The following is a 72,089-nucleotide window of genomic DNA, read 5'->3' as shown; positions in this document are numbered from 1 at the left end:
TAGAAAAGGAAGTAAGACTTAGTTCTCAACTTCCCTGAGATCAACAGGTGAAGATCAACAAACATAGAAGTGTGCACATGGTCAACTAGAAATAATGCTGCACTCATGTAACAGTTTCGCAAAAACTACAAAAAAATGCAAATGTTTTACCAAGACTTCATTACCCCTTCTGACATTTTTTTGCTGAGACCAACCAGAATGAAGATCAAGCTGTGTAATATTTGGACATTTACCCTCCTAGACATCGTCTCATTATCGTCCCGTAGTAAACAAGCTTTGCAAACTGGCAAAAACAACACAGGCGCTGTAATTAAATTGGATTAAGTGGATTATGCCGCCCTTGTGATGAACTGGCTGCCTGTTGGTGTTTGGCACTCGAAAACCGTTTGGCTTTTCCTCACCTTACCATGTCACCCCACGCGAAGTTGCACACACACACACACACACACACACACACACACACACACACACACACACTTTAAGAGAAAATGTGTTAATGTGTGTTGATGATCATCATTTTTTTTTTTTTTTTAAGTAAGCATGTCCTCATAACTGTTTTATATTAAAAAGTATAAAGTCATATAAAATAATATTAATATTATATATTTGTTATATTATATATAACATGCATAACTGGTAATACGTTTGTTATTTTAAAAAACAATCAATATAAAGTTTATTATTATTCCTTATAAAATAAAATGTATTAGTTATAATACAATAATAATTGTTTTATTAATAATTTTTGATATTAAAATTAAATATTTAATAATACTCACTATTAACAAAATACATTTAAATAAATGTAATTTGTTAATGGTGATTTTAATTAAATATTTATATTAATATCAAAATGTATTTATAAAGCAATTATATTATTATGTATTATTTTTAATTGTGAAATATGGTTACAACATTGCAGATAATAAAATATTAATATAATAAGTGTTATTATGATTATTAATTTTAATTATTTTTCTTTAAAATATCTAATAATAGTGGTAATATAAAATAATACTGTTTATTAATATTATCAATATTAACTTTATTCATTAATAAACCATTTATACTACTACTACTACTAATAATAATTTTACCATTTTAATAATTTAATATAATTTTAAATTATAGTAATTTTTTTTTACTAAAATAGCAAAATATTAATATGAATGAAGTAATTAAAATTTCAGTTAATTAATGAATGAATTAAATAATTAACCATAAAACTAATATAACATATTAATAACAAAAATAACATAGTAATAATATTAATAAAATAACAACAATATTAAACAACCTTAATTTAATACATTGCTACAAAATATACTATATTATAATAAAATAGAAAAATTTAATATTAATTAAATAATAATTATCACAACCAATAATTATGCTAATAATTGTTGTTATTTAAAAGCATGACATTATGTTATTTAAAGCATAACATAATATCAATATAAAATAATAATAGCAAATATAACAATAATAGCATCATTCAAAATGAATAAGGTTAATATAATAAATATAAAATGAGTATTAGTATGAAGAGTTTTTGTGATGTGTCACAGTGTGTTAAATGATGGCCACGGCACAGCCGGTGTCTGGGTCACAGGGCCGGGGCAGATGTCAGCCTTTCCTCTGAGTAATTGGCAGAGACAGGAATAGTAAATCCAGGTCAGCAGGCCGCTTGTAATGTGGGGTCAGTTTGCTGGGCGGAGATAAGCTCTTTAGCCAAGTTCACCTCACTGTGGCACACACTGACCTCCCACTCACTGAAAACACAGCCCAAACATTTCACGAAACACATGAAGGGGACTTTCGAGAAGATTGTTTCAAATCTTTGTGTCATTTCTGCAGTATTACAGTAAGAAAGTTTAATGCTAATGCTAAAAACAAAAACTAACACACCGTACATACTAAATACCATATGAATTTGGGTAAATGTAGACATAAAAAACAGATCACAGATGCTAGTATGCTAATCTGAATGAAGGCTAATCAAAACAGTGGCCCCTAGTGATTGTTTTTGAGTCATTTTTACTGAACTATCTTTTGTAGTCTGTAGAAAAAGAAAGACACATACAGGGTTGGAATGACATGAGGGTGAATAAATGATGATTCATTTTCAATTTTTTTAGTACTGCGTCCTCGGTTTCCACAGCAAACTGGACATGTTGAGGCATGTTTCCTCTCGGGATGAATTCAAGTTCTTGTTCTAATAGCAAATGTGGAAACGGTTCAAGAATGTGTAACGTTTTAATGAGCCAATACTTAATTTCAACCTCTTGGAAACTATATCAAAACATAACCCTACTTTATTATTGAACTGCAGAGTGTGTTCAGACAGAAGCACAGCCTAGCTAGCAGAAAGGCCTTTCATTACCTCAGAGGCATTAAGATGGAAAACTGCTGTGAATCACAGAAAAACAACTCATTTGTTTGGAATTGGCTCTGAAGGGAAAAAGACTCATTAAGGAATTGTTCAGAGGACATATGAGTTTTTTTTTTGTTCGTTTTGTTTTGTTTATTATTCATTGGTTTTCAATTAGCATGACCAGTTTCAGACAAAGAAAGAGAAACACAGAAGTAAATGAAGATTTACATAATTATGCATTTTTAAAAAAAATGCTCTCATTTTCGGAGAAAATTAAAATTGTATGCAATATTCATCCTTTGCCATAAACCATATAAAAATAATACATATTTATTATAATATCATATATTTTTCTTGATATATTTTTTTTTTACTATTTAAATAAAAATAACAAGTAATAATAAGATGTTTTTAATATTACTCAAAGTTAACATTATGAATCAATAGAACATTTATTATTATGTTAAAAGTATACTAATTATTATAATTATACTAAATACAATGTGCTACTATAAAATGTGTAATTGCTGCTGCTACCACTACTACTATAATAATAATTATAATAATAATACATTATAAATATTATAAAATAATTGTTACAACATAAAATAATAAAATAAATGTATATTATTTACGTTATAATATATATTTATGTTATAATATTATTTATTATTTTATTATTCATTATTATAAATTAATATAATATTAATAATATAATAATTATTATTATTCATTATTATAAATTAATATAAATAATATTAGCAGTGATAGTAGATTATATATTAATTTGGGCATAGTGTCGTGGTTTAAGCCGAGGATTTCACCTGTAACCTGCTCATTCTCATTTGGCTTCATCTTCTTTTAGCTTAACTTCATAAGTGCTGCAGGGGATGACAGGATTTTAATTTGGCCATTATGTCTGTTTAATGGTCCGTCGTAAAGAGAAAGAAATGGCCGGGTGTACACCTTTTTCCTCTCTTTGTGGAATCTGTCCAAATGCTTGATTAGTTTCTAAAGCTCCAGTAAAGAGATTTGCCTTGCTAGACAAAATGTAAGACACACAGCTGACTTCATCATAATTACAGTACAGGGTTTTAATATTGGCCATATATCCATCCACACAATCAAGCGATGCATGACTATACAAGTTCTGAAGGCTGTTGTGTCTGAGAGGAAGATGTACTGTGGCACTTTTTGAGGCATGTCAGCGTGTCACTTCCCGTCTGTGTCGAAACGGCGGGAAAAAGCACCATAACTTCATATGATTAGCCTTTAATCTTTGATTCAGCCCCGCTCAAAGACACAAGCGCACACACCTTTCTATTTTAATCACAATGAGTGTTATGTAACAGCTCCAGATGGCTGGATTCTCTTTGTTCGAAAGCTCACTTTGCCCATACAGCAAAAATATGAGTTTCGGCTGACCAAAACATATTGTAAACAGAACCAAATATTGTATGTGAAATATTAGTTTTATCTGAAAGGTTATCAGTTCTTCACCTGCTTAAACACTCACATTAATTAATAATATGATTATTTAAAATAATGTAATACATTGTAATATTTTTTGGATTTTTATTTTTATTTTATTAAACATTTTCATATTATTACTTTATATAATATCATAATTCACTGTATTTTTAAATGTGATTTACATGCAATATTAAAGTAAATTTGTAAATTAACTCACATTAATTAATAATATGATTATTTAAAATAATGTAATACATTGTAATATTTTTTGGATTTTTATTTTATTAAACATTTTCATATTATTACTTTATATAATATCATAATTCACTGTATTTTTAAATGTGATTTACATGCAATAGTAAAGTAAATTCGTAAATTACTTTTGTGTGTATATATTTGCATTTATCTATACCTTATTACTATTATTTTGACTATATACATATATATAAAAATGTATATGTATATATCCTCAGTTGCAGACAGAGCCATAAATAAACTGCAACTGTCATGCAGAGAATAGGCAGTTCCTCTCTCTAGCGTCTCACTGTGTGTCTGCCAGACCTGTCAGAAAGGCTGTTTTATCAGGTCACATTGGATGGATGTTACTGTGGCAACCTGACAGGACGGGAAGCTTTGTCTCAGTGTCTCTCTGTCTTCCTCTCTTTCTCTCTTTTCCTTTTCCTGAGAACCGAGCAGTGATTTCTGAAGGGTCCTTCAAGCTCGGAGCCGTGCTTTCAGGCCGCTTCACTCCATCAAACAGCTGATAAAACGGTCTGGAGAGAAAGAGAGAGAGAGAAAGACTGATGTGTATACCGGGGCTTGTGAAATTGACCAGATAAACTACAGTAAGTGCGAATATATCTCACCATGAATAAATGTTGTTCTTTAATATAAAAAAAAAAACTACATTAAAAATGCTACCAAATGCTTGAGCGATTTTTTTTGATTATTTTGTGCAGGATTTGCAAGCCAATCATTTTTATTTTCCTCCCGGTGTGCCATCTGAGTGTAAATGGTCTGTTGTGAGAAACGTCTAATGATGCTTCTGTAAACAAGATTTGTCAACTACGCTTAATAGCTCACTATTTGCTAATACAGAGAAACGGCCACCAGGGGCAATTGAAGGAGATTTGAAGAGTCCTAATAGGCGCTGCTAATGATTTCATATTTGTCTGGAAGAGCTAAACGTTAGCATTCGCATTCATCTAAATGGGAACACACAAACTGGAAGTATGCGACTTGGATGGATTCCAAAAGATGCCTGTTCGAAAACGTTTTTATAGCAGTGTTAGCTAAGCTAGCAGGTAGGGGTGATTATTGTTAACTAAAAAAACAAAACAATAAAAAATATGTAATAATAATTACTTAAAATAGACATGAATCTAGTAGGTGTCACGTGTGTGTTCTCGTGTAGTTCCTGTCTGCCCTTGTTTGGTTCAGTTCCTGTTCTCATTTAGTTAATTATCTTTCATTCAGTTTACCTGTTATGTTTCATTATCCATTTTTTTCTCCAATCCATTTAAGCCCCGTGCTCTCCAGAGTTTCTTTGTCCTAGATTTATGTTGTTTTCACTGGTTGTAGTGTGTTTATGTTTATTAAAGACTCCTTTATTTCCACTCCTTCGTCGTGCGCAGTTCCTACAACCACTACTGCATTGCGGTAGGCTAACCAGCTAGCATAATTCAAAAATTTACTGATATGAAATATAATGTTATATGTGCCATATATGTACATATATCTTTTTTGTCTTTTTTTTTTTTTTTACAAAATATATTCATTATTGTATTTGCATATTGAACACTTTAATATTGTAACATTAAACATGTAGCTATATATATATATATATATATATATAAATAATTTATTAATTGATTCTTTTTTTCTAATAATAACTTATTATTAATGATTAATTGTTTATTTTTCTAGGAATTAATTTTTAAAAAAAATACATTCCAAATTTTATATATATATATATATATATATATATATATATATATATATATATATATATATATATAGTATTTTTCTTTTACTTTTTCTGTTATAAGGGCATCTACCAACCACCGAAACTAACCACCCAAAATTTGAACCCCTATTGATAACATTTTGAACTTCTTTCATTGACTTCATTGACACATTTAACTCTGTTTATTTTTCTTCAGTAGTGAACTGTAAGTACTTCACCATCTAAAGACCAGCAGATTGACTCGGCATGTGGAAGTCATCTGGGCCACACGCACAATGCGCCGAATGGAAGAACAGTTGTCATCCAGTAATTGTTGCCATCTTCAGTCTCTAATCTGTCACAGAGTCATTCCGGTCACTGATCTGAGACCAGCTTTACTGTCTCGTTAAAACACTGGGACTGAGAAACAAGCAATTTCTTCATAAAAAGAAATGACCCTAGATTAGTCTGAAAGTACAAAAACACTTCACATTGATCGTTTCTAAAGAAACTCTTGAGTAGAATGCAGCTGTAGCTAAAACAGCAGGCTAATCAGCTAGTGTTATGCTAATCTAACAGGCTAGGGGGTACAGCAGCTGATCTGAAACCAGCTCCACGGTCTAGTTATTTTTAATGTGGTTTGACATTTCATCAAAAGGTGGGAGTGGGAAATTAGCTTGGAGCGTGTTGTGAAATAACTGTGAAATGTTTAGCTATTTTTAGCAAGTTTTATGTGCGTGCAGGGCTTAAACTCCCATTTAACTCTGAATCTGAAGTTGAATCTGAGTCGCCCCTGAGTCTAATTAAGATTGAGACAGTCCCACTGATGCTTTAGTAAAGAGACAAAGGCTCTGTATCGTGACATGTTCGTGTTGCCATGGCAGTCAATGGTCTTTTGAACGTCCCTGGACAAATAGCGACTCGAGCGCTAATTAGCCGACAGATTGAAAAAGAGGCTCAGGCTCCACATGTTTAGAGCAGCTTTATAGCCACTGTTTTAGGTTGATGAAGCACTCTTTTTACATGACAAAAAAAAAACGTGGGTGGTTGTGTTGAATTCTTAGCTGAGGTAAATCACTTCTTAAGTAGGCTAGGCTAGTTGGTCTCAAAGATTAGAATTTGACTGGATTAAGGTAATGAAAGTACCTCAAAATCAAGTACTTCAGAAACATTTGACTTTCTTGATATTGTGCATTGTGTTTTTGCTCCAAGGACATTTCCAACATACTGGCCAGATGATCTTTCTACAGCAATAACATTGACAGTTATTCTTCTGTGTTTGCGTATGCCCTGAAGGAGAACGAACAATGCGGAAAGGCAATTCATTTCGCTTCACTATAAACCTTGCTTCCGCTGAGAGTTCACGGCTCCCAGGAAGCTTTCAAAATGTCAGCGCGCATCACAAATGCAAAAGGACGGCACAAAGCCATCAATATTTTCACGCAGATTCCCAGCTTGAGGGCCACGGATCTAAAGTACAAAATCTGATAAACCGAGATTGATTTTTTTCTAACATCACTTTTCATGGAGATTGCATTCTGGTTCATTTGTTGCTCTAAAGAAGCAAATGAATTAAAATGGCTGAGAAAAAAACACTATATATATATATATATTAGTTATTTAAAATAATGCAATACATTTTTATTTTAAGTAGAACACAAGTGCAAATATGATTTCATGCAACGGTTCAGTAAATAAGAAGTTAATATTGTGCTATATTTAAACACAATATTGTTTTAATATTTTTTAATTGTTTTTAATTTTGTCAATTATAGTTTGTGATTACTTAGATTACTTAACTGAAAGCAGCACCCTGAAATTAATTAGATTGAAAATTATAATCTACTGAAAGCCCTATATTTATATTATTTATTACTTACTAATGAGATTTTCATGCTATCCCAGGACAGCTGGAACCAATGAAATTGCAAGATGACTTTGACAGGATTGGGCCATTTTCCAAACGTCATTTCTGAAGTCACGGCCACTGGAACAGAGGCTCGTATCTGTCAGAAGTGTGTGTGCCTCTCTGACAAAGGGAAATGAAATGGCACTGAGGGCAATTGAATAAATCAGCATGTTCATTCCGCAGCTCCCACAATGCATTTCAACCCTGCAGCATTTTTATACTAAATAGGCACTATTTACTCTAAGAAATCAGAGTCGGTGTGTGAGTTAGCTACTGCCACTGCCTTTTAACATCTTAACTGAAATGGAAACCTGTAAGTGATAGAATTGGAACTCTGACATGCAATACTTCAATTTACAATACCAGCTAACAGATATCTTTCTAAGAGGTGTGGCTAAAGGTTAATACTCTACTTGCTTGTTTTATTTTTGTTCTTCATGATTATTTTACTTTCTTCATGTAAAGCACTTTGAATTGCAATTGTGTACGAAATGTGCTATATAAATACACTTGCCTTGCCTTGCCTTACTAGAATTGTAAAACGTTCATAAAAAAAAGAACATTCAAAAGTAGCATTCCCATAATTTTCCCATAAAATTCCCATACATTTCTGTATTTGTCACTTCCGTATTTGTATTTGTAGCCCACACTATGCCTGCATCCTACATCATCCACTGGAAACCCTCTCCCTTGTGAACGTGTGCACGACAGTTAGAGGAAGCTATAAAGTTTCAAATCTGGATATTTTTCATACACAAAAAGGCATTTCACACTGCTTTAGCTCCAGAACTAAATATACAATACTAAAGTACTAGAACGATTTTGCGCAAGCTATTTCCCAGTACCATTTAAAGCAATGTCATTTGTTCGCGGCATTCAACAGCGTTAAGTGATACAGCACTAAAATCGCACATAGTTCCAGCATTGAGAAACACCCAATAGTGGGAAGTCCAACAATTAGTTATGGTACTATGAAAAGATTTTGAAGAGAATTTTTTATGATGGATGGATGCACTTTTCTGGACTTCAAAATTTCAACAGCCATTCACTGCCTTTACAAAGCTTAGAAGAGCCAGGACATTATATATGAATATATATATATATATATATATATATATATATATATATATATATATATATATATATATATATATACTACGATTGCATTCATCTGAAAGAAGAAGTCATGTACACCTAGGATGGCTTGAGGGTAAGTAAATCGTAGGGGAGTTAAAATTTTTGGTTGAACTGTCCCTTTAACATGTTGCTAAATTAAAACAGTGATATGATACATTCTCATGACAATTTGTTCTCAAGACAATCTCATTCATACATTCTCATAAGGTCTGCTTATTCCCCTTTGACAGTTAGAGGTGAACATTCATGGTTACGGTTTTGCTAAAAATCATATATTTTCATACAAACCACATTGTACAAACTGATCAAAAATTTCCTCATGAGACCAGCTTAATGATATAAAATGCATAACATGTTGACTTAGACTGAACTTGTTTCCTGTACTTTTCAGGATTTAATTAAATATGAATAGTCAACATTTTAAATGAGAATGCCTTCTGGCAATATTTATCTTCTCACTACATTCCAAATCCGCCTCCAAAGGCACCTCAGGAGTTTGAACAATCATGGCTGCCTGCCATACTGAAGATTCATATAAACCAAAGTGCTCAAAACCTTCGGAACAAAGGATTTCAAAGGGTAAAACTGATTTACACTTCATTCTCATGATGTTATGTGTGTAACAACAGCAAAGATGATGCAGAACTGTGTTCAAAGGAACATTTTTTTTGGTCTACACCCTTCATCCCTTGAATGGATGAGTCCTTCACAATAGAAAGCAGTGGTTTGACTTACATATGGTTTCTAAATTTATTTACTTCTGTAATGTGATGTATTTCTAATTGTTGGATATTTGATGAAAAAAAAATGTAGGGAAGCACCTATATATATATATATATATATATATATATACATTTTTTTTTTAATTGAAAGATGAAAACTGATATGATTGTTTATAAGACAATTTAGAACATGAATACACTACATTCCCAGTAATTTATATTTACACACACACTAAAGCCATCTTTCTTCCCTTCTCTTTCTTCTCTTTAATATGGGCCAGACATTTCACTCTGTTCTCCACATGTGCCGTGCCACACAAGTCTTTTCTGGAGCACACACCCTTGCTGAGCAGCTCTTAAATTGTTAATTACAAAGCCTTCATATCATTGTGTGTGTGTGTGTGTGTGTGTGTGTGTGTCAGAGATTTTATACGTTTGCCATCACTCTAGGGTTTTACTGTTAACAGAACTTGGCCAGAAATGGCCTAAACCTCTGACAAGAGCTGCCTACTGTGACATGTTTTACAGATTACATTGGCTGTGGAAAAATTTCCAACTCGACACTTAGGCAGAAACAGTGTCTAACTAGCCTTAATATATGATCATGTAATGGTCTGGGAGTCCCATTATAATAATTGTATTCTCAAATTCCTTCACTTGCTGTCAAAATTATCAATTTTTGGTGTTTATTTTTCACCCAGGTGTGACAACATGCTACATTGCTTCACCACGAGACCTGGAAGCTCAAACAGAAGTCCAGATAAGGATGTGGCCGCTTGACAACCCCTGTGTGTTTCCCATAGTTCAGTTCCCAGACTGAGAAAACCTCTGAGTCAATGCCTGAGAATGCAGAGCGGGCATTGAAAACCACTGCAGTCAGCACAAATGCCCTCTGTGTGACGATACATGCAGATAATATCAACAAAAACAGCTTGAACCATTCTCGCTGGTTTAAGATATACTTTTAAGGGAACGTACTGTGTTAAATACAAGATGTGACATGTTGTCGGTATCCACAGAAAACCATTTAAACTTCACCTTCAGTTTGAAAAACAAATCATTATGTTTACATTCATTTGGTTACAACTGAATTCAGAAATGTGCTGCAGGTGCCTATATTAGTTCCCCCATGTGCATTGTGCACTACTAACAATACAGCTCCCCTGAAATAATGCATAGTGGGCTAGAGCCAGCTCACACCAAACCTAAAAAGGTTGTATCCTTTGGGCCCATGCAGGTTTTGTGTATGCAGCCCTGTAATTAGGAGAATACAACATCATTGACTAGCCATTCTTTAACCACTTAATTGAACTGGAATGGCTCAAACCAAAAGAGACCTTTTCGGAACCTGTTGTTTCATATAGGCCAGGGATCTTCACAAGATACACTTTCCTTTCCTGAGTTCAGTTCTAACCTCAATCAAACACACCTAGGCATGTCTTCAGGATCATTAGAAAATCACAGGTGGGTGAGTTTGATCAAAGTTGGAGCTGAACTCTGCAGGAAAATGGCTGTCATGAGTCATATTTGAGGTGTGACAGATATGAGCCTGTTAATATGAATTTTGTGGGCAGTTTTCTTCCTTACCACTAGGGGTGCTATTGTGTTTTAGGTTTCCTTAAAGGGGTCATATGAGTCGATTTCAAGTTTCCCTTTCTCTTTGGAGTGTCACAAGCTGTTTGTCTATAGATAAGATCCCTAAAACTACAAAGACTAAAGTCTCAAACCCAAAGACATATTCTTTATAAAAGTTAAGACTCGTCCACGCCGCCTAAAATGCCTTGTTTAAACACATCCTCACATGTCTATGTCACTGTGTGGGAAGATTTGCATAACTCTGTCCAAATGTTCCTGCAAAGAAAGAAAGCAAGCTTAGAAAGTAACCCTTATTCACGCTGTAGTATTGTTGTAGTATGTCGTGAAGAAGCTCTGTTTCAATGTGAAAGTGAAACTTCTTTGTTTGGCCTTCTAAAAGAGGACACAGAAAGCAATGGTTAAGTTGTATTTACAACGCTATTCCAGAACTGTTCAACCCAATTAGTCAGATGTGGGCAACACATTTTATGGAGGACAATGATTGTTTTCTGGAAAAGTAGCCTACAATGCTGATATTCTGACAAATAATGTAGACTCACAGCCTGTAAGTAAGTTTTCATATTTAAAGAATTTGCCACTGATGATTCAAATGTTAGTTCTAAGCATTTTTTTGCAGTGAGAGGCACAATTTTTTAATTGTTTTTAGTTGGCAGTAAGCATTCTGTGCACTGTTAATGCGCCCTGTGCACCCCAAGTTTTCACCGTCTACTGCCCCTCGCATTTTTGCCAGAGTGGTCTAAGTGCCTGAAGTTGGAAAAAAAAGAAACTCTGAGCAGAAAAAGCTCACGATGTGATTCAAATTTTTCCATTGTCCAAACGAATGAACGGAGAGGCGGGCCTTCCATTTTGATGAAGAAAGTTAACCATTGCTTAGAAAGTCCGAAGACTGCTACGATAGAAGAGAAACTTTTGATTACTGTCGCAGGTTACAGTATATGTATATTTTTTTTTATTCTGTTGTGACAATATGACAGTCTTAACAGCAAAAAACGTACGATTCTAGAATGCGCACGCTACAATTCGTTGAGTAGACTGACAGGAAAGCTAATTTGGTGGTTGCCTAGCAAAATAAAACAAACGTGTGCCTCGCGTTTTCAGACCTAAACAAATGCCATTGGTGTGATCGAGGCCTAAGTCATTATGATCTAATCATGACCCCCTATATGCAACAAATGGCTTGTTTGCGATGAATTTATTGTTTTTGTCTCGGCGCACAGACATACGGCATCACAGTTTGTTAAGGGGCATGAAATTTCAGTCACAAACTTGAGGTATTTGGGCCAATCGCAACGTACTGGATAACTGCCCAATCATTATACACCTTCGCTTTTCAGAAATATGAACTTTGTAAAAATCTATGCGTTTCGGAAAGGAGAAACAATAATGTACAGCATGTGGAAAATAATGTGTTTTTTTTTTTTTTTACCTTAAACAGCATTTCATTGCACCAAATACACAACGTCATATGCAATGGCATATGAACCCTTTAAGTAAAGCCATGTGGGTGGAGGGAGTTAGAAAGCAACATTAGCCAGCATGGCTCACCTGCTGAACACATTGTACTGTGTCCTGGTTAGGAAATGCCCAGTTTAGAGTGAGTTGATTTATTTATTTCAACAGATATGTTAAATGTATGTATGGCCTATGTTTAGATTGATGCTAAGTGTTTTAGAAGCAATCTTTATTGGTAAGATCACCACATCAAGGCCCAGTTTGAAATTGGATTTAAAGTTATTTTCGATGTGGGACCATAGTCTGTTTTTTTTTTTTTGACTGTTCCTGTTTAGGAAGAGTCTTTTGTTTGAGAGCTGTGGTGTGTTTTCATTACAAGTGTTTGGATTATTCATTTGCTAACTGCTGACTACAGCTATGAACAGTGTTTGGATATTGATGTACCACAGATAAGCACATATCAACTTTCATGACAAAATCTTACAGTCTTACATTGCTTTGGTAGATTGCTTACCGTGTGTAAAAATTTTTGGAAATTAACCATGTGGTTTTAGGCATACTATGGTAAAAATCCTATAAAAGACATTCTATTTAATCATTAATGAACTTGAGGTTTTGGTCATTACGTGCGAGTTACTTCCCTAAAAGACGCAACCGTTTACACTGTTATAGTTATATTTATTCTGCCTCTGCACTATGAAGTTGACGTAAAGCTTATGTGGAAGGTATTATACAAACATATTTGGCATGCAATACTTTTCATTTCATCCGTGTGCACCTTGGGATAAAAGTACAGGGCCCGTAAAAATGTCAACAAAGGACATGCACAGGAGAACTTCCCAAATAATGAGCTTTCTGTTTGTATGGCTGTATGCTAATTCCGCACAGCCTTTAAACTTGAATGATAGTGTATTTTGGCACATCTGTTTTTGGCTTTATTTCCTTTCAAACACAGTCCTTTGAGAGCAAACTCCTTTCCTCAAACTTTGACATGATGTCAGGAGACTAATGAAGTGTGTAGTATCTCCTCATGCGTAACGATGGGTGTCTGTCAAATCAACACGCAACTCAACTCGTCTGAACAAAGAACATCAATGTCTAATGATTTTATTTCGTTTATTTGCCGCCTCTATGTCAGACAGAGGTGGGTTTTTTTGGTCCATGCACTGTGAAAGCACATATCATGTGGCTTTTCATACGTTTTTCATCTTTTTTTTTCACTCCGTTTTGCCTTTCAATGCATTTTTTCTCCCTGTCTCACAAAACAGACAACAAGCCCTCACCACCCCCGGAGAACGCAGGGCATGATGCTCGCGGTGAAGAGGAGTCTCTTTGTTGCAGTCTCAAAGATAGCAGCGGCTCTCGCTCCTTCCCCGAGACTGCTATCAAATTATTCCACCAGCCCCTTGAGCGTCACCCCACAGACCCCCACGCATTTTTGTGGATACGTATAAAGGTTTTGTAGCTTTCTGGAAATTCAAACTCCAAGCTGGCTCTCTCTCTGTTGCTCTTTTTTTCCTTGGTTGGTTTTAAAACTCGCACACACAAATAAATATAGGTGTGCTGAAACTGTAAATAGATAGTTCATGATTTATAACTAAATTCAGAAATATGCATTTGCTGTCAGATTTTATAAACATCTACCAGTAGTGACTAAACTGTATAAAACCTTGATTTTGTTGGCCTATCCACCTTGTTTTTCAGTGCGGAAGTTATTTTCTTTGAATGTGCGAGACTTCAGATCAGCCGCTATAAATAAATAACCAAAAAGAAAAACGTAAACAGTAAAACTATTTCTGCTACAAGCCGGTGTGTTTATGACTGACAAAATCAATGTGATAGTAACTACCAGTTTGCCATATAAATCAGCATATCAAACTGACACTGAAAGCCTTGCACTTTCAAGTGCTACTTTTTGCCTACCATTTATTTAACTTTGAACTTAAGATGCGTTCACGCCATATCGTAATTACCGTAATTACCAACTTGTAAAAAGTGTTCACGTCCTCTTAGAACTCGTAATTACAACTTGTTAACTGGTAGTTTTCTGAGAGTTATGACTTTTACCGCCTGTCCACCTCAGATATATTCATTCACACTATCCTTAGGCATTGGTAGTGCAATAGTTCAGAGTCTAAAGGCCTGTTCGCACCAAGCACGATAACTATAAAGATAATGATAAAGATATAGTTCTAAAAATCGTTCTCAATATTAAAGAATAGCAGAGTCCACACTACTATAACGATAAAGGCATAGAGAAACGGTATCATTGGATTCATTTTCAGAACAGTTTTTTTTTCCAGCTGAACGATACAAACATTGACAGCCAAATTAGAATCCATCACGCTATAACAACCTCGAGAATTTAAAGAAGCAGACGCACGTGCGCTTAGAATAAGCAGACGATATTGTTCGCTGGTGTGGACGCTAATATTGCTATCTTTATAGTTATTTTTATAGTTATCGTTTATGGTGTGAAAGGGGCTTAAGGTTGTGAACAGCTCCAAGTAGAACATCATGTGTTGTCATTTCGATAGATAGTAATTATGATATGGCATGAATGTAGCATTACATAGCTACTGTTTATCACCTACTATGCAGATTAGGATGCAGGCAGGATGTGAGATTACTTACTGTTCATAGTCACATGACAACAAAATGGCTACCTTCACATCGATTATACCCAATAAACTCTATGGCTGCATCTGAAATATCATATTCTTTGAGTAGTTACTTCTTTTGAATAAGTAATTGATTCTTCGCAAAACACCGCTCTCCTTATGTGGTTTTATTAACAAAGTTCGGGAGGAGCAAGATCAGATAATCATCCAATTTGGCACAGGTGCATCTCGTTTGGCTTATCATCTTAACTAGCACACAAGCGTATATATATCCAGTCTTCCTACCTCCTGTCCCACGACAGTTCTTCGGCATCCCTCCTCCACCCCAACTCCTCACTTCTAATCTATTTATGCCAAATTAGGGATGGGGACCTATTTGGGTTCGGGCTATGCTCCAGGCCCGGACCCCTCCCCCAGGACAGCATGCCAAAATATGGCTACTATTCGCCTTCAGATTAGATGTAAGGGTGAACTCGTAAAAGTTACTGTTGCTATGTCCGACATAATTTTCTGGCAGTGAGAAATACATTGTGGAGAAAACTGATGAGATGCCGACAGACAAGACAGAGCAGGTTACTATTTTATTTTTATTTTTTTTTACATTTGCATTCATGCATTTAACAGATGCTTTTATCCAAAGTGACTTAGTGCATTCAGGCTAAGTTTTTTTTTGTATGTTTTGTTTTGTTTTTTGTTTTTATCAGTATGTGTGTTCCCTGGGAATTGAACCCACGACCTGTTGCACTGCTAACGCAATGCTCTACCACTGAAAATTTCTTTTTAAAGAAATTCAAACAATAAATACTGTTTTGTGGCTCTTTAAAGTGTCGTGTCAGATCAATGTATCGCCTCAGTTCAAGTAGCATGAAAATTTTACATCTTACCATATTAATTAAAAAGCACAAAATAACCATGATTGATTTTTTTTTTCGTGGAACCGTGGAAAGACATCAATATGCAAAGTTTTTCAAGTTTGAGTCCACCAAAGTTAATCTATTCTCCTCTCTGATTTGTTTGTGAGTAAGATGGTGAAGAATTTAGCATTATGATTGGTCAGATTGCCTGTCAATCAAGCTCTTTGTAAACAGTCAATTACATAGCAAGCATTAAAAATGTACGTTCTGTAATGTGTGTAGAATAAATGTAATGATGACCTACTACTTTTTGACGTTGTCATGACTTGACCTACCAGTATCATTTGTGTCGCTTCAGTGATTTGCAAATACTCTCGTGTAGCCTCATGGGATAGTAAATTGTCCATCAGATGTGTACTTAAGAGTTTTTTTTCAGTTATCTGAGTACATTTTGCCAAATTTTTAGGAATGTTGTAAATTCTGACATATTACTCTGTTCACATACTATTTTGGCCTACTATATAGGAGAAGTATGTAATTTTTGATATGGTCTATACCACCTGAATAGAGCTATCTGTTAGCATTTAAATTGTTTTATTGACACTTGCTTGCTGGCACATGAATAGGAGAAGTGTGCAATGCTTACAGGCAAACATTTGACCACTTACAACACTTACTTTAATTTGGAAGAAAAAAGAGAAATATTTATTATAATTACCTGCTTCGCCTTTTCTGATTCTTTGTTTGAAAACATGCCAAACTAAAAAAAAAGAAAAAAAAAAAATCAAAGATTTCAGCCTTTATTTAGTCAATTCTTTATGTTTTAAATCCTTATATTTCTTACTTTTTGAAATTTAAACAAATCGTTGAACAGATTAGATTTCTTAATTCCATTTCTTACTTTTAAATCAATTAAAAATAATAATAATAATTCCAAAACCACTCAAATGAGCCATTAATGTTTTCTATTTAATATGACATTATATTAGAAATGATGTAAGCTATATTTTTTTTCAGTATGCTCTTTAAAAAAAAAAAAAAAAAGTAATAGTCGAAGTATGAAAGTGATGGAAAGCTTGAAGTAGGGGACAGAATGAATATCATCAGCATCATCACTCAGTGAAATTAATAATTGATCAGGAAAACTAGACGCCAGGGGAAAAGTGATTTTCCTTGAGGGCCCTCGGTGACAGATGGCGAACCAAAGATTCCAGCCTCCGCTTAGCCGTCTCCGAATCTCCGCCCCTCTCCGTGACATCACCGGCACCCCGGCCCCGCCCAGATGCGATGCGAGACGCGTTTGCCCAACAGCCACAAAGGAGCACAAAGTGAAGTGACCAACTCAACACTACAACTGCGCGCTGCTTTGGATAAACATAACAGGAATGCAGAGGTGAGTTCATGCCATCGTTGCGCTTTTGTTCCTGTTAACCCTCTTGGCTGCTTTTGAATCGATTCGGATTATATTTTGAAACCTCCGAAATGTTTATGTTACTGTCTCAGCGCTCAGTGTTTTGTTGAACGCGTTTCTTGGAACATTTCAGATTTCACATGTCTTTTACAAACCTGAAGTTGAACATAGGCTATATCAGGTGTATTCAAGTTTTATATGCATAAACTTTAATGGGCAGAATATTAAAGAGACGTGAATTATATATAGCCTACATAAACAATAGTACAAATGTTTTTTTAGAACTAAAAACCTTGAATGAATGAATGAACTCATTATACATAATCTAAATTGGATGTTCCCAGAATTTCCTTTACAAACACTACGTAAAATATGTTTGTGTGTGTTTTGTTTTTTTTGTGGAAAATGTACATTGATTTCTTCAAGCATGTGTATTTTAAGTGGCCAATAATCATTATAAATATACATGTTTGTGACAAAATACCATAATAACTGCAGTTGCCATTACTGAAAAATGTGCAAATTGCACTGTAAACAATATTTCTCAAAGATGTGATTAGGAACAACTAATAGTATTTATTTATTTATTTATTTATTTCATTTATTTATACAAGAAAATACTATTTCAGTATTCCTATTTAAAAACTGGAGGCTACATTGAATTCAGTGTGTTACTTGCTGTTGCTTTGTAATCGTTTGATAAAAATGTGCTAGCCTTTTCTTAGTGCAAGCTGTTTCTACTCATTTTTTAAGTGGCAAATTTAGTTCTAAAAGCTCATTTTAGTTACTGTTCTATTGAAACTATTGTTACCATGGTACAGTTCCATTAGGAACAACTTGTTCTCCATTGACAGTTGGTTATTTATTGCTGTGGTTATCAGTGTTTGATAGTCACGACCACCCCGGTGGACATTTCTAATGGTGAGGACATCCTATACACCCTCGGCTCCCATTCCCAGCCGTCTATCCCCTCTCCTTTTCCTCCCTCCCCTTCCCACATTCCTTTCAGACTTTGAATGGAACAGGACTGACCTGTGGCATAGCTCAGCCTCTTTTTTTCTACAAGACCTCAGCTCCCCCTCTTATATTAACAATTTATTTTCAAGTTACGTGATGTATTAAATATTCATGGCTCACAGAACAAATAGCTGCTGCTACTTTAGACTGGTATGGTTGTATTTGCGCACGTTGGTGTGCATCTTTTTTTCATAAGCTTGTTTGTAGTGAAACTATATTTGTTGGGTCAGGAAACATCTCAAAATCTTGAAAAGGTAAGTCACGACAGTTCCAGATCCAATACATGTGAACTATGTTGACGGTCTGCTGTCGATAATCAAAGAATAAATTGTCTTGTTTGATTTGGACTTGCTATTTGGTTTGTGAAAACAAACAAAAGATACTTTTTTATGGTAACATTCTTACAGTAGAGTTAATGCTTTGCTACAATACGTCAAGAATAGCCTTGAGACTTCAACAGTCATACGTGTTAACATGAGACTAGTCTGCATTGTAATAAGTTACTAACCTTGTATGTGCTAATTTATAACCGTGTAAGTCCTCAAGTAAAACCGATAGCTTTTGCATGATACACAGGATAACGGAATGGAAAGTGATGTAATTATTCACAAAACATTGTTCATTGTTTATACCACATAAATAATGTTGGTATCTCATAACAAGAGGTTTATCCAGTTATGTTTAGAACGTAATGTAAATATGGATGCTTCAAACGTAATGTGTGCTTTTACGAGTCGAAGTGATTTTCTCTTGTAATTGACCAATGAATACTAATTGGTTTTAAGGTGGCTGGATATATTTACATTGTTCAGAGTCACGTGATCCCGATTGGACATATTACTTAGAGAGTGTTTGCGTGAGAAGAGTTCTTGATTTCAAAAATGAGTTGTGCTGTTTATAACTTGACACATCATTAACAAAAAAAAAATAATAAAAAACAAGACATGTCAAGCAACATCAAAAATGATCCGTCTAAAATGTGTAAAGCTGTAGTGTCCATTCTTTAAAAGTGATACTTGTAAATAAGCATTCTTGGCTCAATTTGTTAGTGCAGCCTTATAATTGAACTGAAAAATGTAAAGAAAATGTTTAAAACACATTTTTTTAAATGCTATATTTTATTATTAAACAAAAACGCAACTCCAAAATCCAAAAGTTGTACGTCTGAAATGTATATGGCTACAGTTAACATAGATATATTATAAAATAACTAAAATAAATGACATTTCATTGATTCTGTTTTGTGTTGTTCAGAAAAAAAAGGAAAAAAAAAAAAAAAAACGCAGGACGCATTGTCCAAAATTGTCCAACTGAATGTGTACAACTACAGTGTACAGTGTTCTAAAAGCAATACATTTAACGACAACCTTTAATAAACCTTTTAAACTTAAAATTAAACTTAAAATATCAAATGGGAAGTTAAAAGTATATCAAAACTTTTAAAACCACAAAAAAAAAAAAAACAATAATGAATGCAAGACACATTTTCTAAAATCAGTAGTCTGAAGTGTTTGCGGCAGTAGCAATGCATTTTATGATAACCATTAGCACAGCACGCTAATACCAAAACAAACAATATATAACGTAACTAAAATAAATGATTCTGTCTCGTGTTTTTTCAGAAAGAAAAAAAAACAATGTCCAAAATCGTCCATCTGAAATGGATGAAGAAAAAGCGATAAATTAATTGACAATCTTAAATGCATACTAATTTAAGAATTGCCGCTGAAAATGTTAAAAGTAATGAAAAAAAAGCATATACACAAACTGTAAAACTACAATAAAATAATTAAAAAGACAAAACGTCTCAAATGCTGTCTTGTGTGACACATTGTCCAAAATTGTCCAAATCGTAAAACTACCGAAGTGAATAGAACAAACTACAGCATACTGTCCATACAGCTGAACTTGTATCAAAGCCCAAACACGTTCTTCACAGAAGTGTCCATCTGCAAAAAATCACTCTCTCTATTATTTGTGTCTTGTCCTCTGTACATAAAGCCATGTTAGTCCAGCTTAGAGCAGCAGTGTTGAAATCCCCCTCCAGTCAGATGGCAGCCGTAAAAAATGTAAAAGCCAGGGCATAAAATGGCAGATCGTTTTACGAGGATTTAATGTTTGAGAGTTGGCCATCAGGAGAGATTACATTGTAAGTAAATTGTGGCTTTTACAGCGTTTATCCTGAGGCAAGCAGGCCTGATCTAGTTCAGCTCGCATCCAACTGGCCTTTCCACTCCCGTAGCTCTTCCAAACATGAATGACTGTTATAGACGGGTTGCGTTATGATGCTATATTTAAAGAAAGCCGCTAGTTTCAGTTTAGCTAAGGGTAAGTATTACTCTGGAGAACCTAGAATTATATACTCTCTTTTGCTTTTTCTGTGCGTCGGGATGAGGGAGTGTATTGTTGATGGTATCAGTGGGTGTCTTTAGCTGGGATCAGGACCAAGACCTGGGTGGTTCGTTTTCAGGACTCAAACATGAGACGCTCAACAGTCTGGGGCTCGAATTTAAGCCTGTTGTCTAACCCTCTGTTTCCTGATGATTCATCGGCCGTAGGTATATATATATATATAATATGTGTGTGTTTGTTACATGTAAAATAAGAGCATCTTCACCTCAATCCCTGATTCAGCTGACTGACATGTGCTTGCCACATGTAGTTTGTCTGCGTTCTTTAACGTTTCTGCTTCTCGTATTTGGCCCAGAGGAAGCTCAGGGTTATGAGTGAGATTCCTGTGCTGTTTATGATCTATCAGCTGAGGAATGATATTAGATTCCAGTCTGTGGCAGCCGATTTCCAGCTGGAGGCCTTGAGATCCACCGTAACAGCAGCAGGAGGAGGAGACGGGACGGGACGGAAGCGAGCAGCAAAGCATTTCCTCTTTCTATTTCTCTTTTCCTCTCTCACTGTTTCTCCAGAGCACTTCGTGTCATAGTTTGGCCACTTCCTGTGGCTGTAAACAGAGCCGTCGTCCAAATGAATGCATGACCCTACCAAATATTATTATTATTATAGATATTTTTTTGTATGCAACATATGATTTCTTGTAGTTTTGTGTTCAGTCAGGTGAAATTATCTGGAAATTATTAACTATAAAAATAGTTAAATTATTTTATTTGGTAAATAGTTATAAATAAAGTAATTTAGTATTGTTTTATTAAAAATTTATAAAAAATAGACAAATATAATTATAATTTATATAATTAATATGATTAATTATTTTACATGTTATTAATACCCACCCACATTATTATCTAATAAATAAAATAACATTACATTAAATATGAAAGTATATTATTGTTAAAAATAATTGTGTGATATTTGTACTATTAAATATTAATGTAAAATATATAAATAAATGGCATAATCTAAATATTTATAACTTAAATGTTTATATTTATTTATTGTAATTATGTAATATGTTAATACTCAATTTAGTTTAATTATATTAAGTATTTTTTTATTATAAAAAAAATGTCTGTATAGGTTTTGAGAGATTTGTCCTTAAACCTGATTTAGAAGACATCAAATTTATTAGTTCTTTCACACTTTTAAAAGTGGAAAGAATGTAATGTTATTTTTGTGCTTTGCTAATAGTTCTAGTCGATGAAAGCTTTTGCTGTTGAATCAATGTCTGACCAGAACAAGTTTGTCTTTAAGCCTCATTTAATGAAGTGTTTCATAGACAAAGTCACAGCAAACCAACCCTGAAAGTCAGAGATGAAGGAATTCCTCCGAGTGCTCAACTTAGTCGATTTCGGAATGATTTTCATTTAATCGAAAAATCCTGTCATTGTCCTTTGCGCTTCAATCTGTTTTCTAGCCAGAAGGGATATATTGGCATCTGAGAACGACTTTGACTGAATGCAGAGGCATTGAACAGTACATGCATTTGAGATGCATGCTGTCTGATATCCGAGATGAGGAATCTGATTGGCGGTTGCTGTTCTGGAATTTAGCCAATCAGGTGTTTGGTTCTATGACTGAGAGATTGAAGTGTCAACTTGACTTTCATTAACGCTAGACTGAATTTCTTTTTGAATTTCTCACCAGGGACGTCATGATACACCCTCCAGAGTTTAAGTGCCCACATTTTGTGCTTGATTGTTCTGGATTTCTAAACGGCTGATATCTAGAAGTGCTGATGGCCTGCTCATTACCTTTCTCACTCCTTGTTCCTGTTGCTGCATGATTTTGATGAATCTTTTTATCATTTTATCCCTATTTGTGTGTCATTGTGGCTATCAGTTAAGATTACTCTCACAGTCACAAATAATCTGCTACTGCATAATTAATGTATAAATAATAATTTCGACAAAAGTTACTTATTTGTACTAAATTATTATTATTTAGTTTTAGTAAAAAATTATATTATACATTTTGTAAAACATTGTTATTATAAATTATAATAATTGTATATATTAAATTTATATTATTCTATATTAATATAAAATAAATGAATACATATAAAATATAAATATTTTAATTTATTGCAAATAATTTACTGACAAAACTAAAATATAATATATACTACTGTAATATTATATTATATTTTCTAAAATATAATGTCAATATAAAAATTACTAAAATATTAATATAGAATATAAAAATATTGTAAGCTTATAATAATTGCATATACTTAATAATTTGTAGTATTAATATTAACACAGCATATTAATACTTTACATTTACATTTACATTTAATCATTTAGCAGACGCTTTTATCCAAAGCGACTTACAAATACTTAATATTCAATCAATCATAAATTAAGTATTGTTACATTATATAATTTAAGTTCAAATAATATTAATATAGAATATTAAAACATTGTAAATAATTAATTAATATAGTTATATTATGTAAATGGAATAATTTAGTATCCATTTTATTATTCAAATATAATATCAATATACAATGATAAATATGAAAATATTCTACATAATTTGAATTGATACAAAATTATTTTTATTTCATATATATATATATATATATATATATATATATATATATATATATATATATATATATATATATTGCATTGAAATACTTAAGTGCTAATTTTATTATTAAAGTATTAGTATATTTCATAAACATGTTTCTATAAAATATGAAATACTATACTACAAAAGTAAAAATAACATTCAATTCATTACTACTACATTATTTGCAATTATTTAATAAAATGTTATAAATCATTTAGTATTATTTTCCATTAATATAAAATGTTTCAATAATATATTAATTCTATATTAAAAATAATGCTTAGATTGTTCTTAACCTAATAATATTTCATAGAATACCAAAAGACACTCTAAAACTATGCCTTAAAAAATACAAAGTACTTTGTATCTTTTTTTTTATCACAGTGTTAGACACCTGATATTTTCCTATAACAAACAGAGGTTGCATCATGAAATGGTGAGAAATATCTGCATGGTTGAGTGATGCGAGACGGCACCACCCCAGTAACCAAACAGACACGCGCCAGAAAATACACACCGACATCCTGCACTTCAGGTTTTATTTAATTTCAGGCCACATTTGGTGTGTAATGTAAAATATGATTCCATTGCTCCATGAACATATTAAATGATGAATGTGTTGGGATGCTGGCTTTTTGTGAGCACTGGTCTCCAGAGAAGTGTGTGTGTGTACTGTAATAATTAGGTTTGACTCCATGGTTTTGCTCTGGTTAGTCTCTGCAGGCTTTCTCCTCCCACCAAGGACTTCACTCTCTCTCCCAAACACATGCACACACTAGTGAAAACTCAGAAAATAAATGATTATGTACTCGCTGAAGCGCTGAAATTGCATACTGTAGGGGGTCTCATGTCCAATTATCAGAATAAATATAGCCAGAAACTGCACGTATACTCTACGAAGTGCGTAAACGTAAACATTGCCAGTGTTTGGTTTTGTTGAGTGTATATATACTGTGTGTTCTGGATGGATTGTGATGGTTGACTAAAGTGTAAAAAGTTATTTTTCTAAATTGTAAATAAACCAAAGATTATTCAAATTGTTTTATAAGCAAACATATTTACGTTTTTCTACTTTAATTCAGTGTTACTTGCAGTTTCTTCGTAACTAATTGCGATATTTACTAGCAATTTCTGAGTAAAAATTGTTTCTAAATTGTTTCTTCTCTTGAGCAACATTCAGCTAGATGTTTTTGTTGTTGTTGTTGTTGACTAGATTGAGGTAGAGCTGAATTAGTATATAATAGCTTTAGCTAATTTTCTTAACAATATTGTGCTCAACTGTTTCTCTGCCCTGATAATAGTTGACCTGAAAGATAAACTGACTGTAGAAAAAATAAAATAAAATCAGAACCATATATTAATTATTGTATATGTTAATAATTGCGTTAAGTAACGGTTTTATTTATATTTTTATATAATTATAAAGAAATGAAAATGTTATTATATTATACTTCTTACTAAATGGTTAAAGTAATTATTTTTGAACTATAGTAAACATACATAATGAAGTTGCAATTAATTTAACTCTTTATTTAATTTATTTTAATAATTCGTGATTTGCGGAGAAAAAAACTGGTTTGCTTTGCAACGGTTGCACAATTTTGCGAACATTTAGTAATTTATAAATCAGTAAGGATTTACTACTTTTACTCAATAAAACAACTCTAAAATTAAATATTAATATTTATGGTTGTCTTATTCACTTTATTTTCCAACATTTAACCATCAAACTTTTTTGGAAGAGTGCAGTGAGACCTTAAAATTTCTCTTTTTCTTGATAACCACTTCTCATTGCAATTATAGTAAGGATTTATCACATGCTGCGTGTTGAACACCTCATTATAATAATAGTTACATTTAGATTTCATGCAGTCCTACCTGTTATAAATTACAGTCTGAAGCATGAAACTGAGCTTGTGTAGCTAGAAAAGTTTGCATATATTTTAGACCTATCATTGAAAGAAAAATTGGAACAAATGACTGTTGGCATATTTACTGACACTGAAACAATAATCATAAGCAGATCCAGACTTTTAGTAGCCGAAAGCATGACATCTGCAGAGTTGCAGTCCAGGTCTTATGACTGTTCTTTCTCCCTGAGGAATGGAACACACCTAAAAAAAGCACAGTCGTCATCAGTTTCCACAAGTACAATAGTGTTGCATTGTGTTTCATAATTAATGGGGACTCAGCACAAATTCAGTCCTTGTAATCCCCCTAAACGCCCCTGAAAGTCTCGCGTCAGTCGGCGTGACTCCTGAGGTAAATCTTCTGGCTTACGTTGAACGTGCTGGGCTTTATATGTCTTTCAGAGCGTTTGGTTTGGTTTGTGAAGATGGTCAGGGGGCGAGCAAGTCTTCATTGTTATGTAGAGCGTCGTTTCTTGAAAGAAAGGCCCGACCTGACGCAAAACAACACCGTTCATTTACAGAGGACTTAGTTTAAGCCTCGGCTAATCCAGACCTCCCAACAGAAATGAATTCTGGCATCATTTTCTCCAGCCTTTGGAGAGGCACATTTGGGAGCACAACTCACTGGCCATGAATTGTTTCTTTTTGCGTATTCATGTATGCAAATGATATTCTGAGTGTAATTGAAACAACAATATGATGTATTCTCCTTTGACTTGCTGTGCACCAGAAATAAAATTAGTGCACATGCTTCGGCACAATGAGAAATCTGTAAGCTATTTGTACGCATGGCACAGGGTTGAATTTGGCTTCCAACCTTTCCTAATTGCATATATAGTTGTATTTATTTAGCATAACTGCATATGTATATAATTTCAGAACATATTTGTTCTGTTTTCTTTGTATGTATGGATTAATTGGGTAGTTACTGACATTCGGTGATAATGTCATGTCAACAACACCTTAAGAAATATATTTACTGAGAAAAATTACCCGCTGAATATTATGATATATATATATAATAAATGTGTGTGTGTGTCTGTATATATATATATATATATATATATATATATATATATATATATATATATATATATATATATAAATTAATGCATTTATCAGACGATTTTATTCAAAGTGACTTAGGCTCACATTTTGGTGTCGTCATGTGTTCCCTGGGAATCGAACCCACAACCATGCGCTGCTAACGCAATTCGCTGTTGTTTAATATATCAAAATGATACATTTTACATATAAATACTACATATATTATGTAGAGCATATTTTATATAGCACATTTTTATTTTAAAGGTGTGTGTGTGTATACATATCTACAAAAAAATCGTCAGCCTTACTAATTGTATTAATTGATTTATTTGTTGATGTTTGCTTGTTCATTTACTCGACTTATCCTTGGTCAAAAAGATTTTCCCTCTCTTTCTCTCTTTCTGAGGAATATGTTTGATAAAGAGGCTTGTAATGTCAGACTCATTTGCAGTAGCTGAGCCTTGTCAGGTCGAATGACCTATTCGCGCAGAGACGATAAATGAAGTCGGTCATTTATTGGACTCCTGAAATTAACCTCTTATGGGCTCTTGGAAATATTATCCTCCACCCACACCCTCTTGCACTTTACCTGAGTAAACCTTTTGTTTTAGAGTCAGTGGTGAAGTATGGACTGCAGGGCAGTGCAGAAAGAAATTGCTTTGTCCTCTGCAGAAGGGTCATTTATATACGATGTGGTCATATTTACCATGTGATGAGCTGTTGGCGGAAATCCCACTCGGCTTCTTCACCCAATTAGCTTGTCAAAGTAATATAAAACTCTTTCATATCATCATTGGAACTAATAATAACATTTTATAACCGAAAGGGCCTTAATGTGGCATGTTATCTCAGTTATTGCCTCAATGCCAGGTTTTGGAAATGTAATTATAATAATTCATTTGAAATGACAGGTGTTTTTACGCAGGGCGGAAGGATCGGTTTTATATGGATGTGGTAATGCCGCTCTGTTTGAATTAATTAATTCAGCCAAACACTGAGCTTTATCTGTATGAAGCTGTCTGAAGGACGATGATTAAGGAGGAGTGCTTGAATTTAAACTCGCTAGGTTTCCGCAGAGCTAACAATGTATCTAAGAGCATCTAAATTCCCTGGCCTCCAGCTTGAAGTGCTTTCCACTCATCTTCTTTGAGTTACGTGCCGCATCCGAGATAAGAGTTCTCATGTCTTATGGGACACCCGAGAGTCGTGGATTACCAGTGTTTCATGTTGTCGACGGATGGTCTGAAACATCGCTCTGGCTAAATATTACAGGGATGTTGCTATATGGGAATAGCAGGGTTTAGTTTCCCGTTCCAGGTCCATTAACTGTTCTTGTACTACTTTTGGGAAAGTATTGAGTGTGTTTTTTTTTTTTTTTAAAGTGCATTATGTCATTCCATCTATGTTGGGTGGTTTTAGAACTGCTAAGGGAACCAAAAACATCTAATTATGTTTGTTTCTGATTTTAATTATATTAATAGTTCTTGCAGTGCAAAACAACACTCTACTTTCTTAAAAGTGCAAACATTGTACCATTTTGGTGGGGGGAAAGTGTGGTTTAAAAGTTAATGGAAATTAAATGATTATTATTAAAAAAAAAAATGTAATGTTAAAACTGAATTTTTGTCACCGAAAAGTTGTATGTAATTTCTTAAGTTTGTGTGTTAAGGTTCTGTTTCTGATTTAAGTTTTGTTAACAGTTCTTGCGGTGCAAATCAACACTGATTACTTTCTTAAAAGTACTACATTGCGCCATTTGGCGGGGTGTTAATAGAAGCGAAACGTATATCTTTATAATTGTATTTAATGTAAAACAATGCGTTTTTCTCACCGGAAATTAGCATAATTGCTAATGTTTCTATCAAAACAAAACAAAAATTCTGTTACCATGTCAAGTTCACACTGGCAGCATTTCAGTGTAATTTTGTTGGCAAAAAAAAGTTGTAAATGTGGTTTAAATCACTATCAAAACAAAAAAGTTTATATTGGTCTATGTGACGAATTTGCAAGACTAACATTAGTGAAATAATTTTTTTTTAAAACACGACATTCCAGATTTAGTGGATTCCTTAGTTAAATGACTGGTTATGTCCTACAAAATTTTTCCAAACAACTATAAGTGTGACTGCACATTTCAACTGCTAATAATAATGCATTGCATTCTCAGCATTGCCACAAGGGGCACTTTACTACCAATTTTAATAAACCACTTATCTACAACTGTTTTTTTTTTTTTTGGCTTCAGCAATTTGAATAAAATTTTGCTAAGATAAACTGGGCATATTTATACCTAGCTACTCGAACAACATTACATCTTGTTTAGGGGTGCTCCGATCACGATCGGCCGATCGTTAATGCGCATCTCGTCAGTAAAGCCGGTTCTCTAATCAGCGGTTAATTCCATCAGGTGCGTGATTTCACATAGAGCAGCTGTTACTACACAGAGCCGTTGTTAACTGAGAAGATGCGCCAAAAAACGCTGAAAATGAAGTGGATTTGCGCATCTTCTCTATTAACAACGGCTCTGTGTAGTAACAGCGGCTCAATGTGAAATCACGCACCTGATGGAATTAACCCCTGATTAGAGAACCGGCTTTACTGACGAGATGCGCATAACGATCGGCCGATCGTGATCGGAGCACCCCTAGTCTTGTTAAGTAGGCCTGTTACCACCAATAGAAATTGCAAAAGCATTCGTTCAACATGTCTAATGATATCACACACTTACGATTTGAAACTGAGGTTGACAGATCAATGACTAAATAGCTTTATTACTAGAGTCTGTGAAAATAGACATTAAAGAAAAGAGGATGGGGGATACAGAGGGATTACGGGAAGGAGACACTAGTCTTCAGTCTTTGAAGTGTCCCAGGTGCTGTTATCAGAAACTATGATTACATCCTTGTCAGACCTCTAGGTTTCTAATCCATCAATTGCTCTTCCTCTGCCTCCTAATACCACAATTGACACATCCAACCGGGCCAGTGATGATATTGTCGAGTTTAAAATGGGAACTTATTTTTTAGGTGCTCCTAAAAGAAGAACCATAGACCTTGAAGCACTTCCACAGAGATAGAGCTGATAGAGCCGAGGGAGGTCAGTGCTGTAATTTTACAATTTCATTTTTTTTCCAGGAATGCACTCTCCTCATTCTCCAACTTCTGATGGCCTGAATTATGAATAAAATAAAAGCATGAGGGAAGATTTTTCTTAAGGATTGGACTAAAGGGAACAGAGCCAAGTGGTATTGGCGACCAAATTCAGCATCCATTAAATGTAGATAAAAGAAATGGACATTTAAAAGGAAATAAATCTTTCCATGAGTCTTTTGTGTGAAAGGCTTTTAAAACATACATGCCAAAGATGCTTACCTCCTTTTGAAGGGTTCATCATCAAGCCTTTAAGTAGCAGACATGAAAGGTCCTTCCAAGGCCTTCATCTTTCAACTTCCACTGAGTGGTATTAAAATTTTCCACAGCAAAACTTTGCATTCATCCAAGTACAGCTTTTCTATACAGAGACACTCTCATGTCATTTCAAACCTCATTTATGGCATCCTATGTTAAAGTAAGCTACTCAGCTACTCTGAGTTACTTGGCCCTTTGGTCTTGTTTGAGATTCGATTCATGCTGCTTTGATTATTTAGTCCGACTAATTATAGCTTGTTTTACATCTCTGTGTTGTTTTGCATGTCTGTCACGTCAAGCGCAGATTAATAGTGCTCATCGTCTCAGACAGAAGTTGAGGCAATCATGCATGGGAATTGAGTCTGTTTCCTCCCCCCGCCAAAGCCAAGCTGTTGCTCACCTTAAGAGAGCATAAATCATAGCAGAAAAATAGCACCTCTAATCCACAACAAGGTGAAAAAATTGATCATTTTATAAACCGCTACAGGAGTTTGCAAAAAGGTGTTTTTTTTTTTTTTTTGTTTTTTTTATGGAACCATGCTGACACTAAAAGTAATATATTCATTTTTGGATGGTATTTATTCATATTCATCACCTAGCAGGTGTTTTAGTTTGTTTAATTGATGGAACCCCTGCTGCAACATATGCATGTGATTTTTATTTCAAGGTGTCCTTTGAAATGCTTTGATATCTTTCTTTTAGGACCCGGCAAATCAAACACTAAATGATAAAAGACCGTTTCATCCAGATATCAGGTCTATAAATTACAAGCACATATTCTGTTGTTGTTTCTAGCAGAGAGAGGTACATTAGATTAATATATATATATATTTTATATATATATATATATATTTTTTTATGTCAATTTTATTACCTTGTTTGTGATCGTGTGACTTGCAGTCTTAAGTAAATGTGCACACTGTGTGATAACATTGATCCATAGAGACTTATGCTGTTTAAAGCTGTAAGTAAATTATAGAATATTTTACTGAAAGAATATTTAAGTTGAAATCAAATATGGGAAAGAGGGATTAGTGACAGTAGCAAAAAAAAACAAAACAAATTGACCTGTTGTCTCAAAAATTCAGAAAGGCATTACATTTTGATAAAAGACTTTGATGGTGTTTTGATGTTTGGAGCAAAATACACAAGAAGACCAGGAATGTGCATTTAGTAAAAATGGGTACATTTTCATTTCATGCTAGCTTTGTTTTGTTAGCAGTGAGATGTCTCTAATAAGTTTTAATTTTTAGAGATTAAGTAAAAAGTTAAAGTGAAGGTCATAGATGGAACACATGGTCATTTGAGAAGATGAAAACTCCTTGATATGGCTGAAGATTTCTTATTGATTGTAGTAACATCTGATGGATTTTATCTAATTGCCATGTATTTCTTTAGTTAAACTTAGTTGCGACTAGAGTGAATGTTATGAAATGAACAAAGAGCATTATTCATACTTGACTCTCAGAATTTACTAGTATCTGACATCTGGAAATAGATGTTCTTGACTCCTAAGCCAACAGTTTCTGATTTAACTTCTAAATACATAACAATGTGTAAACCTCTTCCAAGACAGATTAAAAGTAATCAACTTTTAAAGATCTCTTAATCTCATGCACTACATATAACTTACATCTTGTTCCAGTTTGTCCCTTTAGCTATATCACACTAATCTCTAGCTACAATCTCTCTGAAGAGTTTTGCCTTAATGATCCAATAATCTGATTTCAGCATGTCTCATTATTCTCAGTGAGTCAAGCGTTTGTCCTGTCACACAAAGCTAATCAAGAATGTCCCTGTCCTTTTTGTTTTCCCAGCAGGAAAAAATGGAAAACTGCCAGTGTTTGATTGTCAGGTTTGGAGCAACGGTGAAATAGCGTAAACAATGCAAGATGGCCGCCCACAGGATCAGAGTAACCACCAACAACAATGTGCTCCCTAGATGTAAATCAGAGGGCACTCTTATTGACCTTGATGAGGGAGTGACTGAGGCGAGTCTTACAGATGTCAAAGGTCAGTTTATTGTACTGCAAATAAACTAGGAGAGCATTTGATTTGGTTGTGCCATTTGCATTAAAAATTAGTAATTCTTATTAATGTTTCTCTCTAAAGTGCCTTCTCCCAGTGCCTTGCGTTTGGCTCCCTCAACATCATTTGGAACTGCACGGGAAGTGGTTGCCATAAAGGATTACTGTCCATCCAGTTTTACCACTCTAAAGTTCTCCAAAGGGGATCATCTCTATGTGCTGGACGCATCTGGTGGGGAATGGTGGTACGCCCACAACAACCGAGAAATGGGATACATCCCTTCGACGTATGTCCAGCCGATCAACTACAGGAACTCATCTTTAAGTGACAGTGGGATGATTGACAATCTTGGGGACTGCTCGGAGGAGGGAGCAAAAGAGCTGGACCTGCTGGGGGAGTGGACTGGAATGTCGCTGAAGCCCTCCCTGCCTTATGACAACAACAACCCCTTTTCCATGCTCTCCTCAACCAATCCATTCCTAAATGGGTCCATGAATGATGTTCTTGATCAGAACAGCAGTGAGAAGGTGAACCAGTGCAACAGCATGGATTTGCTTTTGTTTGACTTGCCTTCGGCCCCCTTCTCCACCACCAGCAACACAAAAGGGTACAGCATTAGTGTCTTTGATGGAACATCCACCAGTGCTGATTTTGAAGCCTTGCAGATGATTCGCAAGGGCAATCCCTTTTTTCGAAGCAAGAGATCTTACAGTTTATCAGAGTTATCTATCTTACAATCACAGTCAAATCCTTCATTGCTTTCATCAGGGTTTTTTACAGGGCTCAAAGCTCCCTCCCCGGAGCAGTTTCAGAATAGAGAGGACTTCAGGACAGCATGGCTAAACCACCGAAAGTTGGCACGGTCTTGCCATGACCTCGAGTCCCTTGGGCAGAACCCAGGCTGGGGTCAAACACAACCAGTAGAGACCAACATTGTTTGCAAATTGGACAGCTGTGGAGGGGCAGTCCAGCTACCAGATACGAACATCAGTATTCATGTTCCCGAAGGCCATGTTGCAGTGGGAGAAACTCAACAAATCTCTATGAAGGCTCTACTAGATCCTCCCTTGGAGCTAAACAATGACAGATGCTCCACTGTCAGTCCAGTGGTTGAGATCAAACTCAGCAACATGGAGATTAAGTCATTCATTACCTTAGAAATGAAGGTTTCCGTTGCAACTAGGACAGAAAGTCAAATGGCGGAGGTTTTGTGTGTAAGAAGTGATTGTAAAGAGGGTCCTTACTCTCCTGTTCCACAAGCTTACATTTATGGTGATACAATTCAGGTTCAACTGGACAACTTGGAGCCCTGCATGTATGTAGCAGTTATTGTCCAGACCCAACAAATTTCCTTCAATTCAACTGTTTGGGACCATATGATGAAGAAACTAACACTGGGTCTTTATGGGCCCAAACACATTCATCCATCTTTTAAGACTGTGGTGGCAATTTTTGGCCATGACTGTGCCCCCAAGACTCTTCTTGTTAGTGAAGTTGGGAAACAAGCAAAGTCTGCCCCTCCTGTTGCCCTACAACTGTGGGGGAAGCATCAATTTATCCTTGGCAGACCACAGGACTTGCAAATAGGCATGTACTCCAACATGTCAAATTATGAGGTCAAGGCAAATGATCAGGCTAGGGTTGTTCGTGGGTTTCAGATCAAATTAGGCAAGGTGAGTCGGCTCATCTACATGATTACATCTCGGAATGCAGATGAGATTTCTGACTTCACGTTACGTGTCCAGGTAAAAGATGATCAGGATTGCATCCTTGCACAATTTTGTGTTCAGACACCACAGCCGCCACCTAAAACCGGGATACGAAACAACGGCCAGAGACGATTTCTAAAGAAAAAGGAAGTTGATAAAATTATTTTGTCTCCTCTGGCCATCACCACCAAATACCCACAGTTTCAAGAGCGCTGCATTACCAACTTGAAATTTGGTAAACTGATCAAAACAGTTATCAGGCAGACCAAGAATCAGTACTTGCTGGAATATAAAAAAGGTGATATTATTGCCCTACTCAGTGAGGAGAAGATCAAACTCAAAGGACAACTATGGACCAAAGAGTGGTACATTGGATACTATCAGGGAAAGATCGGGCTTGTACATGTAAAAAATGTGCTTGTCTTGGGAAAGGTCAAGCCTATTTACTTTTGTGGGCCAGATCTTACAAGCACAATGCTGATGGAACAAATTCTGAAGCCCTGCAAGTTTCTCACTTACATTTACTCCTCTGTGAGGACAATACTTATGGAAAATCTGGGAAACTGGCGAGCATTTGCTGATGCCCTGGGCTATGTGAATCTTCCTTTGACATATTTTTGCAGAGCAGAGCTGGATAGTGAGCCAGAGAGGGTTGCTTCAGTGCTGGAGAAACTAAAGGAAGATTGCCTCAACATGGAGACCAAGGAGAAAAAATCTTTTCAGAAGGAACTTATGATGGTAAGCTTATGCATTTGTGTGATGGTTTGTCTGAACTGCATAGTTTAAAAACTATTGTGATTGTGTTTGCTTTTTGAATGCAGTAGATGCCACTGTCCTAAATGGATAACTATTAGAAATTTGTCCACAAGCTATTTGATATAAACCCGTTTTTATGCAGTCCTACTTATCTACATTTCCTCTTATTAATGCTTGGGGCTAATTCTGATGAGAGTGCACTTAGCTGCTCTCTGTTGCCTTTCTTATCTGTACAGCTATGGAAACCTGCAAGTACAGCAGCCAAAACTATGCTTGGCACACTCAAATTCTGACTGAAAGAAGAAAGATTGCTCTTGTATTAGTTTTTTTTTTTTTTTTTTTCTGGGAACAGTATGTCCAGGGCTGGTAATGTACAAGCTGCCTCTGTTTAATCTAGACAATGTCCAGCATCATACACTCTTTGGAGTCCTTAAGGATTAGCTGATCTAAAAATGAAAATATTTTACCCCCCCTCCCCCTTTAGCTCATGTTGTTCCAAACCTTTATGGCTTTCTTAAATCTGAACTTAAATTTTGCTCATTGTATGGCTTTAGAAGACTGAATATGGAAATATTTTATGATATGAAAGGCCTCAGCCCCTCCACTTTTATATTAAGTAATTTTATTTATTATATTGAAAGAAAAGAAGTTGATTGGAATGACATGAATGGATTATTTCTGGGTGAACTACTCCTTTGACTCAACCAAACTATTGTTGACAGAAACACAATACTGGGAAAGAGCTCTGAACAGAAGAAAGCACAGCAGAGAATTTTAAGAGTGTAGTTATTTCTACCTTACATGCTCTATCTACTAGCATTGACCGATATCCCATTTATAAGTAAACAGGTTAGCACCCCACTTCTGTCTGCTCAGGACTTGCAGATCCGAGGAGACGGTCCATGTAGAAAGATATGTGTTATCATTTGTTGAGACTGGATAGCGAGAGAGAGGAAAGGTGTAGTAATTCCATTCTTATCTTTAGCAAAAAACGTTAGCTTTAGCATCTTATCTGGGATAAACAATACAAATGACATTTTTGCCACATTAAGTCCAAATGGGTATTCTGACTATGCCCTGACCTCAGAGTTAAAGTGATATATCCCTGACTGTAATCGTTGTTTTATCTGTCCTTTCACAACAGGCAGTGTTTCAATTTAAATTATTCAAGACTTGAGTGGGTGGTAAGCTTCTGTTACAGGGTGTAACACCTTAGCAATCGTTCCCATCTCTTTCACAATGTTTCTGTATATTTCTTCTGGCTGAGAGGGAGCTTCATCATTGTTTCCCCGCCGTGCTTCAAGTGCTGACACATTCATCAAGTAGAGATGAGGCTATTATTCCCAAGGCCTGACGTCATAGGATAGCCACTTGTCTTTTGTGGGAGTGAATCGATTTTGAAATTGCAGCCTGTAGTCCATGATGGACACCCGGCCTTTCCTTGCCGTTGCTCTTGCTATTATTTAGCGATTTGTCTTTTTGAGTTTTGTAATTATGCCCAATGCTACTGAGCCTGGTGACATTTTGAGTTGTGCAGACAATGAGATGGTTTGCTCAGCGTTAAGTCTGACAGGCCAGCTATTAAGCTTAGCATGGCAATTTATAGACCTTTCAAGCTAATACCCGTCTGTATTGTGATTGAACAATTCTGCCTTAGTATCCTCATTTACAGTTAGCATTCCACACACACAAATGTGCTTAGCCTAAATCCATAAATATATGGCTTTTCCTATTAAGCCAAGTTTTATCAAGTCATAACTGGCAGCTTGCCACCTTTACTCAGCAAGTGGAGCATTTTCAAAGCTAGGTGGTTGGCTAGGCACTCTGGAAGCTTCCAAAGAATGAAAGAGCTTGGCAGCTGCCTCAGCCATATCTAAACACTTCTAAAATAAACCAAACAGCATGTGGGGCACTCCAAGGCCATCAGGCTAGTAAAGAAAACAAGCTAAACTGAGCCATTTAATGTGCTTGGTTTAAATATTTGCAGTGGGCAGAACTGGGGTTATCGCCAGCTAACAGTTAGCCACTTTTTTGGGGTTTGTTGCGACTTCTTTTGTGTAAATGTCACTGTAGTCGCATAGCCAATGCATTTCTTTTTGTAAGATAGCTTATATTTGTTTGTACAAAAATGATTGAGGAGCTCTGTAATCTCTAGATATTTCTAAAATCGAATAGGTGTATTTTATCTCAACTTGCTGACAGAAAGCTGACAGTTTTGTCTCACTGTCTGGTTTAAACTGTCCGTCTCTGCCCCTAAGGGTTAAATAATGCATTTATAAAAGATTTCCAACAGATTTTGCCTAAGGACTGTCTGAGCCCTGACATTTTTCTCAAATAGCCTTGGTGTGGTGGGACACATTTTACATGCTTCTTTAGAAATCAATGTGAAACATGACCTTCACCTCTCCATGCCTTCTGGTAGCATAACTAAAATTAGATTATTTTTCTGTGACTCTTCGATCCTAACCGCAACACTGTAGATACATTTTACAGTAATTATTATAAGTGGAAGTAGTATATTGACGCTTTATGTGGCTGTTACTGTATTCAGTGGTATTGTTTAGAAATACTGAGGGAAAAGCTGAGACTTCTCACTTTCTCTCACTCTCCTACTTGCATTCTAATTTGCATACTATCTGCTATAAATAGTATGCGGGTTTAGAATTTGTGGATTCTCAATGATAGTATGCTAAAATTATATCAACAAGGAGCTCATGTGAGCTCATACAGCTTTGGATGATTTTTTTCTTGCACAACAAAAGAAAGTGCTTCAAAGTTAAGAAATATAGAATATTAAAGATACATATTAAATTAAAGTTAGATCATAATGATAAATATTAACACTGAAGCTTTGTTAGATTTCATGTATATACACATCTCTAGCAGGATATTATTAGCATTAAATGTATTTCTTTAAAGAAACTTTAGAGAAATAATAAAAAAATTGAAGAATTCATTTAAATGTTAAAATTTTTGTTAGATTTTAGCCAAATGTATGCTAGAAATGTGAAATTGTATAAGTTATATGATGAAGGCGACTGGCTATTTTAGCTAGATACTAATGTTCAGATCTTTTCTGAGTGTTAGCATCTAGCAAATTTAAATGTATGTCAAAATATTGCATACTAGCATAAGTTTCTTACGTCAAATAAGTTTGTCTTATAGTTCAAATGTGTTAACAAGGTCAATAAGCATTCATCCCAGTTACCTTTTCAGAACCGTATTTCAAGACTTTGACTTATGCTAACCAAACCACAGCATGAATGAATCGAAATCAATTGGAATTATTGCTTAAATTCATCAGAATGTTATCAAGACCTGTAATAAATAACATCTCACAGCTGAGATCAAGCCGGTTTTGTTGACAAAGGTCATAATTTCCTAAAGTCACTTTTTCCATATGCACAGTGAGTTCTGACAGCAGACTTTTGAAGCCAGTTTATTTCCTTAACCCTCAAGACAACAAGCCACGTTTACCTCAGAGCTCTCAGTCAGGGCTGTCTGATCTGGTGTCTTGTGGTGCCAGCGGTGGATCTTGTCAGGTATAATCTATCTGATGATGGGGGAAACCAGGTGATGGGAGGATGCCGAGGGAGGCCAGTATAAATCCAGCAGCTATGATTCGTTTTCCAGGGCATGATAGATTCTGTGATGGATTACTTAGTAATTGAACGCTTGATATATCATCCCATCACTCCCTGAAATTAAAGTTAATGTGAGGGAGTCAGTTGCAAAATATGGGAAGATTATATTTTGAAAATGACCGAGTTGCAGTAAAGATATTTTCTTGTTATCATGAAAATATCAAGGTCTTTTAAATAGTTTTTCCAGGGCCTGAAAAAGTATTAAAAATGTTTAACAGATACAACTTTTTTAACAAAAGTCAACATTAACTGAGAATAATATATGCTTATTAATGTATGGTACCTTATTGTAAACTGTTACTACATTTCTGTAAACAAATACAATCCAAAAGTCTTGGATCATTGTTGAATATTTAACTTTTTTTTTTTTTTCAAATATAATTCAGATCTATACATTACATGTTATATTAATGGCAACATTTGGGATTCTGACATTATGGTAATCTAACCTTTTCTCTAACAAAAACTTTATTTTCTTCTTTAAATTAGATTTCGGATCAGATATAAAATCTGATCTTTTATATTTTCTGTTCTTGGCTTAAAAATCTTGCTTAACTGCTATGGTCACCATTTACTTTTTATCATGAAAGAAAGAAAAAAAAAATCTCCTTTTGTGCTCCACAAAAGAAAGTCATACAGAAAGACATTAAGGGTGAGTAAGTGATGAATTGTCTTTTTTTTTTTTTTTTTTTTTTTTTGGATGAACCGTTCCTTTAATACGTTGGCCAGAATGCAGAACAAATCTGATATTATACATTTTCCCGCACAAGAAAAAAAAGCCTTTCAACTAGAAAAACAAAAACTCGGCTCATTATTCTTGTCACTAGAGAGATAGAAAATCCTTGGTGGGTTCATTTTATGCAGTTTTACAAATAAGAAAGAAAATCTTTCGTCTTCCTCCCACTCATCAGCTTGCCTTCCCCCCCCTACTGTTTCTTTTCTTTCTATCTTTTTTTGCTTCCCATCTCTCGCTAAACTACCAAAATGCAGGAAGCCACAGCAGGCATCTAAACTGTATAAAAAAGATGCCACCATTCCTAAACTCACAGGTCAATTTTACCTGTCCATCATTCCCTTCAGGTTGTCTCCGGGGAAAGTGGACAATATTGTGCAGCGGGTGAGTGGCGCGGCAATCCCATTTGAGAGCATGTCTCTTATACTCAACCATTCAGCCGCTATTCCAACACTCTAATGGGTTTTTCTTCGTGATTGGAACTTTCCTGTAAAATCTGAAATTGGTTTCAATGCCACTTTCAGGCCTGAAACCCTAAGGACCAGCTTGTTGTTATAGTAAGTTTCGCTCCGAACTTAAAGGCTACTTCAGTTATTGGCGTGGTGTTTTCATGAATGAAACTAAACTGGAGATTCTTATCAGATGTAGTTTGTGATTAAATCTGACAGAACAAGTCTGTGAGAAATCCAGCCAAGTCCTTGAGGCTTTTAAAGTGAGTTAGAGTTAGGAAACATGGCTAAATATGTTTGGATTAGCATGCTAGCATAATTTGCATGCGATGTAGAGCATTTTAGCATTCCAGTGTGCAGAATATCAGTGCAAACAGAATAAATAATAGTTGTTTGCTATTCCATATCCAGTGATAGACATTGGTTTTAGCATATCAGTGCATTATGGGTACTTTTCTGTTTAAGTATGTTTAGTAAATTCATAGTAGGGGTGGGTGAGATGAACAAAACCTTATGTCATGATATAAGTATTTGTATTCTATGTTAAAGATATGCATCACAATATATAATTATTTTTGCTTTAAGGTCTTTATGAAATACAAAATGTTGGTACCATAGACATTTATAAATTCTTGTCACAAGTTTAAATATCACAAAAAAAACTAATACTATAAAATAATAAAAAAAACACTGCGTATTCAGTCAGCAATTAAATAAGGAGCAACTTTTAAACTTACCGTATTTTCCGGACTATAAGTCGCACTTTTTTTCATAGTTCGGCTGGTCCTGCGACTTAGAGTCAGGTGCGACTTATTTATCAAAATTAATTTGACATGAACCGAGAGAAATGAACCAAACGAAAACATTACCGTCTCCAGCCGCGAGAGGGCGCTCTACGTCTTCAGTGGTAGACTACAGGATACAGTGGTAGACTACAGGATAGTCTACCACTGAAGACGTAGAGCGCCCTCTCGCGGCTGGAGACGGTAATGTTTTCGTTTGGTTCATTTCTTTTGGTTCATTTCTACCCTCTCGCGGCTGGAGACTGTAATGTTTTCTCTTGGTGCTTGGTTCTAAATAAATGCGACTTATAGTCCGGTGCGTCTTATAGTCTGAAAAATACGGTAATTACAAGCAATAGGAAAGATCTACAGTAGAACAAATAATAAGAAATGCTACATAGTATAAAATAATAAAATGCATGTTCTTATGCATATTCTTCACTGTGTAAATTAAATATATAAAAAGTTACAAAAGCGATTTAGTCAAGAGAGAGATTTTCTCTCTTTTCTCGTTTGAGTAACATAAATGACAGACAGCAGGAATATTAGACTGCTGTCACTTTAAGAGCTGCCCGGATCAGACATACTGTTAAACTTTTTTTTCTCAGCTGTTTGCTTCCACTTAAAAGCCTAGGGCTGTGCAAGTAATCGAATGCGATGATCATACGCATCTCGTCACTAAAGCCGGTTCTGTGATTAGTAGTAAAGGCCCCGATATACTTCAAGCAAAATTCATTTTTGCTCTTCGTTTGGGGGCAAATGAAGTTTGAAAAGGCTGAGCAACTGTTTCTGAACATTCTAACACCCCCGCATTGCTGGAGGCAGGGTGTAGATTAATGTAAATGTGTCGCGACGCTCACGTGTATGCCCTAAACAGAATAAAGATGCAATGATGGTGTACCTAGGTATGAGACGGGTAGCGATGTTCAGATTTTAGACACAAGAATAATTATTAGCAGCAGTTCAGTGTCAAGTTTGCAATACAAAACAACCTTTCCATTTCCACAATCAGTCCTTTAAGTATGAATGGCTCATAGTCTGAAAACTTAGCATGATGTGGAAAAATATATTGAAGTCAGTTTACTTTATTTAATCAGTATTCATTTATTTAATTTAACTGGGTAAATTATAACACTTTTTTATATTTTATGTGATGCCATGATTTAAAAAAAAAAGGTTTATTATTGTATGTTCCTTTGGCATTTCATTTATTGTACACCTTTTAAATTTGCTTATTGAAAGAACAACAGCCGCAGCAGAATTTGAAACCCATATAGTTGGTACTTAATACCTTTTTTTAAAAAATCTTTTATTTTAGTTTTTTTTTTCATTGCTTTGGAAAATTTGCATCTGATGTTTCTCTGTCGCATTTTGTTGCAGCAAAGCACCCATCCTTTGTGCACAGTATGAGATTTCTATATGTATACAAAACCCATACTATTATCTATGGATTTTTAAGTATGCAAATTATACATATACTTGTTACATATAATGTTATCATTTTATTTTGTAAGCATATACAGATTTTCTTAAGGCCTGCTTTCATTTTTTTATATTTATGAACCTTTGAATTTCACCTCAGATATTTACCTACGTAACTACACCATTCCAAATCCAATCATCTTCCCTTTTGTATATTGAAGCATCTTGATGAGCTTGGCATCTGAAGTCTGATGTTATGAGAGCTGTTTGCCTTTGATAACACCCTGGTAGCGGATGGTTAAGTGTACACAGAGCTCCGAGATATGCTGTATTCCAAACCGTATCGTTCGTTCTAGCCTCATTAAAGCGGTTGCATTCTGAACAGGTGGCCCCCTGTCCTCCGGAATGTTCGCTGTTCTAATTCCATAACATTTCTTTTGTGATGGATAGGCACAAGAATTCTGATCATGCCTGAGGTCCCGTTCCTTCATGATTCATCATTTTCTTTATTAACCAGGTAATTCAGGAGGTATTCTGGTCCGATTGGATACGGGCAAAATGCTTGTTACATTCCAGTCGCGCTCTGGTTGGGACTTTACATTCCTGTGAGTCTGGAATCTGGATAGATATTCTGGTGAGGCGATGTTCTGCATTTTTCAAGTCAGATTTTAATCAAAAAGATGGATAGGAAGCCGTTCATGCTTTAGCAGACATCTAATTAAGTTTTCATGTTCATTTTTCCCCAAGTCTTCAAACCAAAACATCCAATCAATTATTCTTTCATGTGACTTCTTTTGACTCTTACTACTCTATTAGTGGATACTCTTTATGGTCTTGCTAGTAAAACAAACATTGTAGACTGGAACATCATTCCCATTGTTTATAGAGTTTTTGGAAAGGCTTACAAAGATGAAAAAGCTCAGGAAGTGAATGCATAAATATAAGTCTATTCAGAGAGCGCAGTTCATCCAAACCATCTCTGGAAAATAGACTCTTGACCCCGGGCTGACTAGACGCATTCAAACAGTAAATAAACCATCCATTTTAAAGCCAATTCTTTCTGACTTGGAGTAAAATACCATTGGGGACTCATTTATAAAGGGAATTGCTATCAATTGTTCTTTGACAAGAAGAAAGTAATAAATAGCACCTACAGTTCTTCACATTACTGTTCAAATCCGGTCCTGTGTTCCAGACTGGTTGTTGTAGTATTCCTGAACAAATGATTAATATGAACTAGTTTGTGAATTAAAACAAGCAGTGCGACCAATGCTGTACGATTCCTGAAGGATTGACTCTTTTTAAGGCTATTTTTCAGCAGAACAGACTGTGTTCTCATTCTTGAAAAATTATTTTCTTCCTTTATCTAATTGAAAACATACCATGCCAGCACTGTAGTTTGATTCCCAAACTAATGACTCCTAGAGACTCCTAAATTAGATCTTTTTAAGTAAGTTAAAGACTGTAACAAGCAATGTAGTCAGATTTCCAAGCAGATGCCTCTCATTTTTCTTTTCTTTTTTTCTTTTCTTTTTGTTTTGTGAATCAAAATCATAACCACCCTAACCAGTGTAGTTTCATTTCTGAACAAATGATTCTTATGAACCAATTGTTTTCAAACTAAGCATAAAGTTCACCACCGTGGTTTGTTTCCCCAACTAATGACTCTTTTAAACCAGTTGATTTTAGTGATTCAAAATAAAAAGCACAACTGATATAGTCTGACTTTTAAGAGGTGATCATTTTTAGAGAATCAAAGACCATAAAGCGACCAATGAAAATAAATTCCTTAAAGAATGACTCTTCTAATGATTTTTCTTGAATGAAAACAATATGTCTCAAACAATGTTCTCCTCATACGCGCAACTGGTGTAGTCGAATTCCTCAAGCAATGGATCTTTTGATATGATTCTTTTTAGTGAATAAAAGATGTAATTTTGATTGGTGTAGTTAAATTCCTTAACAAATTACTCTTATGAACCTGGCTTTTTTTTGTATAAATTCCAAAACATACAAAGTGACTGGTCGAGTCTGGTTCTTGAATGATTTACTCTTATGAGCTGGTTACTTTTAGTGAATCAAAACAAAGTACTGTTTCGCCTATACTCCCAGATAATGACTCTACAGATAATGATTTTTTCTTTTTCTTTTTTTTTTTTTGCAAAATCTAAAACATACAATCCGTAAATTCGAAGCAATCTTTTTAGAAAGGTTTACAATGTGTTGTAGAGGTTACATAAATACAATTGCATATTCTAAATCTTTGCAAGTAATTATCTGAACGACTCATCTGTCATTGATTAAAGGTTAGCTGGGATGTTGTTGGGAGAAGTAATGCAATGCTGTACATTTCTTGCAATCATTTATGCGAGGTGAGGCTTCCAACAATAAATTACAAAGCCATTTGGCAAGAAAGAAAATTACCCGGGGCTGTTTGACTGAGCGTATTTTTCCCTCTAATGACTGTGACATTTTGCCATCTCATCCCAAATGTCAGGATTCAGCAGACCTCTTGGGTGCTTTCAACAAGAGTCTTCTCTTGGCTGAGAACGCAGGGAGGGCATTTGCCTGGAAGATCAGGCGTGGATTGGCCCACAATCAAATTAAAGCATGCTGAAAGAGAGATAGAGAAAGCAAGATTGAGGAAAAGCTCAGAGAAATAAACAATAGATGGAAAGATCTTTTCCAGGAAAGCATTACGGCATTCATGGACCATTTGCATCCTGTGTTGTCAAATAGCCTACTGTAAGTAAAAAATTATGAAAAAATTCTGCACCAATTAAGTAAAGCAAAAAAAATTTTTTTTTTATAATTGACCTATCGGTAAGCCCCTCCTCTTAGCACAGATGAGCCAATGGCACTTGGACATCTTTAGGCTTCATCGCCATAGAGATACACTGGAAGATCCGAAGCTCACATCGGTTTAATGGTGTTCATGCTACAAAAAAAAAAAAAAAAACATTTTTCTAATTTCAGTCAACCTGAGAGGATAGGCAATGTCATTTATTTTATTCAATTTCCTAAATCCAACCAAAACAGAGAAAAATGTCCGATAATGTTCACAATGAAGACGAAAATTATATGTTTTTGGTTGTCACACTCTCATAAAGTTACACTTTTCATCTGCTCAAGCAGAACATTAATGTCATTTTTTGCTTCAGCAATGTATCTCGGGCTAAAACTTGCTAAGGTTAGCATTAATGTTAGTGAGTCCATGCTAACGTAAAAACCTAAATAGCGAACTGTTCTTACGTTATGTATCGTGCAGTGAAAGTCAAAAACGCACAAAAGAAAGTCTGTATGAGAGTGCATCTACATATTAATCTGGTTAAATTTCAATTAAATTAATCTTACTCTGTGGTATATGAACAGTGTTGATCCGGGATGTTGTCATTGCGATTGTGACGACCTTAACATAATTCTCCCGTTTGCATTGTGATCTGTATTTTTAAATATTTCTTAAATATCTTTTATATATCCCTCCATGGCATATTTAAGTCCCACTTCAAGGTCCATCTGTGTCCCAAATGTATTAAAAACTCCTCAGAAGAAGGTTACCATTGACAGCTGTCAGTGTGAGACAGTGAGCAATTCCATTTGTTTGTCCGAGTGAGCAACGTTAGCTAAGGGGGGTGGGGCTTACTGGGTGCGTAAATTCGATCAACAGAAGAAAAATACAAAAAGCTAAGGCAAAACATCTACACACCAAATTAATTGCAAGGTTCAAATTCCTTTTAACAAGAGTTGATTCCTGAAGATTTACAGAGGTGACAACAAAAACTGCATAAACAAAAAAAGTGACTGTGCACACGTTAAAAAAAAGGAAACGTTTAAGTCCTGGCTGGACTATCTTCAGTGCGAAAAGAGTTAGAAAAAAAAAAAGATAAACAAACATATATTTTTCTAATTTAATTTCTAATATTTATTTTTATATATTTTAAGATTTATATATTTTTATAAAGTTAAATATAGTTGTATATATAAACTGTAATGTGGTTCCTATTCAAAAATCCTGCGTTTAGCTTCAGTGGGCACTTTCTTGGCTTTTCCCCCCTCAGACTAAAGTACCTGTCATTAAGGTTTAGATTTACAGAAGCTTTCTGAAGTTGCGGTAAAGAATATTTATGCGTTCCTCAAACAAAAGATTCCTCAGTGCTGCAGGGGTATTAATCTGAAGTGGCCTCACAGCTTTATCGCGCTTTTGAAGTCATAGTCCATTCTTCCGGAAGTTTCCACCCCCCTCTTCTCACTTATACGTGTACAGTATCTCATAATGCAGTGAAAAGGAAGTCATCAACTTTATTTACCCAACAGGGAGGCGGCTCTCATGATTGTATGCATCTTATCATCTCACTGAAGATATCCCGTGGCTCTAGTTGTGCTTTTCTTTCCTCTCTTCCCTCGTTCGGCATCAAGCATGAAGGAGAATGAGGATTACCGCTCCATTCCGCAGGACCCCAGGGGTCCCTTCTCATTCCAAACATGGCTGTGTTTGTGTGTGTGGCAGGAAACCGGGTCGGTCAGGTCCTTTGAAGGGTTCAGTCACTCATCCGTGGAGGCCACAGAGCAAAGACCACAAATTCCTGACCTTGCATTTTTTTTGTACCTTATCCATCCTTTTCTTCATGACTGGAGGGATTGTTGTTCTCCTGCTACACCTTTACATTCATTTTAAAACCCATTTATCTCGGCATCAATATGATTTCACTCCTGTGGGAGGTTAGTTTTCTATAGTGTGTGTGCTGGGAGGAATGTGAGTGTGTGTGTGTGTGTGTTATTACTGGCTGTTTTTAACTTATCTGGTTTAATTTTAAGCTGTTTTGCATGAATATATATGGTCCTTAGTGCATTGTTTTTATTATATAGAGCAAGTTTAGGAATATTTAAAGTATAAAATATTATAATACATTATTAATACATCATTATACAAAATTAATATATTTATTATTTACACAGAAAAAAAAAGATTTACTGACCCAAACTTTTAAACAGTATTAACTATTTTTTAAGTATAGAGGATACATTAAATTGATCAAAAGTGACAGATCAAAAGACATTTATAATGTTACAGAATGTTTATTTTGAGCTTTCTATTCATCAAAGAATCCTGAAGAAAATGTTTCACAGTTTATATTACTTAGAAAAATAAAATCAATATACATGTATAATCTATTATAAAATATTTATGAAATTAATAATTTACACAGAAGTTGTGAATTGATCAAAAGCGACAGATCAAAAGAAATCAATAATGTTAGAAAGTATTTATTTTGGACTTATATCAAATCCCCCCCCCCAAAAAAAAAGAAGCAGTTTCCACAGAAATATTTTAATCAGCGTAACTGTTTTCAAAGTTGATCATAATTCTTGAGCAGCAAATCAGAATAGTAGGATGATCCAATAAATGCTGCCCTTGTGAACCTAAGATAAATGGGGAAAGATCGTGACCTAGTGGATAGAGAGTTTGACTCCTAACCCCAGGGTTGTGGGTTCGCACAAACTTGGGCTGGCAATTCCATGACTGAGGTGCCCTTGAGCAAGGCACCGAACCCCAAACTGCTCCCCGGGAGACCGCAGCATATAAATGGCTGCCCACTGCTCCGGGTGTGTGTTCACAGTGTGTTTTTTCACTGCTGTGTGTGTGTGCATTTCGGATGGGTTAAATGCAGAGCAGAACATATTCTGAGTATGGGTCACCATACTTGGCTGAATGTCACTTCACTAAATCTTACTGATCCTAAACTTTAGAAAAATATTGTATGTGTTTATTGTAAGTCTTATATGAAAAAAAATAGTATTTTCACATTATATTATCTATTATTCCATTGTCTATTTTGGAATATTTAGTGTATATAAAATTAATTAAAAAATGTTATCTCAATTTCTCTGTCTAGAGTGAATTTGAAGGACATGAATGAAAATATACAATTAATGAATGGCAAGCCTGGCATACATGTAAAAACTGCTTCAAGCTATGTAGAAATTCAGTTACATGGTGAATACCCCATAAGGCCTATTTGTGTCAATACACTATTGTCTATCATGGTGCTATAATGATCTCCAATCATGTTTTGAAGACCTCAATATACCACCCTATAGAAACAATCTTCATCCTAATAACCGTTATAATGAATCTCTTTAATGGTGTCATTATGAGATATAATGAACACTTTATGCAGGGCCAGAGGGCAGCAGTAATGTTAATTGTGTTGCTTGTGAAATATAAATTAAAAGACAAACGTTTAAGGTCAAGTGTGACTTAAAATATTAGTGAAATTGCAGTGCATTTTCATTTTTTACTTCGTGTGAGGCTGATAAAGATACAATTTAAGTCAAGCAAATGTACATGTTTGGCCTTTCTTGTTTTTCTTGTGTGTTTGTAGATACTTAAAAAATGTCCCTCTTTCGGTCTCTTACTCAGGCTCTTTTGAAGATCGATTGTCAGGGATTAGTGGCCCGACTCATAATGGACTTTGTGTTGCTGACTACGGCAGTGGAAGTGGCGCCTCGTTGGAGGGAACTCGCCGAAAAACTCGCCCGTGTTTCCAAGCAACAAATGGATGCCTACGAAGCTCCACACAGAGACAAAACCGGGATGGTGGACAGTGAGGTGAGGACACAACCTCCTTTCAGTATAGAGGAGAACAGTTTATGGCTGTGCAAAAAAAATTGAATGTGATTTCCATGCGCATCTCGTTAGTAAAGGTGCTTCTGTGATTAGTAGTAATATATATATATATATATATATATATATATATATATATATATATATATATATATATATATATATATATATATATATATATATATATATGCACAACCCTGCAGTTCATATTTGTGAATACGATGAGATTATATAATCCATTTATTGTATCTCTATTTTAGGCCATGTGGAAACCAGCCTATGACTTCCTGTTGACGTGGGCCGCTCAGATTGGCGACAGTTACCGCGACGTCATCCACGAACTACACATGGGCCTGGACCGGATGAAAAATCCAATCACCAAACGCTGGAAACACCTTACCGGCACGCTTATCCTTGTCAATTGCCTTGAATTGCTTCGAAGCTCCGCCTTTAGCCCCACCCCCCACGATGACTTCGCCATTTAGCTCCACCTCCTCACAAATCAGTTTCAACATCACCACAGAAAACTGTACTAAACTTTTAATGGATTTACTCTTTTCTACGTCACCATCAGCTGTGAGTTTACCTCAATCCAAAAGCCCTGAGCACTTCCTGTACCCGCCTACGTCCATATAAGGGCATACGGAAAGCCAGTAAAGCCAAAACACAGAGTGTTTTAAGTGTAGCTATTTTTCGAGATTTCCGAAGGCATTTTTATCAGTTTTCTTCATTGCAATATCTATATTTTTTTATACCAGATGGCACAAAGGAAATTTTTATGATCACTTTGGCATTTTTCAAGAACCGTTTTTTTCAGAAAAAAGCAGATTACATCTTTGTTCGTTACTAAAAAACGAAGGTCTATTTTGTGACGTCACATTTACCCATGTTTATCTTGTTCTGGATGTTCTATATTTCGTTGCCAAACACTCACGCCTTCCACATTTGTGATTTTATTCCACTGATTTGTTGCTTCAGTTGCTTTGCACAAGAAGATGGATTACTAGAAACGTGAAACACTACAAACTGATTACATGAGAGGAAGGAGCATATGGCTTGTTAATGAGATGGTAAGTTCTGTGGCCCATGTGTGTTATCCCTTCAAGCTTTTGCAAAATTTGCATTTGTGAGACCAGATATCACACCATGTACTAGGTATTAAATTGCAGTGTTGCATTTGTTTCAATTGTGAGTCATTCATTGTGTTTTTGTCAAGTAAAAAACAAATGTAGTCAGATTAATAAATGAACAGATCATAGCATAGATTTTGTTTGTCTATGATGATTTTTTTTGTTCTACATTTGCATTTTTTGTACCTACAGTTTCTCCACTTTTAGACTTATGTTCTTTTAAAAGAGCTTTTTTTTAAATAATAATAATCATTTATTTTACATCCCGTAATTGTCGAGGAGATTTTGTGCTGTTTTTTGGAACAGCATGTAGGGAAAAAGTGAATGTATTTAAAATATATATTCTGTGATATAGAGTTCTGTCACATTCATAAAATGTTTTTGTGTTAGCTCTTTGAGATGTTTGAAGTAGCTGTTTGAAGTTCTAATTCACACATTGTCTTAGTTGCAGCCAAATGTTTAGCAAGAAAACTGCTTGAATTAAACATGCTGTCCCCATGTTGTTCCCATGGATTCAATAAAGCAGCTGTAAATTTAAAGTTCCTTGTTAGATTTCCGTTCTGTCTTTATTTTGACTGTTTCTCGACTATTTGTCTCCATTTTCACTCCATTCTTATTGCAACTAGGAACTATTTCTAATTATTGCAACTTTCTCAAAAGTGCAACATTATATCCGAAAATTGTGATTTCTCATGATTCTGATGTCACAATTGCAAATAATTTTATTGTTATTGCATTTGCATCCAGGGCTCGAATTAAGGGAAGATGCAAAATTACAAAAGGCATCACCTCAGTAAAACCACAATTCTCCTTTACCATCCCCTTTGGATTAATAATGTGTATTATTAAAAATGTATCATGCAAATCAAATGTTAAAATTATCAACTTAACATAATTAAAGAATAACGGCGATTGGCCAATCAGAACTTGGTAAAATAACCTTATAATTCAAGAAATTAAAAAGAAAAAATACCCATGTATGAGTTTTTATGTTTTTATATTCATTGCACAAGCAATGTACTTTAATGAATATCAGTAGGCCTACATGCACGAACACAAATTCTAATTATGGAATACCACACGTCACTTTTTCACTTTCACTTTATTTCTCATTACTGCAGCTTTCGTTCAAAAATGCAAGTATTTCTCACAACTGTGACTTAATTTGTTGTTATTGTAAATATGACTGAATTTAAATCTCACAACTGTGACTTATTGTGTCATATCTCACAATTGCAACATCAGTGTGTTCTTATAACTGTCTGACAATTGGGACTTTATTCTATTCTATTACATTATATTACACCAATGTCACATCCCAATATATCATGTTGCTCTGTCAAGCTTTCATAAATTGTGATATACATTTTTACTTATATCACCCACCCCTACAATATTATGACCAACTTGTAGTGTATAACTTGGATTGTTTGAGTTCTGTGCATTTAAAGACTCTGTCCTTTGACAGTGCTGCAGTCTTTGTTTCTGACCTCCGCCCAGTCTGCAAGCAGCTTTCTGCATCCCTAAGCACTTCAATAAAGCTGACTGTGAAAAATCAATTTACACTATATTTAAATTGCTAAATTAATTACAAGCTTGCAGAAAGTCGAATGGGCAATATAAAATCAAGACCGTTTTATTACAATCATAATTAAAGAAGAAAAGCATGACGACTAGAGTCAATGAAGACATACTGTAAATGCAGAGCAAACGCATCAAACCACAGCAGCAAATGCTGTATCCTTTATGAATAAATGGTAGGTCCAGTCCTGGATGCTGATTGGTCGATAGAGCGTTCCAGCTGTGCTAAACAGCACAATACATTTACAGCTATGATGCAAAACACCTGTTCAAAATAATGTCTGTAAGTGCAAAGAGGAAAATTTCAGTCTGTTCCTCACATAAAGCTATCACGTGGCTTCAGAAGATATTTATTAATAATGTACAGGTCACATGGCATCATTGTATGATACTTTTTAAGTGCTTTTATTTACTTTTGAAGTTTGAAGTTCTTAGTGGAAGAACAGGGATGTCATACAGAAATGTATTTTATTTTTGGTAAAAAAGTAATTTATTGTACTTTTGGTTTAAAAATTGCTTAAATATACACAGTATTTTGCAGCTGACACTTAATTTGCTTAATATATTTATGTACATTTGTGCCCTTAATACCTTTTTTAGAACAGTTTTAGTTGTGATACAAATATATAGGCACTCACATGCAATAGTGACATACTTAATAATCAAACAGAATACTGATGAATGAAGTAAACGCTAGTCAAGTGTTTTAAATTACTAAAATGAAAACAAATTAAGAGAACAACTGGCGTCCCTGTATTAAATATTTAGGTCTTGCACAGGTGTTGAGGGCTCTGAAGTGTTTGATTTCATTGTTTGCGATGTCTACAGTTATTATGTCAAGTGTCAGTGACTAGATTTGTTATAACTAGAAACAGAGCAAACTGACAAATATTTTCTTGGGTCCTTTTAACATTTTTCTTTCATCTTCATCTCAAGTTCCTTGAGATGTGTGACAATTACACACATTTTCCCTATAAATCCATTTTATTTGTAAATATGTATTTATACACTGATTAATGCTAGTATTTTATTTATTATAAATCCATTGTATTTTCATACAAAATAAATAAATAAACAAACCTCAAAATGAAAATGTCAGTACACCTGGCAAATTGTCCTTAATTGGCATAAAAATGTGAGGAGGACATGTTTTTGAGAGATTAACCAAAGCCTAACTTCTATGAGAAAGAATGAAATGGCTCTTCTTTAATGAATAAATGAACTGAGGAGTGATTTTAAAGGTGACTTCTATTGAAACATCAGGCTTTAAGTTTAGAAAAAAGGCGTTTGATCTGTTTTCTTTATCATCTAATGGAGTCTTTTCATGTTGGTGGCTTCAAAGCATGGGGACTCTCTAAGGAGTAAAACTTCTCGAGATGCAAAGGAGGATGAGCCTCCAAAGTTCTTCTTCACTTTTCTGTTTATTTCATACCCTTCGCTTCTCACAGACCTCAGACTGTGACTGAAATTCAAGCGCAGATGCAAAACAAGTTGTAGAAATGATAAACTGCCGATTCAATGGAAATGGATCAACCAACCATCCACATAAACACTGCAAATTCTTATTTTCTTTCACCCAAAAGAACCCATCATGAGGGTTTAATTTGCTCTTTCTGAAATATATTCCAGTCACGCGCTCCCATCCGTTTAATAAGCTCGCATTCCTGCTAATGATCAAACACATACATCATTCTGATGAAATAATCATCTGTCAAAGAGCATCCATTGCAAAATTAGGTTAATTAAGCGTTCCGGCAATGCATTACACATCACAACGGGCAGCTGACACTGAGAGCTTGTGCATATTCACAGCGATGTGGCAAGGCCACACAGTGGGATGCAGGGAAACATTCCAAATAGTTGCTAGGATACCGATGAATGCTTGAGGCTGATTGGCTAAAGAGGACTTGGTTTTCTAAAGAAGCTGAACAAAAAACTACGACACAGTGAAGGTCTCAAAATAATGTGGACTTGATTAGATTTGTCGTTTAAATGGTGTGGAATACAATACCTACCGGGATCAGTTTTGTAGCAACCGCTAGTCAAACTTTTTTTTCACTGAAATTGATTGGTCATTGGGCCTCATTGAATTGTAAAGTGATTTTTATGCCTTCTATACAGTAGATAACTTATTATCCTGTAATACTATACTATTATACCTACTATCTTGGAATTACACATGGAGTATGATTTTAAAAACATTTACGCAAATCTTTAAAACATTTTTTTTTTTTGTATCAATGCAACATAATTTGGTCAACATGTGAATGTGGCGTGTGATTGACTGGAGTACACTGTGTACATCGTAAATAATTGTTGTTTTTACAGTATATTTCTGTATTCTCAACAGTTCCCTGCTGTACAATTTGCATACAGTATGTTACTGAGAATTTAGTGGTTGTTTCACAGTATGTATTCTCAGCAGTTTCCTACTGTATACACTGTATACAGTGTGCTGCTGTAGATTTTCAATGCATTCTGGGAAAATATTAGCCTACTGTAAATATAAGATTGCGCTTAACAACCACGACTATTTCTACGTTTTACACAAGAAACAAATGGTACTTAAAAAAAAAAAAAAAAAAAAAAAAAAATATATATATATATATATATATATATATATATATATATATATATATAATTGTGTGTGTGTGTGTGTGTGTGTGTTTAGGCTATATGAAATGTTAAAATATAAAATGTGATTAAAAAAATCTAAACAAAAGTGACATTTTTAATGTATTATAATGTTTCATTGGGGAGAAAATTACAGAGTGTACCTTAAAATTAACATTAACGCTAATAAACTAAAAACAAGCTTTTCAAACTTTAAACTGTGTTTATGCATGTTTGGCTCATAATTTCCACATGTAAGAAACCTGAAGCATATGTTTACCCGGTAATCGCTTTCTAAACCTTTAATAATGCGCTGTCTCTATGACAACCCTATAATACACATACACACAGCTGCTTGTCAGTGAGGAGTAACGTTTCCTTTTATTGGACAAAAGCACGCGCGAACACATTTACACACAGCCTGAGGTAGGGGACAAATTTAAATTTCCTTTCTCTGAGTTGAATACCCAGCATCCTGTGAGTCATTAACACCCGTTTGTCTCATAGCAGCAATAAAAGGTGAGTAAACAGCCTATATAAGTATCCAATCTAGCAGTAAAACAGCATAAACGTCTCCTGAGGGAGCAGCTGACGTGAGCCGGGTCTGTCTTATTCATATTCCTGTTTGGACGGTTAAGTCCTGTGAGGAAGAGCTGAAGGTAAATGATGTGCAGGTGGAAGAAACGGACCCGGAATGGAAAGTTAATATGAAAGAGAGAGAGAGAGAGGGGAGAGCTTGACTTGCCCTTGCTGTTGAAGTAAAGCCCTTTAATTAACATCTCCTCATCCCGCAGAGTGCAGTGGACGGATAACAGTTAGAAGAATAAATCAATAGCTCCTTCTGCTCCTCTTTGTGGGGATGAATCCATCCTCTCAGTGAAAGCTGAAAACATTAACGATACAGCTGAATTAAAGGGCACCTATTATGCAAAATTCACTTTGGAGTTGGCAGTGTGTGTAGCTACACAACCTATAATATTGTATCTATTTATGTAAAATTGTATTTCACTTTTGTGTGACATAACAATTCACCAGCCCCACTGCCATAATCTTATCGCCATGTTTATCTGCACGCTAAGTTTGAGCATTTAAAAGCAGCATTCAAGTAAGAAATGTCTTCTTATTAAGGCCATAGACATTATTCAGTCCAGAGCAGAAAGCGATTCTCTGCTTTTATTTTATTCTTTGGGTCATATTAACAGCATAGACTGCTGTCTAGGTACAGTATATTGTGCTGATGTCACTTAATACACAGATCTAATACACTTTTCCAGATGTTTACTTCACAAACATAACCGAATGTGTATTTGTAACTTATGCGTGTTTTAACATAAACTCCTGTGTGAAAGGGAACTTCGTATTCATACGCAGGTGTACCGACCAAAAATGCTATCCAGCAGATTTTGCTAACAAAAATATATTTGCATCAATTTAAGGTTAAATTTAGGTAAAGGGTAGCTATGATATCGCTATCGATTTGTGCTCCATATCTGTTTAAAGGTACAATTTGTAAGATATTTGCAGTAAAATATCCAAAAACCACTAGGCTAGTGTTATATATTTTGTCCAGCTGATTACTAACAATATCTCTAATGTTTTCAACTAATTGTAAATCCTAAGAAAATTCCCATTGTAAACAGTGACACTGGGCAGTGCAGTCGCCTGTCAATGACGTTAGTTATACTTTTGTTACCGCCTTTACTGACGTAGAAACCACATGGCAACAGTGTCATGGACAAATGCCAAAGTAGCTTCGCGACAAACTTCAACTAGAAAGAGATGCCCATCTCGCTTGTGTTTTACTCAACAGGTGAGTTGTTTTGATTCGTATCTTTACAGAAAACGTATGCTATTATAACGATCAACAAGATTAGTATAATGGGGCATATACGCCAAACGCGGGGCATAACGTCTCTAGACCCGCGCGAGGACGCGTCTGATCCATAGTCTTACCGCGTCTTTGCATTGACTTTGTGTGTAATCTACTCGCGCTAATCATTGAACTCGCGTTAAATCCATGATTTATCTTTCCGTCTGATTGATGGCCGTCAGCGGTTGGGTAGAAGACAACAAATCCCATCATTCCAAGCTCCTTCTTGGCGTCATCAAACCATGCGATTGTTATTGTTTAGGTAGTGAGCCCTCTAGTGGCAGGTCCAACAACCTGTACCTTTAATGGGAGGTAGCACAATCTGAACGGGCAGCACAAATCATCAGAACACAGCCACTTCCTATACACTTGCTACGCATGTTTGAGCAAAGAAATCCCTCTATCAGAAATTTTAACTAATGTGGCTTTAAATTGCATGATTTCAGAGCGATAGACATGATAATCAAAACCAAACAGATGTTTTTCTAGCAGTTACGTGCTGTAAAGGCACTTCCCTATCCAGGAAAAGAGGGCGGGGAGCAACAGCTCATTTGCATTTAAAGAGACATGCTTTTATATAGCATGTTCTTGTTTCTACTCAAAACAGGCATTTTCAAAATGATATAATACATTTTTTGTGGGGTATTTTGAACTGAAGCTTCACAGGCAAATTCTGGGGACACCTAAAAAGTCTTTTACAACAGACTTTTAAAAAGGGATGGATGTTTGTTTCAAGTGATAAGACAGGTAAGTGACGTTATATCATCTTGCTGTATGTGTCGTTTTCTTTGCGTGTTCTGACTAAAAGCACCAAAAAGCCATTTTAAAGTGGTTAAGCAAATAATAATAATAATAATTGGCAGGGATCCTAAGACCAAAACAATTAATATGCCTCCTCTAATTTACAACCAATGAGTGATTATTCACAATAAGACCAGGGATGTTTAAGCAAATAGATGGGGCCAATTTCGATTTGTTGTTGTCTTTAAGAGCTTTCACTTCAGAAGAAACTGTTCACATTTAACAGCTTTAACCTTTTCATAATCACAAACGTATTTCAGTGCAGTAAAACCCAACAAGCATCTCCCCTCACTCTTCTGGCATCCTTTTGAATCTGAACTCCTATCTTCTAAATCTGTGGCAGGCAAGCGACGCTAACTCATTTCCAATTTCACAAGGTGTCCAGATCGTGCTCGCTGTGATGGCTCAACAGAGCTTATTTCCATAATTACACAGCACATGCAAACGCTCGGTGACAATAGTGTGAAAAAAGAAATGCATCTGGAAAACTGCATCATTTCAGGATGGGAAAACATCCTTTTGAGTTGGAGAAAGATAATTTTTCTACGCCTTAAGAATGATGCAATCAGGTTGTAGGGTAAAAGTACTCAGTCTTGTCATTCTTTTTGATTTCAATTGCTTTTAATTTGATAAAATACTCCACGAGGTCAGGTCATAAGGCCGGCGTACTGGTGTAAAAAAATGATCTGTGATGGACTCCAGTATTTCTTTCAATTTCCTCAATCTGTGTGAGAGAAATGAGCTCTCTTCTGCCCACAGTCTGTCACTGGGACAGCCCTTTAGGCCACTCACATATCAGCTGATTAAATATGTATTCCATGCTGAGTTTGGCTCCCGATGGGTTTTGAACTGATGTGACATACTTTGATTTGTCAGACACTGTGGAGATGTGGCATGTAGAGTGTCCTGTCCTTCAGGGGATATGTAGTTGTGACTTTGAGTGTAGGAATGATGTTTCACTGAGGTCTGAAGCCTGCCTGTGTCAGATAAAAAAAAACAGATAAACAAACCGATATTTGTCTTTGATCACATGGAAATGGATTCTGAACAAAAGTCGACTTGAAAATGAGGTCACATTGAAGTTTGGACCCCATCTCTAAACCTATTATGTAGTCATAGTTTGCAAAGTAAATTATTCATTACTAAATATGAAAAGCAAAATTATTTTAACCTTGTTGCAGTAATTTAAAATTCATACTCTTCACACATTATAATGAACATTATAATGAAAATAATGTTTCCTTTCACAGTGTTTTTTTTTTTTTTTTTTTATGTCAAACCTGATACATTACAATAACCTGATATAAACCTGATAGATTTAAAGATTAGTATAAAAATTATTTATTTTTTTTCCGTAATAATCAATCAATCAATCAATCACCTATGGATTCATTGCAATGAATGGGTGCCATCAGAACCAAACAGCTGATAAAAACATCACTATAATCCACAAATATTTTTCACTTCAAACTGTCGCTTTCTGCTAAAATATGAGTCCTTTATCCATAATATTGCTTTCTTCAGTAAAGTCTGGAAAGTAATTGTCTGAATCAGGAGAGAAATAAATATGCACAGATCGAGCACTGTTTACCAGCAAAAACAGTCCAAAATGGTTCTAAACAAATATGTCAGGGGGCAACAGGGGTTGGGCGTTTTTTTTTTATTGGAGGAAGCGTTATATTTATATGATGTATATGATTTTTCTATCAGCTGTTTGGACTCTCATTCTGACGGCACCCATTCACTGCAGAGGATCCATTGTGGCAAGTCATATAATACAAAATTTCTCCAAATCTGTTCTGATAAAGAAACAAACTATTACTTATACTGTCTTATTCAGTTGGATGTGCTGAGGGTGAGTACATTTTCAGCAAATTTTAATTCTTGGTTGAATTATTCCATTAATATGCAATTAAGTTTCTGAAAACAATACATTCAGTTAAGTATATTCTTTCAATATTAAGTACTCCAAGTACACTAAAATGTTACAAAGGCAGAGGAACATGGCATTGTTTCCTGAGAATCAACCTGCCTCAGATTAGTGCTGCACCATAGAGAAAAGTAGCAATTATTGCTGAGGGTCTCATTGCAGTTTTTGGCTTAATTCATTACAATTTGGCACCAGCAATTAAACATGTTAATTCAACCAAACTCTTATTCTGTCTTGGAGGTGGGTGCCAAGACAATAAGCACTGTGCATGCAGAAAATTAATTATGAAGTTAATCATGAAACAGAGGGGAAATTAGCAAGCTAAGACCCAAGACACCAAGCATTGGTGTGCTAAAATACATTATGTAGGTTCTTTAACTTTCTTTTCCACATCATGTCTTTCAAAGCCGCGTATCTGTATTCTCAACATGGACGACTACAAAGGCCTTGTTACCAAAGCACTGAGTCAAGTATGAAGCACTTAATAACTTTCAGCACGTCACAAACAAACTTGATTCCATCTGTTTCAAAAGCAGAATAATGAGTTTCGGAGCAGTGAGGGGAAGACAGCGTCTCTAGTGTGCGCTTGCATCTGTTGTGAAAAACATGAGTTTCCTGCTTGGCCGAACTTGTGGATAACAAGTGGACTGTATTACACCTGAGTGAAAGACAGAATGATAGAGATTATCATGGTGTGGGAGATGCTGGGAAAGAGATAAACATGAAGGAAAGGATTGTAAACACGACAAGCAGTAAGGGGTTTTGTCTCAGATGTTGCTCCTGAAAATCATTGAACTGGAAACACAAATAAGAGCTTTAAAATTACACTACAGCTCATGTTAGGTTATTAGAGTATGTTTTTTTCAAAACAAAATAAATTATTTTTGTTTTGTAGTAGTCAAAAACATGTTTAAGTATGTATATAAATTGCTAGTTTACAGTTCCCATGGTTTGTTTTTCATGTCCGTAGGTTGAAGCAACCCCGATAACGCGATATTTACGCGATATTTCTGGGGAACCTCACCCAAAACAGCGTATTTTACCCCCGTAATGTGATTTTTAAAGGGGACCCCCCTTCGAAATGCAATTGAGCTCGTTTTGAGCTAGTTTTGAGTAGCAATTGGGAAGGTTTTGTTGTGAAAACCTGGCAACCCTGCAGTAAGCGTAAGTTGGTGAAAGATTCACAAACTATTATTTTTGACATATCAGAATTAATATAAAATATTCCTTTTGCCTTTATTAAAATAATCAAATATGAGGAGAAGACAAAGGAGGTGGACATTTTGAAAATAATATAATATGAATATAATAACAAATAATAAGAGATTTTGTATTAAGATCGTATAAAGATTAGGGGTTGATCATGGCAGTGATAGAAAACTATGTATCAAATATACTACAACTTTAAAAGGGTTCAAATTTAAGTAGCCTCAAAATAGCTTCATTAGCATTACTATCATACAATATAAATCTAATTTGATTCAGCGTTGGTTCCAGAGGGTTGATCACCCTGATCTAATGTAAGAACGCTTATCGTGTTTTGGTTGATCTTACAGCATCATCAAATACGAAATCGATGAGCCTCACAGGAGCAGAAACCAATTAGCACATCCCATTTAGGCCTGTTGCTCGGTTACGCACCCTCTCTGCATGTTAATGCGGCTCCTCATCTACCTGTTACTCACGCAGGAGCTCTTGTTGGTAAAACAGAAAGGAGATGAGAAGAATCTGCTGACAGCAAATTTGTACGTCAAAACACATTACTGTAAGAGGCCGCTTCACATTTGAAAGGGTGAGAGGATGTTTAAAAGGAGAGAAATATGAAATGGTAGGGTTTGTTCGCTTGCAGTTTTTTGAGGAAGCTCAAAGGAACTCCCTGAGGAGGTCCTAGTTTCCATAGCGAGTAAAGAACACAAGACGTTCTGGAGCAGCAGGAGTTACATTAACCCCGAGGATTATGTCCCCTTGGCATCTATAGAGCTCTGAAATATTCAGCTTGAAATGTTTGTAAGATCCAAAATCCTCCGCTGTTTTAGTCTACCATGGAAAAATTCGCTTTATTGAAGAATGTGGAAAAACAGGGCCAAAGTTAGAGTTACAGTTTTGGGATTTAGTTGCATGTTTAGCACCATAAAAACTTATTTATATTTAACACTTTCAAATGAAATCCTCAAATACAATATTCTAATGTAAATATATATATATATATATATATATATATATTAGACATAAGCTGCAATTGTCATGCATACCTTTCAGTGAAGCATGATTCTGTGATCAGCAGTAAATCTCCATCCGAAGGCCAGAGGGCGCTCTCACGCTGAAAACTCAAATACACCCCACAGAAGAAACCCAGGAAATGCCTATAGTGGTTGCTGAATAATCCGAATATTTAACTGCTTTCATTAATTCAACGCGACTCATAAACACACGACTATGGTATTATATGGTTTATCTGAGTTTGTCTAATTACATAAAGTATATAATAATGCAATGCTAATCGACACTTAATCATTATCATACTATGAAATATGTTGCGTGCCTTATTCTGTGTAAATAGCCACATCATCTCATAGAAGAATGTATTTCAAACACTCAACTCACGTTAAGTGAAGATAGATAGATAGATAGATAGATAGATAGATAGATAGATAGATAGATAGATAGATAGATAGATAGATAGATAGATTTGTGACAGAGACAGATAAGATAGTTCGCCTTGGTACATTTGTATATGTATGTGCCAGAGCGAGGGATAGAAAAAGTGGTGTGTGTGTGTGTGTGTGTGTGTGTGTGTGTGTGCGTTCTATTCCCCTTGTCTCTCTCCCCCGCTGCTGGCTGTTGAAGCAGCTGTTGAAGTGGACAGGAAGGACTTAAGGGCATGGACCTGTTTGAGCTCATTTATAACAAGGTGCAACCTCGGGCAGTTAGAGTCCCAGTGTCCTCTGTCTTAAAACACTTCCTCAATTTACTTCACTTGCTGTACGAGTCAATAACTTCTGAATGAATAACACTTACTGGAATGTGACATGCCACACTTAAGGAATTAAAGACTATACTATATTGTATTATATGTGGTGCACACTGTATTAGCACACCTTATGTACCTTACAGCTTTTATGACAGATACCATATAATCAAAATATTGAAGGACTCTTCGAATCATTATATTATTAAGCTAATAATAAAATGTCACCCGACATTTAACTAAACGTACTGTAGGTTAATTGTTAACATTTGTATTGTAAGTGGTCTGGACTAATTAGCATCTAAAATCTGTCCATTTAAAGTTAACAAAAAGCATATACTGACTCTATCATATAAATATATAAAGCCAACGCTATCTCACTGCCATTTCGTACGTACTTTACGAGGTGGCTTATTTTTACAAATTTGTACAACCTCACTCCAAAGATTTTTTACGATTTGTCTAAACCCCAGTGATGGTTAGGTTTAGGGCGGGTTAGGTGTAGGTCATTCGGACAAATTCATATGAATTGTGCAATTCGTAAAATACGTACGATTCGGCAACAATCGTATGAATTTGTACGAGTGTGTTCGTACGAATTCGTACGAATAAGCCACCTTGTGAAAAATGTATGAATTGCCTTGAGATCGGGTTGATAAAGCCTATTACAATCACTTACTAATACATGTTAGCATGTAGCTTAGCTAACAATGTGGTACTCTTAACATAAAAATACATAGCACACAGCAATATTGCACAAAGTCTTTCTTTAAAATTAATCGCAGGTTTAAGGGCTCAGCAGAAGTTTGTATCTCGCAGGCACCCTTCCGAACACTAAAATGACAAATGGGACATCCTGCAGGTGTTTTTGACTTAAAGGACTGTTTTTAAGACCGAAAGTGCAAATCAAGTGTGCCATTTTGGACAGGGCCTAACTTAGAAATATCTTAATTTCCTCAAAATGCTGTTTAGTTAGGCAGCGTGTTTAATTTTGGAACATATTTGCTTGTATGTAGCATTTTATTTTGAAGTCTCGCTCTTCTTTGAGGACCATATAAATGTGAAGCGGGCTTTGATCTGGATTGAATTGTTCAGCCACAATAAACCATTCCAGCCTCTCTGTAAGACCCACATAGTCCTTCCTGAGCCCTTTCCTTCCTTTTAGAGGACTGTCAGAATGGCAGGAACTCACTATTTTGTTTTCTTCCCTAAATCCTTTTTGTATTGACGTCCTTACACACACACATACACGTGTGCACACATCCAGACAGACTGGCTTCAGTCGGCTTAAAACCTCTGCGTGTGGGCTGTAGGGTACATTGTGTGAGACTTTGTAAACCGTCATCTAAAAATAATGTCAGAAATGACTAAACGAATTAACGTTATGAACATCAGGCATTAGTAATTATGGTGAAAGTGACCTTTTATCTAAACGTGAGCACCAAGTAATTTTCTGTTGTTGTTGTTATTACACAGATACAATAGTCTTACATTTTAAACTGATGTGGATGAAAAGGTTTTCGGTCAAAACATTATGTAGTAAGTAAATTGATGTTCACTTGTTCTGGGAAGGATCCTCTTTTTTTTTTTTTTTTTTTTACTTCTGCAATCCTGACATCTACTGGCAGAAAAGTAATACTACAGTCTTGGCAGTCAACAATCCCAAGTAAACATTTAGATTATGTAATAATTCCCCAAAGATAAATACAATTCTTAAAAATATTGTAATCATTCATAGTTTTATACATATATCCGTGTGGATATGATACATTTTTCCACACAGAATAACAACAGCAACAACAACAACAATAAACAACTTGAAATAAATAACATAGCATGCAGTTAAGTCATTTTCAAGGTTTTTTTTATTTTTTTATTTTTTTACAACTACATCTCTTTAACAACTTCCTGAATCCTGACTGGTTTTTAGTAATATGCTGACAACTGTACGACAGTAGCTACATGTAACACACACACACACACACGGACACACACACACACACACACACACACACACACTTTTACAAGATTATTTTAAATTAAGTTACATACACAAATTATTCCAGCATTCCTGCACTTCCTCATCTCATCCTCTATTTCTGTTATTTTCTCCCTCAGTGTGGTACCACAATGAGGAGGCTGAACTTGGAGCTCAAGCAAACCCTCTGGTTCGAGCCTCCAATGAGGACTGCAAGCCAAGTGCATTTTACCATTAACCATCAGGACTGGAAAGAGGTTGTTATAAATGTATTTTTACACTAGGTGTCAGCAGACTCTTAAACAATGTTTTGAGTCTAATGGGTTAAAATGTTTCAACCTAATACTCATTAAAAGATTTTAATAAATGTTACTTTAAAATGTTAGCACTCACTATTTTACACTATTATATTCTATTCTAAGAAAAAAAAATTCTAACTACCTTTCTAATCTTTTTGTATTCTATTTTCTTTTCATTTATTATTCAATTATAAAAAAGACCTAACACTAGCTTGCTCTATTCTTTTTTTTTATATTATATCTGTTTTTATATATCTTTTTATTTATTATATTATTTAAAATCCCATGTTACGTGTACTGTGTTAACCTAACTGAGACTTGTTATAGCACTTATATATCATTGCTTCTATTGTCCTCATTTGCAAGTCACTTTGGATAAAAGCGTCTGCTAAATGACTAAATGTAAATGTAAAATAAATATAAATAAATAATACGTCACAATTTTTTAAATCATAATTACAAACATATGAATCTGAAACTTAAAATTAAATATTAGTAATTTTATAAAATGCAAACTAGTATTTTATATATATATATATATATATATATATATATATATATATATATATATATATATATATATATATATTAGTTTAAATATATAAAAGCTTAAGCATTTAAGTTTTTTTGTTTTTGTTTTTTAGTCTCGTGATGTGCTCGCGGTGGCTTTGCATGAGGTGTTGTGAAGTGAGTTTATGAACTGGTCTCCATGCTTCTTCTTCCCTGTGTGGGAGGAGTTCACACAAATTTGTATTCCTCATGCACACGCACAGACAGCAGCAGAAGCAGCGGCAGCGCTTCAGTTTGAGGCAGAGCACAGCGGGGAAACCTCCATCTACTCTCACTGACGGCTTGTTTTTATCACCACTGAGGAAACGCCTCGCTCCTTGACCTTACTGTCTCTGATTTATGCTGCGTGGGGACGAAATCTGATCGGGCTCTTCGGAAAACATACAGTGGAGACAAACGCTGGTCTGCAGTCTGCAGCACAACATATCATCTGAAAACCGGAGGAGAACCCAACGCCCTTCCCAGACCGACCATGCATGGGATGATGTGTAATGGAGATCAAGAATGCTGGTATGGTTTCGCGTGGATAAGTATGGACCATTGACACATTGAGGTGCCTCTCCTGTGCATGCTTTTTTGGATCGCTTTACGGGATCATAACCTGGTGGTTTTCCTTCAGTCTCCAAGCCATCGAGTTTGAAAGCTGAATAACCAATGAATCGGGAGCCTGGAAGCCTCGAGCTGGTCTTCACATGCTTGTAGAATCAAGGTTGCTATGTGATTTATTGATCGTCATACATTCGTCATAAAATGGGGAACGGTTTCTCCAACATTGCTGCGTTCCAGTCCCTGCACATTGTGATGCTGGGATTGGATTCGGCCGGTAAAACCACTGTACTGTATCGGTTAAAGTTCAACGAATTCGTCAACACCGTCCCAACCATCGGCTTCAACACCGAGAAGATCAGACTCAGCAATGGCACCGCCAAAGGCATCAGCTGTCACTTCTGGGACGTCGGTGGCCAGGAGAAGCTGAGACCCCTGTGGAAATCCTACAGCCGCTGTACAGACGGTATTATTTACGTGGTGGACTCCGTAGACGTCGACCGACTCGAGGAAGCCAAGACGGAGCTGCATAAAGTCACCAAATTCGCGGAGAATCAAGGAACTCCTCTGCTGGTGATCGCCAACAAGCAGGACCTCCCTAAATCCCTGACGGTCACCGAGATCGAGAAACACCTGGCCCTCCATGAACTGAGTCCCTCCACCACGTACCACGTCCAGCCGGCCTGCGCCATCATCGGCGAGGGTCTCCATGAAGGGATGGACAAACTATATGAGATGATTGTCAAACGAAGGAAATCTCTTAAACAGAAGAAGAAGCGATAGACAATTACGGATTTGCAGAGACTTTAAAGGGATAGTTCACCCAACTCCGTCATCGTTTACTCACCTCATGTTGTCTCAAACCTGTGCGACTCACCTTCTTCTGTTTTTGTCCGTACAATGAAGGTCAATGGGGTCCAGAACTGTGTGGACACCACTGACTTTCACTGAACGAATTCAGGGGAAAAAATACACTAAAATCCTCTTTTTGTGTATTGTAGAAAAAGGAAAGTTGTACAGGTTTGGGATGACATGAAGGTGAGTGGTTGATGACAGAATTGCCATTTTGGGGGAAACTAAATGTTGCCATTAAAGACATGATGGGGTTTGCCCTAGGGTGTGCAGGATTTGGTAACACTTTACAGTAACTTTCAAGGATATCAAAATGCTCAACAGATCATTAATCAATGTACATTTATAGTGTCTGAAACATTCATACATATTAATGTTTGAATCTACATGAACTCTTGATCTGTTCAAAAAGGTAGCTTAAATAAAAAGACTAAATAAATGATAAAGAGTCAATTAAAGTAATGTTTCAACCAATGGCATGTCTGCTATGGAAAACAATCTTTATTTCTGCGATTCGGTTTTGGTGCTGCTTGTTGCGCAGAAATTACACACTTTAAGCATGTTTCTTATTGAAGTTATTCTTGAAAGTTACTATTAAGTGTTACTGTGGATGGAAAAAAGTGCTTAAATAATATGCTTACATATAGAACCAAAAACGTAAATAGTAAAAAAAAAAAAAAAAAAAAAAAAAAAAAACAGAGAACTAGTCAATAATTTAAAATGCATTACAGTAAGAAAAAAAAAACAACAACAAAAATGGGCCGGACCCATGTTGCTGCTTGAAATGAACTCCATAAATATCAATAATAATCGTTAGCCTGTGCTTTTAAGAAACCCTGTATGAAGATTACTTTTGTTATGAAATCATTCCTTAAACTGAATGCCCACAAGCACCTGTATGTGAATTTAAATGATTAAAATGATTATTTTGTACATTCTTATGCTCTTCCTGCTTAATTAGCAGTGCATTTAATCATAAAATTCTGTTTTTCTTTTTAAAATTCAGTGCCGACAGGCCTCGACCATAACCCATGGATGCTTGTCTCCACCATAGGATAACATAAATAGATAAATCAGAAATGCATTTTTTTTTTTTTTTTTCTGAATCTCATATTTTGGACTTTCTCTCAATTCAGAGAAAAAAAGAGCCAGAGCTGCAATAAATAACCTCAACATTCAACGAAAAAAAAAAAGTACAAATTACGAGCTCTAAACTTAGATTTCTGAGAAAAGTATAAATTGCGAGATATAAACTCAGAATGTATTTTTTTAAGCCATAATTGCGAGATGTATACTCAGAATTCCGAGATGTAAAATCTGAATTCTCAAAAAGAAAAAAAAAAAGTCACATTTTTGTCAAGTCAAAAAAGTTTCAGAGTGTATTTCTTGCAATTCTTCTACTTTTCTTTCTCCTTCTTTTTTTTTTTTTTGAATTGCGGGGGAGAAAAATTATGAATTGTGAAGTAAAAATATTGCAAATGACCTTTTTTACTTATTTATTTATTTTCCCCCATGGCTGAACTGGTCTCCCATAATAACAAGATACATTTGTTTCTCATATAAATGCTACCTTGAACTACAATCAGAGGTTGCTCTATTATGAAACCATGAACTGAAAGGAAGACTATTTATGCACATGATGCCAAAAATATTCAAAATAAATTATACTGAAATACACACAACACGTGTAGCATTTTGTTGGTGTGCAACCTGACCTAAACACTTCAGAAAAGTCCACATTCAGCATTACCACGGGCGGCGAGCCTGTTTTCTGTAATTAAAGTTGCCGTTCGGTACAACAGCCATCACCCATAATTCCCTGAGCTGTCAGATCTACATGTTTTCACAGCGCTGGACGATGTAAATCCCTCTGATTTAACTCCAGGCTGGCCGAGGCCCACACGTGCTCGCGTTTGAGCCTAGCACACTCTAGGCACCGGGATAATGACTTTTCAGTGCTCAGCGAGATTTTAAATGGATATTAATAGGAGAATTCACCCATTTTGTAATTAGAATAAGCCACAGTAGGCCGGAGAAATCCCTCTGATGGGGGTGTGACTGGGGCGCTACACAACACCTGCTGGGTGGGCATAAACAGATGTGTCCACATGGAAACAAATATCTACTTGTACAAGGCTGTACTGTGGTTTTAATGAGAATACGCTTGATTTTAAAAAAACTTTTAAAGACAATTTTATTGCAAGATGTCATGCTACACTGTGGTGCTGTTTTTAGAAATGACTTACACTTACAAAAAAAAAATGGTGCTGAGCTATTATTTTATGGTTCTAATAAAAGCAAAAAAACGAAAAAAAAAAAAAAATAGGATAACATACTTTTTCTTTTCAAATATAAATCTATTAGTAACATTATAAATGTCCTAATATCTTTACAGTCACTTTTGATCGATTCAGTGCATCATTGCTGAATAAAGTATTACTTTTTTAATAGTAGAATATGTTTTATATATATATATATATATATATATATATATAATATTTAAAAGTGAATGTTTTAATTTTAATAATGTTTTTAATTTTAATAGCATCAATGTATCCGTTGTACTAATATCCGCAATACTGCCAATTTCAGTGTATTCATTATCATATAATCAGCCTTGACAAACATAAGACATTTCTTTCAATGAAACGCACATAAATAAAAATGAATAATAAAGTTAATATAATAAACTTTTTGCAAAATTATTTTCATTGTATAAAACCAACCTTAATACAAGATGATCATGAACTAGACTTTTATTTTGTCTTTTGATCATCCTCATTTGTCACTGACCCATAAACCAATATAGCTGCTTTGTCTGTACTGCTTCATCTCTTTGACAATTCCAGTAAGTGTGCGCCATAATTTCAGCCACATTAATTACACATCATCTAAATAAACCCATGGCCTTACGTGTGAAATTCTGCAAAGGTATCTCACAGGATGAAAGTCTGGCTCTGAATAATCCAAAAACCCACCGAGGTCACTCAAAAGATGATACAGATAATTCATCTCAGCATCCACTTTAAAAAAAAAAAAACCATGCTTTGGGAATGACAGGCTTTTTTTGGAGCAGGTAATGGGGTCCTATAAATAGACCCTAATAATTAATGTGGCACCCACTGGAAATCCTGCAAAAGAAATGGGACGCTCAGAGACGATTGAGTGGTTAGTGTTTGACAGTCAAGAGTGTCTCAATGCATTATTTTTTTTTCAGTGAACTTACTGTGAATAAGTCATATTTTTGTTTTCTTATCATGCATAAAGGCATGGATTACTCATAATTTTATTTATGGAAATGCAGATAAGGAAATCTCTGTTCCCAAGGAAACTATGTGATATTATCAGTAAACACCACTCAGACGAGACTCACGTCAAGATTGTTGCCAGCAACTGGCAGAGAAAAATAATAAATAAAAATAAACAATGACAGGTATAAAACATTATTTTGATGTATTTTTTTTACCAAGGTAACCTTAGTTCCCAGCATAATATCTACTATTAAAATAAAATTAAATATTTATTTTACATGCCAGACAGATTGAAATACATTTTATCGTTCCCACTTTCTTTAATTATATACTACGCACGTTAATATATACAATCACATTGTTGCGTTGAAGGATTTATTGCTATTTGAACTTTCTCCTCATACAAACAAGTTATTAAAATGTCATTTGTTACTCTGAACATGCAGCCAGTGTTTTGTTTTACTGTCCGTAATGAGTTGTTTGAGTGATCGCATGCAAATTGTATGTTTTTATGGAGCACAGAAAGTCCTATTTTGAACTCGTAAGAGTTAGACTCAAAACGGCCATGAAGGAGCAGGGAAAATGGTATCTGTGTGTTTGAAAGAAAAAAAAAAGAATATCTATTTGGGTCATATTGAAGGATTTGTCTATTATTAAACCCAGTTTGCTATCACACAGTTTTCTGTGTGAATCCATAAAGCTTTCAAAACACACCTGGAGAAGCAGCTTTTCAGTCTTTGTGACTGAAATATTTGGGAGTTTGTTACCCGTCGTGACATGCCTTCTCGTGATTGCCGTCTTTTCGTACGACACCTGTTTTTACTGCTCGTTGCTTTCCTCTTTTAATCTCTTTGTAACCCCTTGTTCTCTTCTCCTCCAAGCATCGTCTTTCTTTGTCCGCTCACCCACTTTTAGACTCGTCATTCTGCAGCTAAATAGATTGAAATAAGTGGAGACGTCTACGGTAGCAGAACAGATGCTCTAAGAAACGGGGTAAAGCCCTCTAGAGACCCACACTACAGTGGGTCGCATGGGAAAACTGATCAAATTACTGGTCAAATTGACTTCAACAGGGCCTGCTAGTAGAATAGCCTTCAGCAAATGGGGCATCCATGAATATTGTTCTTTGGTGAGCCGCAGATCCTGTTTTAGTTGTTGCTGATGTTTTTCGAAGTTGTAAATAAAGCACAAATTGAATACATTTTTACTTTGTACTTCAACATTTTTACATTGTAAGCCTATTCAACGTGTTACCTGCTGTTTCTTTGTAACTGTTTGTGAAATTTACTAGTGATTTCACAACAACAAATGATATCAATGTTGACCTTATTTATTTAAAGGAATAGTTCACAAACAAACAAAATACAATAATAATAATAAAAAAATAATTTACAATTAAAAATGATAATAAATGATTGAAATACATGTTAATCTAATGATCAATAGAACAATTAATCGACTAATCGTCGACTATTTTACAGATTAATCAGTAGAATTTGATTGATTATTCAGCTCTTGTAATTAGTTAAAATATTGTTATACGTAATAAATAAAAGAAAATCGAATCACTTCAGCTTTGGGAAATAATATTATGTAATTACAATCATTATACAATTCATTTATACAAATAAATATATTTGACACAAAATGAGATGACAGAGAAACCTTCTTATTTAACATTTAATTACTAATATTTAATTACTAAAATTAACTGAATGACACCTCATTCTGCCTAACATTTCCTTTCTTAAGTATATAATATGGATAAGAAACAAAATAAAGGTAAGTGATTAGATGTTGTTGTTTTTTTTGGATAAACAATTTTATTCACAGTATACACTACCAGTCAAACATTTTTGAACACTAACACATTGTTTTTAAAGAAGTTTCTTCTACTCATCAAGCCTGCATGGGAACATATCATAAGTAAAAAATGTATGGCCTGAATGCACTGTAAGACACTTTGGATAAAAGTGTCTGCTAAATGCATAAATTTAAATGTAATATATATATATATATATATATATATATATATATATATATATATATATATATATATATATATATATATATATATATATATACAACTTTGTCTAAAAACAAACATAATTAAAACAATATTGACCTTATTTCTTAAAATAAATTGATCAAGGAAAAAAAAAACTGAACTATTGTATGTTATTATTATTATTATTTATTTATTTCTTTTTACAGTATCATTGTCATTTATTATTTGCACACCGTGGCCCGAATTCGCAACATTTTTTATCTTACCACTAAGAGTTCTCCTAAATAGCAGTAAAAGTTTCTAGCCATGAGTTTTCTCTTAAAACCTTTTCACAAAGCTGCTGAGACAAACTTTCACTAAGGAAAAGACAGAAGTCTAGAGCATAGACTAAGGGTGGGGTTGACCTTTTTGCTATGGATGATGTCAGCATACTTACTAACTGTGCACACATTGATTGGCTGATATTCTCTGTCAGAGATTTATTCATAACAAATATAGTAGAGGGCGATATTATGTTGCCATATTCAAATAAATGTAAAAAAATATAATAATTAATTAAATGTCATTAATTAAACATGTATGCTATATATTCAGCTAATTGTCAGCCTCTTATATGTTTGATTCTCGTAAACAATTATTCAATATGCATTAGGGCTGCCCTCAACAGAAGTTTTTTTCTGGTCGACTAGTAGTTGTTCATTTTAAGCATCAGTAGACTATTAATCACACTTTTATTAATAAACCATATAAATCATAATAATGAGCCGTTAGTTGCCTACATTGCCTAATAAGCGCACAAGCGCACACAAAAAAAGGCTTGCCACAGCGCACTGGAAAATATAACAATTATGAATGTGGTAGGGATGAACAGCAAGTACTGCATTAACATTTTAATTATTTATTCTTATAGTAGTGTATTCTGTTTTCGGGTTTAAGTCAGTGACACTGATTCGTCATCTCCGCAGTATGTGCCTGTATGCATGTTTCATACGGAATACATAATCTGAGAATATTTGCTTTCTATTTGAATTAGTTCATTTAAAAGTTTCACTCTCTATAGATATATTTTTCATGTCTGTAATAAGGCAAGAATACACAGAGTTTCGAAGTTCACAGACTGAGATGGCAGAAAGCACATCCTGTTTGCTTTCATTATTTTACAAAAGCACAATGTTTCGTAGTTATTCTGAGTGCACAAGAATAAACGTAGAGTCTTTACAGATACAAAATATGCCTTACTCTTATCTGTATGACCAAGAATGACTAAGTAGTTTAAGAGAAAATGATTGCATCAGGGCCACCAACTGTCCTGCAGTAGCCCAAGTTCAGCTTCCACTCTTCGCACAAACACTTGAACTCTGCACATTTTTCTAGGGTAACATTAGATTGAGCTGCAATGCAAAGTTGCTACTACATACATATTGTAGATAATTAGCCATATTTGAGGTCGATGAATGTTAGTTGAGCACATGGATGTCCTTCCCAATGTACTATATTACCACATAGACCAGCCATTAATGATTTGAACGTCACGGACTGCGTGATTTCGCCACTTCATGTGGAATTTTTTTTTTACGCGACATAAAATTTTGATAATATGCATATAAACAGCCTTTTAATTAGCAAAACTGAATAATCATGGCTGAGAAACCAAAATTGAAACTTGATGCGAGAACTGCTATA

General features: G+C 35.1%; 2 protein-coding genes across 5 annotated transcripts; both read left to right on the top strand.

Moving 5' to 3' along the window:
- Positions 1-17,369: 17,369 nt before the first annotated feature.
- LOC113040184 (SH3 domain-binding protein 4-A) lies at positions 17,370-49,682 on the top strand. 4 transcript variants are annotated; one of them, XM_026198487.1, is made up of 6 exons: positions 17,388-17,476; positions 29,481-29,550; positions 31,682-31,874; positions 31,974-34,336; positions 47,806-47,994; positions 48,270-49,682. In XM_026198487.1, exons 3-6 carry the CDS (start codon positions 31,754-31,756, stop codon positions 48,492-48,494), a joined length of 2,898 nt encoding a protein of 965 aa, XP_026054272.1. In that variant the 5' UTR covers positions 17,388-17,476; positions 29,481-29,550; positions 31,682-31,753; the 3' UTR covers positions 48,495-49,682. The 4 variants fall into 4 exon arrangements, with proteins under 4 accessions (XP_026054270.1, XP_026054269.1, XP_026054272.1 ...); XM_026198485.1 differs by lacking the exon at positions 29,481-29,550 and having other exon boundaries at positions 17,370-17,476; XM_026198484.1 differs by lacking the exon at positions 29,481-29,550 and having other exon boundaries at positions 17,370-17,476; positions 31,679-31,874.
- A 14,269-nt stretch (positions 49,683-63,951) lies between these two features.
- On the top strand, positions 63,952-66,574 carry LOC113040183 (ADP-ribosylation factor-like protein 4C). Its single transcript, XM_026198483.1, has one exon. It carries the CDS (start codon positions 64,500-64,502, stop codon positions 65,076-65,078), a length of 579 nt encoding a protein of 192 aa, XP_026054268.1. The 5' UTR covers positions 63,952-64,499; the 3' UTR covers positions 65,079-66,574.
- The last annotated feature ends 5,515 nt before the right edge of the window (positions 66,575-72,089 follow it).

This window comes from Carassius auratus, chromosome 22, assembly GCF_003368295.1.
Source record: "Carassius auratus strain Wakin chromosome 22, ASM336829v1, whole genome shotgun sequence".
Classification (NCBI taxonomy): domain Eukaryota; kingdom Metazoa; phylum Chordata; class Actinopteri; order Cypriniformes; family Cyprinidae; genus Carassius; species Carassius auratus.
This window is presented reverse-complemented; position numbering and strand designations above follow the sequence as displayed.

Bases quoted from the DNA above. Each gene is read 5' to 3' on its own strand.
- LOC113040183 (XM_026198483.1), top strand. From the start codon at position 64,500: ATGGGGAACGGTTTCTCCAACATTGCTGCGTTCCAGTCCCTGCACATT.
- LOC113040184 (XM_026198485.1), top strand. From the start codon at position 31,754: ATGGCCGCCCACAGGATCAGAGTAACCACCAACAACAATGTGCTCCCT. The intron at 31,875-31,973 runs GTCAGTTTATTG...TTCTCTCTAAAG, and splicing joins GAGTCTTACAGATGTCAAAG to TGCCTTCTCCCAGTGCCTTG. The intron at 47,995-48,269 runs GTGAGGACACAA...TCTCTATTTTAG, and splicing joins CCGGGATGGTGGACAGTGAG to GCCATGTGGAAACCAGCCTA.